The 56,752-nt window shown below is 52.6% G+C and overlaps 3 protein-coding genes and 1 long non-coding RNA gene across 8 annotated transcripts; 2 read left to right on the plus strand and 2 right to left on the minus strand.

The window, feature by feature from the left end:
- Positions 1 to 3,716: 3,716 nt before the first annotated feature.
- LOC123366027 lies at positions 3,717 to 8,547 on the minus strand. Its single transcript, XM_045009109.1, has 5 exons — positions 8,513 to 8,547; positions 7,675 to 7,770; positions 5,876 to 6,734; positions 5,354 to 5,551; positions 3,717 to 3,860 (listed from the first exon to the last, which is right to left on the minus strand). The coding sequence occupies exons 1-5, from the start codon at positions 8,545 to 8,547 to the stop codon at positions 3,717 to 3,719; spliced, it is 1,332 nt and encodes a 443-aa protein (XP_044865044.1).
- A 67-nt stretch (positions 8,548 to 8,614) lies between these two features.
- Positions 8,615 to 16,494, minus strand: LOC123367534. The gene is made up of 3 exons (XR_006578517.1): positions 16,349 to 16,494; positions 8,901 to 8,949; positions 8,615 to 8,655 (listed from the first exon to the last, which is right to left on the minus strand). It is a non-coding gene; the product is annotated as an uncharacterized LOC123367534 (long non-coding RNA).
- Positions 16,495 to 22,849: 6,355 nt separating this feature from the next.
- LOC123367152 (all-trans retinoic acid-induced differentiation factor-like) lies at positions 22,850 to 48,828 on the plus strand. Of its 5 annotated transcripts, none has more exons than XM_045011224.1 (4): positions 22,859 to 22,918; positions 25,376 to 25,480; positions 47,776 to 47,906; positions 48,738 to 48,828. In XM_045011224.1, the coding sequence occupies exons 2-4, from the start codon at positions 25,391 to 25,393 to the stop codon at positions 48,811 to 48,813; spliced, it is 297 nt and encodes a 98-aa protein (XP_044867159.1). In that variant the 5' UTR covers positions 22,859 to 22,918; positions 25,376 to 25,390; the 3' UTR covers positions 48,814 to 48,828. The 5 variants fall into 5 exon arrangements, with proteins under 5 accessions (XP_044867156.1, XP_044867157.1, XP_044867159.1 ...); XM_045011225.1 differs by having other exon boundaries at positions 22,872 to 22,918; positions 25,373 to 25,480; XM_045011221.1 differs by lacking the exons at positions 47,776 to 47,906; positions 48,738 to 48,828 and adding an exon at positions 36,675 to 39,390 and having other exon boundaries at positions 22,850 to 22,918.
- An 811-nt stretch (positions 48,829 to 49,639) lies between these two features.
- Positions 49,640 to 53,372, plus strand: LOC123367153 (all-trans retinoic acid-induced differentiation factor-like). The gene is made up of 4 exons (XM_045011226.1): positions 49,640 to 49,752; positions 50,088 to 50,209; positions 50,653 to 50,753; positions 51,162 to 53,372. Exons 1-4 carry the CDS (start codon positions 49,655 to 49,657, stop codon positions 51,264 to 51,266), a joined length of 426 nt encoding a protein of 141 aa, XP_044867161.1. The 5' UTR covers positions 49,640 to 49,654; the 3' UTR covers positions 51,267 to 53,372.
- Positions 53,373 to 56,752: the final 3,380 nt, after the last annotated feature.

Raw genomic sequence — 56,752 nt, forward strand, 5'->3', positions numbered from 1 at the left:
AACCCTGGGACACGATCCTGCTTCATCTCAGATCTGCTTTGGGTTTCAAGAGGGGGAAACCTTAAGCCACAAGGATTGAGATCCCCAGTCATTGACTGGAGTCACCCTGAATACGGACATTGGACTATAACCTATGGACTATTTCTAAAAGGACTTTTGGCAACTACAAGCTCATCTCTGCTGTGTCTGAACCTCAAGAGTTGAATTCAAGTCTGTATGTGTCTTGATCTTTTAACCAACACTCTTTCTCTCTTTTCTTTTTTAATAAATTTTAGCTTAGTTAATAAGAATTGGCTGTAGCGTGTATTTTGGGTAAGATCTAAGTTATAATTGGACCTGGGTATGTGGCTGATCCTTTGGGATTGGAAGAACCTTTTCTTTTATATGATGAGATAAGATTTTCAGGAATCATCAGCATATCTGACAGGTGTGTCTGGATGGAGGCCTAAGGCTGGGCACTTTAAGGGAACTGCGTGGTTTGGACTTCTGAGTAACCAGTAAGGTGCTACAGAAGCTGTTTTGTGCTGGTTGGTAAATCTAAGGCTATGGCTACACTTGCACTTCAAAGCGCTGCCGCGGCAGTGCTTTGAAGCGCTGTCCGTACTCCACCTCCCTGTGGGGAATAACGGACAGCGCTGGGAGCCGCGCTCCCAGCGCTGGGGCTTTGACCACACTGGCGCTTTGCAGCGCCGCAATTTGCAGCTCTGGAGAGGGTGTGTTTTCACACCCTGCTGCAGCGCTGCAAATTTGCAAGTGTAGCCATGGCCTAAGTATTGGAATAACCACCAGCATTTGGGGTTTGTCTGCCCGGTTTGGTTTCCAGTTCACCCTGATTGAGTGACCTCAGCTGGCTCCCACGGGCAGCACCGTCACAATGATACATCTGAGAGAAGGGAGCAGAAGGAGACTCCACCAATTGGAAGGCACGAGTTGCACTGTCCTAGGGATGGGGGTTCCACAACCACCGCTCCCAAGAGAAGGAGAAGGGTGGTGGTGGTGATTGGGGACTCCCTCCTCAGGGGGACTGAGTCATCTATCTGCCTCCCCGACCGAGAAAACCGAGAGGTCTGCTGCTTGCCAGGAGCTAGGATTCACGATGTGACGGAGAGACTGACGAGACTCATCAAGCCCTCAGACGCTACCCCTTCCTGCTTCTCCTCATGGGCACCAATGATACTGCCAAGAATGACCTTGAGCGGATCACTGCAGACTACGTGGCTCTGGGAAGAAGGATAAAGGAGTTTGAGGCGCAAGTGGTGTTCTCGTCCATCCTCCCTGTGCAGGGAAAAGGCCTGGGCAGGGAGTGTCGAATTGTGGAAGTCACTGAATGGCTACGCAGGTGGTGTCGGAGAGAAAGCTTTGGATTCTTCGACCATGGGATGCTGTTCCAAGAAGGAGGAGTGCTAGGCAGAGACAGGCTCCACCTGACGAAGAGAGGGAAGAGCATCTTTGCAAGCAGGATGGCTACCCTAGTGAGGAGGGCTTTAAACTAGGTTCACCGGGGGATGGAGACCAAAGCCCTGAGGTAAGTGGGGAAATGGGATACCGGGAGGAAGCCCAAACAGGAGAGTGCAAGAGGAGAAGACTCCTGTCTCAGACTGAGAAAGCAGGACAATCAGTGAGTTATCTTAAGTGCCTATATGCAAATGCAAGAAGCCTGGGAAACAAGCAGGGAGAACTGGAAGTCCTGGCACAGTCAAGGAGCTATGATGTGATTGGAATAACAGAGACTTGGTGAGATAACTCACATGACTGGAGCACTGTCATGGATGGATATAAACTGTTCAGGAAGGACAGGCAGGGCAGAAAAGGTGGGGGAGTTGCATTGTATGTCAGAGAGCAGTATGACAGCTCAGAGCTCTGGTATGAAACTGCAGTAAAACCAGAGAGGCAGTGACCATGAGATGGTCGAGTTCAGGATCCTGACACAAGGAAGAAAGGAGAGCGGCAGAATACAGACCCTGGACTTCAGAAAAGCAGACTTTGACTCCCTCAGGGAGCTGATGGGCAGGATCCGCTGGGAAAATAACATGAGGGGGAAAGGAGTCCAGGAGAGCTGGCTGTATTTTAAAGAATCCTTATTGAGGTTGCAGGAACAAACCATCCCGATGTGTAGGAAGAATAGTAAATATGGCAGGCGACCAGCTTGGCTTAACAGTGAAATCCTTGCTGATCTTAAAGGCAAAAAAAGAAGCTTACAAGAAGTGGAAAATTGGACAAATGGCCAGGGAGGAGTATAAAAATATTGCTCAGGCATGCAGGAGTGAAATCAGGAAGGCCAAATCACACTTGGAGTTGCAGCTAGCGAGAGAAGTTAAAAGTAACAAAAAGGGTTTCTTCAGGTATGTTAGCAACAAGAAGAAAGTCAAGGAAAGTGTGGGCCCCTTGCTGAATGAGGGAGGCAACCTAGTGACAGAGGATGTGGAAAAAGCTAATGTACTCAATGATTTTTTTGCCTCTGTCTTCACGAACAAGGTCAGCTCCCAGACTGCTGCACTGGGCAGCACAGTATGGGGAGAAGGTGACCAGCCCTCTGTGGAGAAAGAAGTGGTTCGGGACTATTTAGAAAAGCTGGATGAGCACCAATCCATGGGGACGGAAGCATTGCATCCGAGGGTGCTAAAGGAGTTGGCGGATGTGATTGCAGAGCCATTGGCCATTCTCTTTGAAAACTCATGGCAATCGGGGGAGGTCCCAGATGACTGGAAAAAGGCTAATGTAGTGCCCATCTTTAAAAAAGGGAAGGAGGATCCGGGGACCTACAGGCCAGTCAGCCTCACCTCAGTCCCTGGAAAAATCATGGAGCAGGTCCTCAAGGAATCAATTCTGAAGCACTTAGAGGAGAGGAAAGTGATCAGGAACAGTCAGCATGGATTCACCAAGGGCAAGTCATGCCTGACTAACCTAATTGCCTTCTATGAGGAGATAACCGGCTCTGTGGATGAGGGGAAAGCAGTGGACGTGTTATTCCTTGACTTTAGCAAAGCTTTTGATATGGTCTCCCACAGTATTCTTGCCAGCAAGTTAAAGAAGTATGGGCTGGATGAATGGACTATAAGCTGGATAGAAAGCTGGCTAGATTGTCGGGCTCAACGGGTAGTGATCAATGGCTCCATGTCTAGTTGGCAGCCGGTTTCAAGTGGAGTGCCCCAAGGGTCGGTCCTGGGGACGGTTTTGTTCAATATCTTCATTAATGATCTGGAGGATGGCGTGGGCTGCACCCTCAGCAAGTTTGCAGATGACAGTAAACTAGGAGTGGTAGATACACTGGAGGATCTTAGAGGACTGGGCCAAAAGAAACCTGACGAGGTTCAACAAGGACAAGTGCAGAGTCCTGTACTTAGGATGGAAGAATCCCATGCACTGTTACAGACTAGGGACCGAGTGGCTAAGCAGCAGTTCTGCAGAAAAGGACCTAGGGGTTACAGTGGACGAGAAGCTGGATAGGAGTCAGCAGTGTGCCCTTGTTGCCAAGAAGGCTAACGGCATTTTGGGCTTTATAAGTAGGGTCTTTCCAGCCCTCCTTTCTTTTAGACCCCCTGAGGATATAGCAGCCACCAGTATTCTGAACAAAGCATCATATTTTCCCCAACTCTTCATCAGTTTTCTGAATGAAGCATCATACTTTTCCCAAACACTAGACTATGGGGAAGCTGTGACGAGCGTATGGTGTTGGGAGAATGGTTTGTCAGTCCTTGGTTTTTTATTCACAACCCCTAGAGCGCGTGCTCCGGGTTTGTGAGTATGGGCATTTTCGCGCACACAGTTTTCTCAGGGCTTGGTGTGGTGGTGGCCGCTGAGGAACTGGAGTTGTGTTTGTGTGGTTGGTTCTCAAAGGCCTTGATAAAGGCATCGTCGAGCTGTTGAGAGATTTTCAGAAAAAGAAACAGTGTAAGCCCCCCACAGATTGTTTTTAGATTTACGGAACCCCGCGGTTCCTAACCCATTACACCCCATCATCAACCGTCACTTCTTTATCATTCATTTACCTGAGTGATGTCTTTTCCATTCACCTTGTCCTCCGGTGACTCCCCCGAGCTGCGTTCGCCTTCCCCCTCTAGGGGAGCGGACAATGAGAGGCGGTCACGCTCATTGGGGTGCCTCACGAGGGTTTGGGTTTCGGGTTCCAGCGTATCCATCAACGGCTGAGTCAAAGGGCCCTCTTTGCAACTGTCGCTGATGTAGCGCTTTTCCCACACAAGTCCAAAGGCTCTCGGGGCTAAAACAAAGTCTGGAGTTCTCACGGGGGTGGTGAAGGAGTCCATGTCTCCATGATCTCCAGAGCACGCGGTCTGGGTAAAAGAGGGCCTCTTCTGCCCCGGTGCTGGGACTTATGGGGTGATGGTACTGCACTCTGATTGCAGAGGGCACTGGGAGGAGTTCTTAGAGGGGTCACAGGACCCGCTCCTGGGGGGTCACCCCGCCCTGGAACACCCCCGATTGGTCAAACCTGCTCTCAGGGCTGTCCTATGCAGCCAAAACCCATCGCGATTGGTAGAGGGCAGTGGGAGGAGTTCTTAGAGGGGTCACATGAACCACTTCTGGATGGGTCACCCCGGCCCGGAACACCCCCTGATTGGTCAAATCTCCTCTCGGGGCGGGCCTACGGGGGCGAAACCCATCCTGATTGGTAGAGGGCAGTGGGAGGAGTTCTTAGAGGGGTCACATGACACACTTTGCTTCCGGTCATGTGTCCGCCATGGGTGGGACTTCCAGTGACAGGTGGTTGGGGCTTAAGGGGTCAAGGAATGGGGTTTCAGGGGTCAAGGGGAGGGGTTAGTGTTTTATTGACGGTAGGGCCCTTATACTACTACCAGACACCCTTGGAGGCCCTTGCCTTCCCAAGGGGTGGCTTTGTAAATTTAGCATCAGGTGTTCCTGAATGAGAGTCCTTGGACATTTGGGACTTCACTTGGTTTTGAAGCTTAGTGCAGGTTTTCTTGAGGCACATTAGCATCCGTTTGATAATTGGAACTTTGCTCCTTGAAGGGGATGGTGTCCTAGCTCTAGAGGCCTTTGGTGACTTTGGGGGAGAACCGTCAGGAGTCCCAATTGTTTTCTCCCCAGCTTGCGAAAGCCCTGTTGTACTTGTAGCAATGGACACCATCTTTGGTTGCTTACTGGGAGCCGTTTTCCCCATTCCATCCTGCGTCTTTCTCCTGTCTACTGGAAGGAGCCACACCACTGGCATCTTTTTGTGGTTGGATGATGCTGAGGAGTCTCCTGGAGTCCATCGCTGTGGAATTCCATGGGATCTTCCGGGCAAGTCAGCACCTGCAGAGCCAGCTGGTCTCTTACTGCATTTCTTGCAGACTCTAATTGGCAGCTGATCCCTGAAGAGCTTTGAATTCACAGTTCCATCGAGCCCATGTGGATCCATGTCGTCTCGAAGACCATGCAGCTCAGCAGATGTCTCCTCCTGAGTTTTCTTACCCTTCCTCTTTCCTGGATATGTCTTACGGCACTGCTGGCAGACTGAGACCTGGCCCGCCAAGGGGCGGGAGCTGCTCAACATTTCCATCAGGTGCTTCAGCTGCAGGTCGTGTGCAGCCTGCCCAGCAATGAGAGAGTCAAGGGTGGATCTTGTTAGCTGCTCAGAGCCTGGGGCCTCTGGGGCAACCTGGTGGCTTTGGGTCCTGGGATGATCTGCCCTGCCCTCACCTGCCTGTGCCACTGGCCCCAGGCAGGAGCCTTCTCCCAAGAGAACCTTCCTCTCCATGTGCAGCTCCAGCTTCTCTTCAGTCCCTTTGGTGCCGCTCACACTGGTAAGGGGCTTTCTCAACTCGCTCCTATAGAGGTGGAGTGTGGCTGGGAGCGTCTTCTCTGCTATTGCCGTCTCTCTCACGAGGGGAGCATCTCTGTGCGACTCTCTCACCATCTTTGGGAACGCCTCCATTTGGATCTCTGAGCATTTCCGAGCAATGTGATCCTGCAGCTTGACCAGCACAAGCCTGGCCGGGATGGCATCAGGGGATGCCATGATCCTGTGGGCCTTTTGAGGCAGGGCTCCCCAGGGGCAGACACGTGGCTCCTGGATCGCCTGTGCACGCTGAGGGCTGGTGTTGGATGTGAGGGGCTCCGGGACCTCTGCTGGAAATCCACACTTGGGCCCATCTGTGTCTAATATCAATAGCTGCTTGGTGTCCCGCTCACCCAGCAATGGCTCCCCCGGGATGGGGGTTTGTGGAGCTGGAGGCAGAAGAGCTGTGTGGGGTTTCTGGGGGGTGAGGGGTAAGCCCTGCTCATGCTGGAGTCTCTTTGTCTGCACGTGACAGTCCAGCTCCTCCAGGACTTCACAGCTTAGGAAACGGACCCTGCTCATGTTGAGCTTCACCCTGGGGTCTCTGTCCGGTGGGCGCAGAGCAGGGACGTTAGGGATCATCTTGGCCAGCGACTCTGTGTATGGGGTAGGAGCCCCCAGTTGACTCTGCAGATGCTTCTGGCGGATGTTGAAGTCTAAGCCACGGACTGACGTCTGGTCCAGACCCATGGTCTGCTCTCGCCGGTCTTGTCTGCTGTGGGCAGGAGGCCTGGGGAGAGGCTGGGCTTGGATGGGATGAGCGGATCCTTCCCAGCCCCCGACAGGCATGATCTCCCCCGTGTGGCGGAGGGGCTCTGATTGCCTCATGGCGGCTTCTCTCAGGGAGAAGGAGCTGGGACTCCGGAGGGCAGAGGTGGTGGGTTCCCTAGAGGAAGAGGAGAACTGGCTCGTGGCAGATGTCGACACACTCGGCCTGTGGGAGAGAGCAGACAGGGACAGATGGGACATGGCTCTGCTGAGCCAAGGCAGGGCTTGGGCGCAGCCTTCCAGCAGTAGTGCAGTGGGGCAGTGCCTAGGCGTGCATTGCACCCCACACCCCGACACAAGGACATCGGCTGGGTAAGGAAGGACAGAGAGGGGGAGCCGGCACTCATTTTATCTAGAACGCTAACCCCTCCGTCACACGCACATGTGCAGCACCTAGCACGACGGGGCCTTGAGCATGATCGGGGACCTACTGCTATTTTAATAGAAAGATTAGCTACCAACAACTGGTTTGGGGGAGGAAGATGGGAGCATGGGGGTGTAACCCTCGCCAGAGGGTGTTGTGAAGGCCAAGCCTATAAACTCTAAACGGAACTAGATCAATTCATCAATGGCTATTAGCTAGAAGCGGCTGCCCTTCCCCTGCCGCAGCCCCTGTCTGGTGCCAGCTTCCTGGCTTGATAGTCCCTGCCTAGTCCTGCCCAGCTGAGCCTGCTTGGAATCAGTTCCCTGCTCCCCGGCTCTTCCTGCAGCCGCACCCTGGGGAGTTCATGGCCTGCCTGGCCCCCTGAGCCCCTTCCAGTGCTGTGTGGGGTGGACACCCCGCGCAGGGTGTCATTGGATTGCTGTTTCTTTCAAACGGGGCAGGGCAGCGGCAGGTTCTAGACAGTCGCCTGCTGGCAGCTATCGCCGTACAGAAGGATTTGATCCTACTCACAACCCCACCTTGCAGTCTCTGCATTTCATTTCGGATCATCCCCCACCTCACTTTCACTGGTCTCTCACCTTGGAAGCTAAAGCCTCGTAGTGGCTTTTTCCCTGTTACTTTAGGATCCTGGAGTGTCTGGTTGTCCCTGCTCCCTCCTCTCGACATTCACTCTCCCCTCCCACCCAGCCCCAGTCTGGTGCCCCCCGCTCAGTTCTCTTACGGTATCAGGACTTCCTCCAGGTGTCTGGCCATGGACTGTACCCTCCTGTCAACCAGCCTGAGAGCCAAGTGGAGCTTCTCCGGGTGCACGGGGCAGCTGTGGAACAGAGAGAGCAGAGAGCTGAGTGCAGGCCCTGCCCTCAGGCCCTCTTTTACCCAGAGGGGCAGCACCGAAAGGCTCCCTGTCCCGTTCTCCACTGAGGCAGCCTCCTCCCCTGCAACACCCGGGCCTGGGATGTTCTGGTTTGGGGTTAGCTGGATTGTTAGGTGAGCCCTGTCTAGTGCTGAGGAGGTGAGCGAGTATCCTGCTGGCAGCGTGTGTGTCATGTGCCTTCCACAGAAGCCAATCCACATATAGGATAACAGCCTACTATAGCTGCCAACTAATACAGCTGCTTCTTCAGCTCTAAGGGGTGCTTTATGCTGCAGAGCTGAAGGTCCAGGGTTCAAATCCTGCTGGGAACCCATGATGGAGGAGGGGCCATTACACAAGTGCTGCTGGATCCCTTTCACCCTACTCACCGTACCAGAAAGCCCAGCCTTCCTCCTGACTTCTCCACCTCACCTCCCCGGGGTGCACGAGGCTGCTCCCAGAAAACATTTTCTCCCCCTCTTGGGAGGGGAGGATGGTCCGGTCCGGTCCAGTCGACACAATCTACCACCCTTCCCCCCCCCCAGGTTAAATGAGCCGCATGGTGCTGGAGGAAGGGACTGACCCCTGTACGAGGCGTGGGGGGTGGATTAGAGATGGCAGCTTCTGCGGGGTGGGAATGAATTGCAGGAGCCTAAGGAGAAGAGCTGCTTGCCTGGTACCTAGGTCGGGGCAGGGGAGGGATTACTCGGGCTGCTGCCCCTGGGTGGGGCTGAATTGCATGACGCGAGAGGAGGGGACTGACCCACTGCAGCTTCAGGGAGGGGGGCATTGCTTACCATGACTCTGGGGATGCACCAGCCTCCAGCTCTTCCGCACAGCACCCAAAAGCTGCCAGAAGTGAGAGATAAAGGAGACATTGAGCTGCTTGGGCACCCTCTGCTTCCTAGCAGCCTATTGCCCCAGAGTTCAGGGGCAGCCTGTGAACGGAGCCCCAGCCAGTGCCTCTGCACGACTCTGGGCACGACTGCGCCTTCGCAGGAAGAGGGGAGGCAGGTGGGGGAACAGACCCTATTCCTCTGCTTTGCGTGGGGCCTGAGTCTGCCACCGCAGCTGTGGGGTCAGGGGCTGCTTACCTTTCGGTTTCTTCTTTTTGGCTCTGTGCCTCCTCTTCCTCGGAGAAGCCTGCCACACACAGAGAAAGCAGCAGGGTTAGAAGAGAACTCCTCAATAAACCCGGGAGAACACTGAGCCGGAGGTGATTGCCATGTGGGGCCAGAGGGAAGTTTTTCCTTGTGGGAGAGTATTGCACTATGAGGCCTCCTGGGAAGGCATTGTGCTTTCCTATGATGCAGCCAATATAGGGCACACAGCACAACCCATAACACGGCTCACTGGAATAATCCAGGGCTTGGAGAAACAGGGATTGCTGGTACCCGGAGCCTGCAGAGTTTATAAGCATTGAAGGAGAGAGCCTGCAAAGTTCTCTCTCCTGCAGAGCTTATAAAACTCCACAGGTTTTAGGATTGCAGGATCTGCAACTAACCCCAGACACCGTGCACAGAATTCAGACCCTGGGGGAGAAATCCGACCTCTGGACAACAGTGTTTCCTAGATACATATTTCGGGAATGCATGATATTGGGGTTTTATCTGCATGCATTTGGGATGGCCATGCTCCTCCTGAGTGGTGAAGCCAGGAATGGGTTATGCAAATCCTCCCAAACAAGTGCTGATATAACCTCTATATCATCCTGAAACGGCAGCTGTTTTACAAAAACCAAAATTCTTTATTGATTGAATCCCATAGCAGTTTGTCCATTATTTCAGGCTAACTGGCCTATAAGAAGCTGGGTTAACCTCCCATAGCTTTTGGAATATTGACAAAACAGGAATCTTTTTATAGATACTGGAGCAGCAATTAGTATTCTCCATGTCGAGGAGCCTAGATCCTCTCCTCTATCATCAGGATGTACCAAGACACTTGCAACTTTTGCAAGTAATCAGGTTGTTACCACACTTTCTACACCCCTTGAAGTACAAATAGGTCAGCTAAGAAAGAATCAGACCTTTGCATTGATGAAATTAGCAGACCCAAAGAATTGTCTATTGGGAACTGATTTCTTATACAAAGAGGGATGTGTTCTTGAGTTGTATAACCAATTATTGTGTCTTTCAGTAGAACAGGCAAAGGATGACTCTCCAGTAGTCATACCTGAGTGTGTCATGGTCTCTCCAGTGGAGGACTCTGAACCTGAGGGGTATGATTTAAACAAAATAGTGGCTAAACATGCAAACCAACCTGAGTTACAGGCATTACTTTACAAGCTTGCAGATGCTTTTGCTAAACACAAACATGATTGTGGATGCATGGCAGTCACTATTGTTGTAGAAGGAGGAGAAATTTCAGCCCAAAAACAGTAGCCTTACCTAGAACAAGCAAATCCGTACATAGAAAAGACTATCAAGGCTTTGCTGACCCAGGGAGTACCACGTAAATGTACTTCCACTGCAAATTCACCTATTTGGCCTGTCAAGAAACCAGATGGTTCGTGGCGTCTCACAATAGATTACAGACGCCTAAACCAGGTCACACCAACTTGTGCCCCCACAGTGGCCAAAATGCCAGATCTAATCAAACCCTTTGATCCAGAGGCTGTATGGTTTACTGTATTTGACATCAGTAACAGCTTTTGGACATTGCCATTGGCACACATTTCACAGTACCGCTTTGCATTTAGTTTTCAGGGAGTGCAATATTCTTGATAAATATCTTTTTGATAAATTTAAGTATGTAATAGGCTTTATAGATTTATAGATTTGCACTAGCTGAAATGCAGGTCAGACATCCTGTGTGACGCTGGAGGCAACCTTTGGGGACCCTTACTCAGAAAAGTAATAATAAGACAAATACCTACGTAAATGTCTGGAGACCTTTAGCTGAGCCAATAGCAGTAAAGGGTGGAAAATGGGGATTTTTGCCCACAAATCTAACAAGTACACCACAGATGCGTACATATCTGTCACTCATACGCACACATATGTTAGCCTATGAGGCAGGTGTACCCTAACATTTCCGTGGGGGAAAGACGAAATTTGGGCATAGGAGGAAGGATTTCCGAATAATGCTCTATAAAAGGTGAAACAAATCACCATTAGGCAGGCGATACACCCATCTATCTTCCTGTCTATCCATCGCCTCAACCCTATCTACACATCGGTGCTACCCATATACAAGGCTAACTATTGATAGGCCGTGGTATTATTTCTTTTCAAAGCTGAAAGTATAAAGGAATCTAGTTTCTGCTTTACCTTTTAAAAAGCACCTAGTTTATATAGGGTTAAACTCAGACCCATATTAACCGACCTCCTTTATCATAAGTGTGAACAACACCCAAAGTGCTACTGCACAGAGTGAGTTTATAACAGTGTATTATCATCAATCTCTCTCTTAAAGAACTGTGATAGTTTGTAACTTTGTAATCTCGACCTGTTTTAACATTTTTACATTTACTTATTGTGTCATTGATTTTAATAAAAGGTCTTTATGACTATTTCTGTCTCAGTGTAAGTTCCTGTCATATACCCCGAAGCTCCTTGTATAAACTCTGTGAAGCCTGATTCAGGACGAACTTTATCTTCTGATCATACACATTGGCGAGCCATACCCATATTATTAATATAGATTAATTATTATTAATATTACAAATTAAGTAGAAAATTAATTATCACATACAATTAAGTTAAGTGGATAAATGCCACCGACCCTACTAGCCCACCCCAAATCAGGCTGCAGGCTGCACAACATGCCTCACGTGCCACATGACCAGGATTCATCAAGGAATTTGGTCTGTCGGTTGGATCATTAGCATCCCTGGCCCAGCCTGGGTGCCGGGTCAGGGCGTGCGATGTGAACACTGATCCCCGAGGCTGCCGAGATGCCATTTGTCAAAGGAATGGAAGTACTCTCAGTCCTAAGAGTACCGAGCACCCTGAGTTCAGAGCGCATCGCTCTGCTCAGCTCTGGGTCCTTTCTGTAGGACAAGTATTCTCAACCCAGGCCCAGACTGAGTGTGCTTCTTTTGGTGAGCAAGGACTTCTCCCGTGGCTCAAAATCTTCCTTCGAAGAGCTTCTTACCCAGACCCAGCTGTCATCAGGGCCCATCCCTTTGGGGTGTGGAAGCTACTTTTCCTGCATTCCAAAGCACTTTAACCTCCCCTTACGGGGGCAGTGGGGAAGGGTGGGGCACCCTGCCAGGAGTTGAAATAGGAGGGTCCAAAATGATGAAAGGCCTGGGAAGGCTCCTGTATCCAGAGAGAGATTGAAAAGACTGGGACTATTTCAAGAGGGAACATGCTAGAGGTGTAAAATCAGTCATAGATTCATAGCATTTTAGGCTAGACGCAATCATCACATCATCTAGTCTGACCTCCTGTATAACACAGGCCAGAAAATGTCATCCTGTATTGAGTCCAATAACTTGTGTTTGACTAAATGAATGCTTTAGAGAAGGCAGTCCCTAGTCACCCTAGAGTACTGCAGGAACTCGGATATGAAATTGCAGAACTACTAACTGTGGTATTTAACCTATTGCTTAAATCAGCCTCTGTATCAGATGTCTGAAGGGTAGCTAATGTAATGCTGATTTTTAAAAAAGGTTCCAGAGGCAATCCTGGCAATGACAGGCCAGGGAGCCTAATTTCAGTACCAGGCAAATTGTTTGAAACTATAGTAAAGAACAGAATGAACACGATTTGCTGGGGAAGAGGCAACATGGCTTTTGAAAAGGGAAATCGTGCCTCACCGATCTACTAGAATTCTTGGAGGGGGTTGTGACGGGTTGGACCCCCATTCCAGGGTGCCACCTGATGTACTGGGGTCCCACTGAGCCCATCTGTTCCACCAGCCTGGGCTCCCTCACCCTGTCCTGCTGCCCACACACACTGGCAGGGACACACCCAGCTGTAGAATCACACAGAGTCTGCAATCAGCTCTGTTTGGGAAGACTCCGCTCGGGGATTGCCCAGCACTCAGGTGCACAAACCCTCTGGAGTGTAAACCCAGAATTAGATGGTCTTGCACTGTACAGAGATCTATACACCATAAGCTCATGAAATTCTCTCCCTCCCTCAGTGTGGAGGAAGATATGCACAGCTTCCCCGCCTCCCCTGCCAGCTATGACTTGCACAAACTGATTTTTAGAATAAACCAAAAACTAGTTTATTAACTGCAAAAGGTAAATGTTAAGAGATTCTAGCAAACAGATCAAAGCAGATTACTGAGCAAATAAAACAGAGCACGCAACCTAAGCTTAATACGCTAAATTAACTGGTTAATAGTAGCACATTCTCACCCTAAATGTTGTTTTGTGCAGGGTGCAAAGTTTCTTGAAGGTAAACGGCCCTGCTTGCAGCGTAACTCTCCAGCTATTCCGTTCCCAGGCTAGTGCTTTCTCGCCTGGGCTCAGCCCCTGCCCTCCTCCCCCACCGTTTAGTTCCTTTGTTTCTCCAGCTGTTTTCAGCCGGCTTCCTTTTTGGGCAGGGAGGTGGTGGAGAAGAACCTAGATTAACTCACTTCCAAGCCTTCAATAGGATTTGGGTATCAGAGGGGGAGCCGGGTTAGTCTGGATCTGTAAAAGCAGCAAAGAGCCCTGTGGCACCTGATAGACTGACAGACGTATTGGAGCATGAGCTTTCGTGGGTGAATACCCACTTCGTCAGATGCATCCGACAGCTCCTGCTCCAATACGTCTGTTAGTCTATCAGGTGCCACAGGATTCTTTGCTGCTTTAATAGGATTTTAATAGGATTTGGATATGTCAGGAATCTTTTGTCTCCCAGTTTGATCCCCCCCCCCCCCCAGTTCCTCCTAGTGGAAAAATAGCACCAGTCCCAAATGATGCCCAGTACCAGGTGACATGATCACATGACCCAGCAGCATCCCAGGAAACTTCTCAGGAAGGAGGAAGTTTAGTATCTTCCAAGTCCTATTGTCCTTCCTAATGGCCCATCCAGGCTGATTGCCTACTGTTTGGGGGCATTCCCCTGGTGCAAGCACTTTTGTAATTGATACAGAGCCCATATTCCTAACTTCAGATACAGAACCGATACATCCATACAAATGGGATAATCCCATTCAGTAAATCAGAACCTTTCCAGTGATATCTCAATGACCCATCTTGCATAAAACATACCTTACTCATGCCATATCCATAGACCAATATTTCTATGAAGATATGGGGCATAATGTCCCAGGGGTGAAGAAGCACAGGGCCGCCCAGAGGGCGGGGGCAAGTGGGGCAATTTGCCCCAGGCCCCGGGCCCAGCAGGGGCTCCCACAAGAGTTTTTCGGGGGCCCCCTGGAGCGGGGTCCTTCACTCGCTCTGGGGGCCCCGGAAAACTCTCGCGGGACCCGGGCACCCGGAGCTTCTTCGCTCCCGATCTTCACTGGCCAGGGGTCCTTCCGCTCCGGGGCAGAAGGACCCCCTGCCACCGAATTACCGCCGAAGCAGGACCCGCCGCCGGAGTGCAGCCGGGTCTTCGGCGGTAATTCGGCAGCGGGGGGGGGTCCTTCCATTCCGGGACCCCCCACCGCCAAATTACCGCCGAAGCAGGACCCGCCTCCAAAGTGCAGCCCCGCCGCCGCCGAAGTGCAGCCCCCACCGCGGGTCTTCGGGGCACTTCGGCGGCGGGTCCCGCTTCGGCGGTAATTCAGCGGTGCGGGGGTCCCGGAACGGAAGGACCCCCCGCCGCCAACTTACCGCCGAAGCGGGGGCCCCCCGCCGCCGAAGACCCCGGGCCCCCGGAATCCTCTGGGCGGCCCTGAAGAAGCATGTGGACAAGGGCGATCCAGTGGAGATCGTGTACCTGAACTTTCAGAAAGCCTTTAACAAGATCCTTCCCCAAAGGTTCTTAAGCAAAATAAGTTGTCATGGGATAAGAGGGAAGGTCTTCACATGGACCGGTAACTGGTTTAAAGATAGGAAACCAAAGGTAGGAATCAATGGTGAGTTTATGAAGAGAGATAAATAGCAAGGTGCCCCAAGGATCTGTACTGGGACCAGAGTTGTTCAACGTAGGCATACATGATCTAGGAAAGGGGGGAAACAGTGAAGTGGCCAGATTTGCAGATGATACAAAACGAAAGATCATTAAATCCAAATCTGACTAGGCCTCCTTGTTCCCAGATGTATAACTCTGTGTTGGGCTGTGTGAAAACGCATTTTGTTTGAATGGGCCCCATTTGCCAAACCAACTCTCCAGCAGTGTCTGTCTGACTGCCTGTCCTCCTCGTTATTTACCATTCTGCCAATCTTCGTGTCATCAGCACATTTTTATCAGCACAATTTTATATTTACTTCCAAGTCATTGATAAAAATATTGAATAGCCTCAGACCTAGTACTGATCCCTGCAGAGCCCCACTAGAAACACCCACATTCGATGAGCCCTTTGACAATTACTTTTTGAGATCTGTCAGTTCGCCATTAGCCTGTTCTCGATCCGTTTAACCTGTGCTCCATTGATATTGTAGAGTGCTAATTTTTAATCCAAATGTCCTGCGGTACTTGGATGCATAAACAGGAGAATCTCAAGTTGGAGGAGAGAGGTTATTTTACCTCTGTATTTAGCACTGGTGCAACCAGTGCTGGAATCCTGTGTCCAGTTCTGGTGTCTAACATTCAGGAAGGATGTTGATAAATTGCAGAGGGTTCAGAGAAGAGCCATAAGAATGATTAAAGGATTAGAAAACATGCCTTGTAGTGACAGACCCTAGGAGCTCAGTCAATGTCGCTTAAAGAGGTTAAGGGTGGTTTGAGGAAAAGTCTATAAATACCTACCTGGGGAAGAAACCATTACAAATGGGCTCTTCAATCTAGCAGAGAAAGGTCTCACATGGTCCAATGGCTGGAAGTTGAAACTAGACACATTCAGACTGGAAAGAAGGCGTCCATTTTTAACAGTGAGAGGCATTAACCATTGGAACAATTGACCAAGGTCATGGTGGACTGATTCTCCATCACTGGCAATTTTTTAAATCAAGATTGGACATTTTATTAAAAGGTATGCACTAGGCATGATTGTGGGGAAGTTCTTTGGCCTGCGTTAGACAGGAGGGTCAGACTAGAAGATCCCAATGGGCCCATCTTGCCTTGGAATCTATGAAAAACAACACCTTCCACAAGTCTAAGTTTGTCAGATCTATGTTTGACATGGCCCATTTTCCATAAAACATTGTTAACCTGCTTTAAATATATTCCCGTCCTTTAATACTTTATTGACTGAATCCCATATCAGTTTGTCCATTATTTCAGGCTAACTGGCCTATAAGAAGCCAGGCCAACCTCCCGTAGCTTTTTGAATATTGACAAAACATTAGCACACTTCCAGCCTTCTGGAATTCCCTCAGGAATCCTAAATTTGTTCTAAAATTAATGTCAGTGGGCCAATAACCTCCTGAGCCAGCTCTTTGAGGACTCTTGGGTGGAGATGATCCGAGCCTGCTGATTGAAAAATACTTATGTTTGGTTCCTGCATTCAGCTGGCATCAATCCAGCTTTTCTATCTCTCTAGGAGTCTCACTTACCTCAGATCTGGCGAGCCTCAGCACAGCATAAAAGACTACAAGGAGCAGACAGAGGAGGAGTGAACTCATTTCCCCGGGCTCAGGCACTAAGACACTCGCAACACAGACACTCTCAAAGCAGCACCAAGTACCCAGGCTACACCTGAGGGCAGGTTGCTGCTCTGGCATCAGGCAGGCGCTGATGTCATCTCTAGGTCACAATGGGGCTGCCCTCCTGCCATCTCCCTCTAGTCTGTGAGGTGTCAATGCTGTACTTAGATCAGGAGATGGGCTGGGGCAACCGCCCAAGTGGGCTGAGCTCAGAATAAGGCAGGAGAGAGGGCATCAGGTTTCCCAGGAAAACCCTGGGTCTTTTCCGAGCTCTAGGACTCTCCAGCCCTTAGGCAAGGGACATTTTTTCCCTACTTGTGGGAACTCCTAAAACCCCTGTGACTGAGGCAGAATCTCCCAGCCGGAAGTGAGAAGCAGCCCTGAAGTGATTCTCTAGTGCTACCAGTGCAGAAAAACGTTCATGGTATCGCCAGCCCAAGCATTCCAACACCATGAGCTGGGCCCCACCAAAATCATGAGATTGGCTTCAAAATCATGAGATCTTCAAAAAACATTCATCTGGGGACCTCTTCATTTGCCTTCTGGTGTCTGAGCCGCTAGGGTGCACTCAATTCATGTTCTCCAGCTTCTCTTTGCAACCACGAGGGCTTAAAATTGGCTAACAAATACAATAAAATAAAGAGCAGAGATTCTCAGATAAATCACTTGACTCCAGCAGTGGGCGCTTTAAGAAAAGCACCCTATATCATAAGATAATAAAGAGCCCTACCTCTTATCTAACATGTTCAATCAGTAGATCTCAAAGCACGTTACAAAGGAGGTCTGTAGCATTAGCCCCCTTTTCGAGATGGGAAACTGAGACACGGAGAAGAGAAGTGACTTGTCCAAGGTCACCCAGGAAGACAATAGCAGAGCCAGGACTAGCACTTAAGTCTCCTGAGTTCCATCTAGTGCTCTACCCACTAGGCCACAGTGCATCTGAAGTAAGGGGTCATAGTCAATACATTCCTATGGTGGTGATTTTGGGCTCTTCCAATACCATTGTTATTGAAGTTACACATTTTGACCTGTGATCTGTGCTGGTACAGGGGCATCCTTATTAAAAAGAGTTTCTCACAGCAGGTTGCATCTGAGTTCTTGTTAGGCCTGAACACAAGTTAACTGGACCATGTCTCCGATGGGAAAGTTTAAAAGCCATTGAAGGCCTTGCAGAGCACTGACGTGCTGGGCTTTTCAGGAAGCCTTTGAGAAGGTCCCTCGCCAAAGGCTCTTGAGCAGAGTAAGCTGTCATGGGAGAGGAGGGAGGGTCCTCGCATGGATCAGTAACTGGCTGAACCATAGGAAACAAAGGGTAGGAATAAATAATCCATTTTCACAATGCAGAGAGGTAAATAGTGGTGTCGCCAGGGATCTGTACTGGGCCCAGGGCTGTTCAACATATTCATAAATGACCTGGGAAAAGGGGTAAACAGTGAGGTGGCAAAATTGGCAGATGGTACAAAACGACTCAAGCTAGTTATGTCCCAGGCAGCTTGCGAAGAGCTATGAAGGCATCTCACAAAACTGGGCGACTGGGCAACAAAATGGCAGATGAAATTCAAGGCTGATAACTGCAAAGTGATGCCCATTGGAAACCATAATCCCAACCAGACAGCTACAATATTGGGGTCTAAATTAGCTGTTACCACTCAACAAGAGATCTTGGAGTCCCTGTGGATAGTTCTCTGAAAACATCTGCTCAATGCGCAGCAGTGTCAAAAAAGGAAACAGAAAGTTGGGAATCATTAGGGAAAGGATAGATAACGAGAGAGAAAACAAAGGGGTATAAATGCTGGGACCCCGCCTGCATGCGGATGTGCAGGATTTGAGAATGCTTTTTCTCCCTGGCACCTTATTTGGGCTCAAATAAACTTGGTTTGCTTCTCCACCCTGGTGTGTTAATTAGTGCGACGCACACCGGGCAACAAACCCCGCTGTTGCCCCGTCGGGCCCTTTGGGCCGGCAACACTACCACTGAGGCCTTTTACATATAAATATATTGTGATTAGTTACTACACAATACTACCCATCCATGTTATAGATCACCCTTACTGGTGGTTGTCACCCTCTGGTCAGCTTCACTGGGGAGGAAACGGAAGTGGCGCTTCTCTGTTCCATTGGTTGAACTGCTCTGTGATACACCAGTAGCTGACGTAGATCCAGTTGTTTCTTATGGATGCTGTCTTCCAGATAACCTACTGAATGGACAGTCACCAATTGATCAAATATTGCTGTGTCAGGATTGGTATCCAGACACTAAACGAGATTGTTTTGAATGACATGGGCCTCAGTTAGGATGCAGTGTCACTGACGCAAATTGTGACTGGTACTAACAGGCAAGTTGTTTACCCAATTTGTAGTTACTATGTAACTTTTTGTTTGTTTACCACAGGGGTCAGCAACCTTTCAGAAGTGCTGTGCCGAGTCTTCATTTGTTCACTCTGATTTAAGGTTTCGCGTGCCAGTCATACATTTTAACGTTTTTAGAAGATCTCTTTCTATAAGTCTATAATATATAACTAAATATTGTTGTCTGTACAGTAACTAAGATTTTTAAATGTTTAAGAAGCTTAACTTAAAATTAAATTAAAATGCAGAGGCCCCCGCGCTGGTGGCCAGGACCTGGTCAGTGTGAGTGCCACTGAAAATCAGCTCGCATGCCACCTTCGGCACCCGTGCCATAGGTTGCCTACCCCTGGTTTACCACTTTGTTTTTTCCTTGCCTTCACGTTGTTTGCTGCCATTTGGTTGTTAATTTTTACCTGTGTGTTGGTTAAACAGCTTAGCAAGGTTATGCACATTGTACATGTTGCACAGCAATAATCCAATACAGCAAGAAGACAACAGTACAATGATAATACAGCAAAGAGCCCTGTGGCACCTGATAGACTAACAGACATATTGGAACATGAGCTTTCGTGCATCTGACGATGTGTAGGAAGAAAAGTAAATATGGCAGGCGACCAGCTTGGCTTAACAGTGAAATCCTTGCTCGTCTTAAACACAAAAGAACAGCTTCCAAGAAGTGGAAGATTGGACAAATAACCAGGGAGGAGTATAAAAGTATTGTTCAGGCATGCAGGTGTGAAATCAGGAAGGCCAAATCACACTTGGAGTTGCAGCTAGCCGGAGATGTTAGGAGTAACAAGAAGGGTTTCTTTAGGTATGTTAGCAACAGGAAGAAAGTCAAGGAAAGTGTGGGCCCCTTGCTGAATGAGAGAGGGAACCTAGTGACGGAGGATGTGGAGAAAGCTAGTGTACTCAATGCTTTTTTTGCCTCTGTCTTCACAGACAAGGTCAGCTCCCAGACAGCTGCACTCTGCAGCACGGTATGGGGAGGAGGTGACCAGTTCTCTGTGGAGAAATAAGCAGTTCGGGACTATTTAGAAAAGCTGGACGAGCACAAGTCCATGGGGCCGGATGCACTGCATCCAAGGGTGCTAAAGGAGTTGGCCGATGAGATTGCAGAGCCATTGGCCATTATCTTTGAAACTCATGGTGATCGGGGGAGGTCCCGGATGACTGGAAAAAGGCTAATGTAGTGCCCATCTTTAAAAAAGGGAAGAAGGAAGATCCAGGGAACTACAGGCCAGTCAGTCTCACCTCAGTCCCTGGAAAAATCATGGAACAGGTCCTCAGGGAATCAATTCTGAACCACTTAAAGGAGGGGAAAGTGATCAGGAACAGTCAGCATGGATTCACCAAGGGCAAGTCATGCCTGACTAACCTAATTGCCTTCTATGATGAGATAACCGGCTCTGTGGATGAGGGGAAAGCAGTGGATGTGCTATTTCTGGACTTTAGCAAAGCTTTTGATACAGTCTCCCACAGTATTCTTGCCAGCAAGTTAAAGAAGTCTGGGCTGGATGAATGGACGGTAAGGTGGATAGAAAACTGGCTAGATGGTCGGGCTCAACGGGTAGTGATCAATGGTTCCATGTCTAGTTGGCAGCCGGTATCAAGTGGGGTGCCCCAAGGGTCGGTGCTGGGGCTGGTTTTATTCAATATCTTCATTAATGATCTGGAGGATGGTGTGGACTGCACCTTTAGCAAGTTTGCAGATGACACTAAACTGGGAGAAGTGGTTGATACGCTGGAGGGTAGGGATAGGATACAGAGGGACCTGACAAATTAGAGGATTGGGCCAAAAGAAATATGATGAGGTTCAACAAGGACAAGTGCAGAGTCCTGCACTTAGGACGGAAGAATCCCATGCACTGCCACAGACTAGGGACCGAATGGCTGGGCAGCAGTTCTGCTGAAAAGGACCTAGGGGTTACGGTGGACGAAAAGCTGAATATGAGTCAACAGTGTGCCCTTGTTGCCAAGAAGGCTAATGGCATTTTGGGTTGTATAAGTAGGGGCATTTCCAGCAGATCGAGGGATGTGATCATTCCCCTCTACTCAGCACTGGTGAGGCCTCATTTGGAGTACTGTGTCCAGTTTTGGGCCCCACACTACAAGAAGGATGTGGATAAATTGGAGAGAGTCCAGCGGAGGGCAACAAAAATGATTAGGGGGCTGGAGCACATGACTTATGAGGAGAGGCTGAGGGAACTGGGATTGTTTAGTCTGCAGAAGAGAAGAATGAGGGGGGATTTGATAGCTGCTTTCAACTACCTGAAAGGGGGTTCCAAAGAGGATGGATCTAGACTGTTCTCAGTGGTAGAAGATGACAGAACAAGGAGTAATGGTCTCAAGTTGCAGAGGGGGAGGTTTAGGTTGGATGTTAGGAAACACTTTTTCACTAGGAGGGTGGTGAAGCACTGGAATGGGTTACCTAGGGAGGTGGTGGAATCTCCTTCCTTAGAGGTTTTTATGGTCAGGCTTGACAAAGCCCTGGCTGGGATGACTTAGTTGGGTTTGGTCCTGCTTTGAGCAGGGGGTTGGACTAGATACCTCCTGAGGTCCCTTCCAACCCTGAGATTCTATGATTCTATGACGAAGTGGGTATTCACCCACGAAAGCTCATGCTGCAAAACGTCTGTTAGTCTATAAGGTGCCACAGGACTCGTTGCTGCTCTTACAGATCCAGACTAACACGACTCCCCCTCTGATAAATGATAATACCGTAGTACAGCAACAATACAATTGTTTTTACACAGTAACCAAGTTGAAATTAAATGATGGTTTATCCTGGTCCAGCTAGTGTTTTTTAGCTGATTGTTAACTTAATTGTCCATATATGGTAGATAGAGGTGTATTTGACCAGTCTTATAAAGCACTTCACTTTTCTTTTGTTGATGCTTGGGGGTTTCTTCACTGTATACAGATATCAACTGGTGTCTTTGTGGTGTGATATCAACTGGTGTCTTTGTTCTTAAGTTAGTTAATATAATAAAGTTTTTGTTTGTTTTTTCCTTTTTTTTAACATTCTGTGTTAACAAAAGAGTCAATAACATAATTTTTACCAAGTTTTTCAGAGTTAATTTGCTTGTGATACAAATTTCACTTTTGTTAACTGTTTAGAAGCACAAACTTTAGCAACCACTGCTTCCCATTAACATAAAAATACTTAAAAAACAAAACTGTTTTCAAAAAGAGAATTATTTTTGCCTGCAATTGCATTATTTGTTGAGGCAGAAATATATATACATATATTTGTAACCGAAACCTTTCTGAACTTTGCACAAAAAATTGGTATTAATAATGATGATACCCCAACCATGATCTTAAAATAGTGTGGTACCTACCACATATACATATATATATTTTTAAAACGGTATAACATTGACTTTTGTTGCGACAAAATAAAAAATAGTCATGTGACACACACAACATACAACACAAGACAACACACACGACACACAGGACAAACTTACAATTAAAAACAGATGGCGCCAGAATTCTATTCATAACTATACAAAATAAGATAAAAAAAGGGTTAAACATTTGAATAAACTAGTTATTACCTTATTTAAAACTTGTAACATAAATTGATAACAAATATAATAATATTTGCCAAATGTATTGTATTAATTTGGTAACCAGGAATTTTGCATTACTTTATATGTACCATTATTTTAAAACTCTGCTATATGGAAATAGGAAAAGCTCCTGTTTCAAATATTAGTTAGTGGTTAGGGTTAGAAGCAGAGTCTGCATTTCTGTTGCTTGGCAACCGTATCTTCCAGACAGTTAGGAATAATTCCAGCTGTTGCATTCCTGAAGGGTTAAAATAATTAATTTACTGGATTTATTCAAAGTAAAGTTTTTACCTTGTTTTCTTTTTGTTTCTTGTTTTGTTCTGTTTTCAGTTGCTTTATCTTTTGGAGGTTTCTGTAAAAACTCTAACTTTTAACTTTTAAAACAAAGACAGAGAGCAGAAGTGAGGAGAGGTGGGGGGGAAGAGGGGGTGAAGAGCAACCTAGGAAGGTAGCTTGACCTGAGCCAAGAGAGATTAACTCGGTATTTGAAAGTACGGGCAGCAGCAGCGAGTTTAGCAAACTGAGGAAGCATATAAAGGACAAAGCTTAACAGGTATGTAAAAATATTTGAGAAAGGTGGTTATATTTTCAGATATGAGCGTGGAGTGTGGTTCTGTGGGTCAAAGCCGTTGGGAACTGGCACAGTTGGGAACTGTACCCCTGGTTTTTATTCCAGCTTTGAGAGGAGATTGGGGGTAGTTACCTGCTCTTGTAAAACCTGAATTTGTTCCCCCAGTGTCTGTTGCTTTTGTGTGCCTGCCAAATGGATTGCAGGAGTGCACTTTTTTGCTGCAGTTAACTGTGTTTTCGCAGCTCCATGTTTTAATATATTAATTCTAGGTGTTAACCTGCTTAATTTCGGTTTTTTACTTTGAAATTCTTCTTTATTCACTCCCCTGCGATCGAGTCGCAGCTCCTGACTCCTAATGTGCTCTGTGAACTGTTCCATTGTTTCCTTCATTTGATTTCCCAATTCAGTGACAGTATTGTGTGCGACTCCTTCCTTCCAGCAGGGTCTTGCTTAGCACATATCAAACAGCCATCAATATGCAGGTTTAAATCCTCTTTCATTCCTGGCCACCATCCTAATGTTGTAAGTTTTCCCACTGCCTCAGTCTGTTGCAGGTGACTTCCCACAGCTGAGCCATGTACCCACCCTGAAAGGCAGTACTGCATTTGCTGCGGGGTTACTAAAACCCCTTCATCTTCTGCTTTTGCCAGAATCCAATCTCTCTCCTTTCTTAAGGGGACACTCTGCCACTGTGGGGGACATTCCCCCATCCATTGCTGGATCATCTCATCCTTTGCCGGCAGGTCCTGGAAAAGCTGACGCTCTTTCTGGTTGTTTCCCCTCGATTTCTTGGTTTTGCTTTGCCTGTGCCCGTGTGGTTACTGCTAGGGGAGTCGGCTCCCACAGGGCTCCAGTAAGGGCTGCCTCTTTAGCCAATGTATCTGCTTGTTCATTTCTCCACTGCAAGGGACCCTGTCCTCTCTGGGCTTTTCTTTTCACCATCCGGATCCTCTGATACTGCCCTGCCAATTTTTCCATTTGCTGCCACAAAAGCTTGTGTTTAATTTCGGATCCATCAGTTCCTGTAAAACCTATACTATTCCACCATGGCAAATGGATAGTGGTTCCCTTGTAGACATAATCTGAATTGGTTCCTATTATTTTCTGTTTGTTTATTTTTCATTCTGGCTAAGACTTCTAAAACTGCTGACACTTCTGCAGACTGTGTTCCTCCTTTAGTCAATTTGTACTGGAAAGAGTTAATTGTCTGGAGGTCTCCAGTTAAACAAATCCCTGCAAAGCCAGTGACTCGCTTTCCTCCGGTATAATAAGAACTACCATCCACAAACCAAATCGTTTTCCCAATCATTGGTTCAGTTGGGGTTGCTTTAAAAATATGTGTGTTTTGGATTCCTGCTGTGGGTCACAGACACATTCTCGACCGTTTGTAGTTAGTCCCCATGCAGATATTTCAGGTTCTTTTAGTGGCACTAATTGCACATTTTCGGACATGAGAGCAAAGACCTATTGAATGGCTTTATTTATTCTCATATGTCCTTTAGACTGAGTAATTTTCCCAGTGCATGGAGACTTTTTACAATCGCCTTGCTTGCTCCGATAACTGCCTGAGCTTTTTGCAGTGTCCAGTGTGCAGCTAGGGCAGTTTGCTCACAGATTCCCAGCTTGTTTTCTGGAGCTGTTAATGCTCTGCTATAACCACCACTGGTCTCTCCCCAGCCCCAGTACCCTGTGTAAGCCTGCTAACAATACAGACATTCTTAACCCTAGGGTACAATACAAAGGGGAATTCGTTGTTAGGGGCGGCTAAGGTAGGTGCAGCAAAGAATCCTGTGGCACCTTATAGACTAACAGATGTTTTGCAGCATGAGCTTTCGTGGGTGAATACCCACTTCTTCAGATGCAAGTCTGAAGTCTTGCATCTGAAGAAGTGGGTATTCACCCACGAAAGCTCATGCTGCAAAACATCTGTTAGTCTATAAGGTGCCACAGGATTCTTTGCTGCTTTTACAGATCCAGACTAACACGGCTATCCCTCTGGTACTTAAGGTAGGTGCTTCCATTAACCCTTTTTTCAGGCTTTCCCATGCGTTAGTTGCCTCCGCTGTCCAAGTCCACTGTGGTCTTTTAAGTACCTCGTACAGGGGACCTTCTTTTTCTGCATAACCAACCGTAAATTCTCTGCAGAAGTTAGTGAGTCCCAAGAAAGACTGGAAAGGTTTCGTATCCACTGGCATAGGGAGGTTAACGATACACTTCACCCTGTCCTTGCCCTGCACTGAGCTGAATTCTGAGGTAGTGCACCTCTCTTTCTTTGATCTGGGATTTAGAGGGGTTACGTTTCAAGCCCTACTTTCGGCAGCTAGTCAGCAGTCACCGCATTAACGCTTCGTGTTCTTGCTCTGTTTCACTGGCTATTAAAATGTCATCTACATACTGGATTATTCTTCCTGTTTGTAACAATCCCTCCTTTTCCAGCAGATTTCTCACGACAGTATGAAGTATCGTGGGCGCATCACAGCACCCCATAGGCAGAACACTCCAGCAGTACTGTCCACCGTTCTGTTTGGGACGCTGGGTTTAAAGGTAAACTCCAAAAGCCATTTGCCACATCGAGTTCTGAGAATCACTTCATGTCAGGGGTTACCACCTCCAACAATGCTGGGTAGGCAGCCACCACTGGTGCTCCCCCCTTGGCAGTTCTGTTTAACCCCGGATAGTCAAGAGTTAATCTCCATGTTCCATCAGGTTTTCTAACTGGCCAGATTGGTGCCGCATTAGGTGCCAAACACCTTCTAATTAATTTTCATTTTTCCAATTCTTCTATTACTTGTCTTCAAGATTCTTTTGCTTCCTGAGGGATTGGGTATCGTTTTATGTATGGGGGGTGTATCCCCTTCTAAAGTGACAGAGGCCTGCATTTTTCTCGTCTCTAGGGAGTCAGCTGCCCAGACGGCTTGAATCTCAGCCCACCAACCTTCAGGGCCGCCCAGAGGGGGGGGCAAGTGGGGCAATTTGCCTCAGGCCCCGGGCCCCATAGGGGCCCCGTGAGCCACTCCGGGTTTTCGGCGGCACTTCGGCGGCGGGCCCTTCCCTCGCTCTGGGTCTTCGGCAGCGGGTCCTTCAGTGCAGTGGAAGACTCGGAGCGAGTGAAGGACCCGCCGCTGAAGTGCTGCCGAAGCCTCGGAGCGCCGCCCGGTGAGTACAAGCGCCGCAAGCCGCAGAAAGAGAGAGAGAAAAAAGCCGCGATCAGCGGCACTTAGGCTACTCTACCACCGCTGCTTCATTCTTCGGCGGCAGGTCCTTCCCTCCAAGAGGGACCCACCCCTGAATTGCCAGCCCTGCCCCAGGCCCCCTGAATCCTCTGGGCAGCCCTGCCAACCTTCCCAGCCTTTCGGCAAAGGAGTTGGCTGTTTAGATTTTATTGCTTTTACCGTCTGTGTAGCAAGCCCCATAGGGATCAGATTAGTGTCATTTGAATCTTCTGTTAGAGTGAGAGTTTGTCTAATACACATATTGGGAAAATCCAGGATTAATCCCAGTCTCTTAATAGTTTCTGCCCCAATTAAGTTTTTCTCTCGCTGTGATAGCACACTCCTCCTGAACGGTATGACACCAAACTGGAGAGGGAGGTCTTTAACATTATACATTTGTTTAATTCCTGATATGCCCTGGATCTGAACGGAATCCCCGACTGGATATACATTAAATTAATCTTTTACTGTCGGAATTCCAGCCCCCGTGTCCAATAGAAAATCTACAAGCCCATCCCCAGCTCGGATGCTTAAGTGGGGGTGTCCCCAGACATGGGTTGCCACGGGTTGCTGGAAAATGCATTCCGAGTTACTATTCTGTCCTATTCTGTTCAATTAGTGACAATCAGGTCATTCAGTCCAGATGCCAAGACCCTCGCCTGAGCTACTTTCATCCCTGTCTTATCTTCCTCCTGCCGATCATACATGCCTGCAACTGTGCCCGCAGCTTCTCAATCTCTCCCTTAAGATCTAAATTTTCCTGTTTCACAACTCCAGGCGTTACCCATCCACTCTCTCCATTTCCTCCTTTGCCTTTATTCATTCCGCGACCTCTCCAATCCCGGCCACAGCCATGGCTGCGGGGAGAGTATCCAGGACCCTCTGTTTTCCAGTGTCCTAACTGTGTTCACAGAGAGAAGTTCCTTCCTGTTGTTGTTTAACTGCAGTTTCCACTTTTTCAATCCATTCATTCCAGGGTGTATCTCTACCTCACCAAGCCTTCATCCAGTCTAACACCCCAGAAGGCATTGCCTTGAAAACAAGCTCTAACCCCCGCTGTTAACCCAGTATATGTTTGTATTCTATCAGCCAGCTTTGCTGGAGCCTCCCCTGGCATTCCTGTAATTCCTTTAAGTGTAGCTAACTCACTGGCTAGCTTACAATGCTTTTGAACCACGCGTTTAATCATTTGCGTAACATTATCGTCAAACCCAAGGGTATAACAGGTTGGTGGTCCCAAAAGTGTTTGTACCACAATTGGTTCCTGTAACATGTCAGTTCCCACAGCTTTTAAGAACTCTGAGCATTTATGGAGCCATGCCATAAATCCGTTACAGTTCCCGGAAGGCGGGGGGCCGACGGCTCCAGGTAGCACACTTAGCTCATTAATTCTGAAAGCATTGAGTCTGGCAGTTAAGCCACTTACTCGAGGCAGGTGAGGTGTGTATGGACTTTTAGGTGCCTGATCTCTCCCTCTCTATATAATTAGGTGCCGGATGCATTTCTCTTTCTGCATAATTGCCAGGGGGCCACGGTTCTCCTAAATTGTCAGTTAGTCATTTTGTTTCAGTTTCCACTGCATTCCATGGCCTCAGTGACGGTGGCCCCTCAGTGCGTGGGGCAGTATCAAGGGTAAATTGGAGTGTATGCGGAGTATTGGGGTCAGGTTCTTCGGCAGGGGTTTCTCCCTCAGTTTCTCCCATTCTCCTGTTTTAACTGGAATTGATCTAGGTTTGGGGGAGGGTTTGCCCATAACCTGGTTCTCATCATAAGGTGGCGGACGTGGTGCTGTAGCCCCTGCCCGTGGGTCAGTAGAGGATGATTCAATTGGGCCATTCCACATGTCCCCATTGCAGCATCCGTTCCAATTGTCCCGTGTCCCATCTAGGGCCACCTGTTTCCATTTCTGTCCCCACTTCGGGTCCAGTGAGAGCACTTGAAGCCTGCTGAGCTAAGGGGGACGGGACCTGTTGCTGTTGCAGGTTTTCTACAGCTAGCTCTAATCTCCTGTTTTCCTGCTGTGTTTGCTGAAGCCTATCGTGAGTTTGAACTGCCTGCTGCCCTGGTAAAAGGGCTTGGCCTTTCCACTGCTCGACTGCCTGGGTTGCTTCCTCCAGAGCTTTACTTACCTCCTGCTTCCCTGGTCGTTTCCATGACCAGTATGGCCAGCATGCCGGCGTGCTGTTTAAGCCATCGTACTGCCATAGACGTTAGTTGCAAAATTCTTGCTTTTTTACTTTTATTATTTTTTACAGCGCCTGTTTCTACCATTACTTTACATACGCCAGTCCATGTTTCCCCACTTCCTTTTTAAAATTCATATGGACCCCCCTTACTGGCAATCCAGAGAGTCCAGGAGTTATCAAACTCCGTGGGGATTTGCAGGGAGGGGAAAAGGGGGTTCACTAGCTTGTGGTTTTCTGCCATGTTAGATCACGATTCCTACAGTGGACAGCTCACTTACTCACCAGATCAGAGGTCGGGGTCACCAGTGTCATCAGATGCACCGGTGCAGTGCTCTGCTTTGTTCAATGTTGATAACAGTCGGCTGCGTGCGTGTTCCCTCTGCGTGCTGCCCCGGCTCTGCACAGATCGCTGACACAGCAAACCCCGAGAGAACCCCCGATGACCACAGACTCTAGTAAGGTACGAAGGCACCTGAGCCAGGTTTACTGTCAAATGAAGCACAGTGATAGTTTCCCGTAGACTCTACAGGACATACTACGAATATGTGCCCCAGGCAATGGACACAGCTCAGTCAGTGGTGGGACTTTCCACTGCCCCCTAGGCTGGACAAGGACGCGCACTCCGGGACCTACTTTTATACCGTTACAGGACAGATCACTCATCCCTCCTGATGTATTGAGGTACAGCCCTTGGGTCATTAGGGTGCTGTCTCCCCTTTGATCATGTTGTTCCAGACATACAGATCTGTCCATCATGCTGTCCTGTCTTTAAGATGCACCTGCCTGTTCCTTGTTATGCCTATGGAGTGTCCTTGTATCAGGCTGTCCAGGTGCCATCTTGGCACAAGTTCCTCTTGTTAGCCCTTATGTGTGAACACACCTGCTTCTAACAACCCTCTTCTCTCCAGTTTCTGTGAGTGGGGCCTGCCTCTGGCTCACAGCCCAGCTTTTGCTTAGCAATGCCTGGAAGTACTTTGGTTCAGGCTTCAGGCCTCAGACTGGGCCTCTGACACAAGAGTTTGTTTCAGGGCCTCATCTTACTACAGACAGCAGCCCCAGGTTACAGGGGGGAGCTGTGGCCCAGAGACACCGTGTGACTCGCCTGGGGGCGGCGGGGGAGCTGCTCGTTAACTGCCAGGCTGATCTTCCTCGCTGTGTTTTGCCCCCCAGGGCCACACTTCAGCCCAGCACCTCCCCCCCCGAGCCTGCGGCTGCTCTGAGAATGGTGCACTGGGCCCTGGGGCCTGGCCAGGGTCCAGGCCCCCCCGAGCGTGCTGCCAAGAAATGCAGTGCAGCGATCTCCCTGCCATAACAATAAATAATAACTGGAGATGTACCTATCTCCTAGAGCTGGAAGGGACCTCAAAAGGTCATTGAGTCCAGCCCCTGCCTTCACTAGCAGGGCCAAGTACTGATTTTTGCCCCAGATCCCGAAATGGCCCCTCAAGGATTGAACTCACAACGCTGGGTGTTGCAGGCCAGTGCTCAAACCACTGAGCTCTCCCTCCCCCTATGGATGGGGTCACTCCTGCCCAGCCTGGGTTGGCCCCTCCTGTCTCGAAGAGCCGCTGGCCCGGGGCCGGGTCCCACACAGCGAGGGCAGTGTTGGCAGCCAGTCTGGCTGGGAGCTGCAGGGCCAGGCGCTGGCTCGAGTGCCCTTGTACTAGGGTGTTACAGCAGGGCCCTGGCCTGGGGATCCTGCTGGGGGGCGAGGGCATTTGTGCAGCCCAGGCGCTGGTGGTCAAGGAAAGATGCGGTGTCCAGTGTCCTCCTCCCCGTGACACCCCCCCCACCCCGGCAGGCAGGTAGCTCAGAGGGATTTGCCTCCTAGAGCCAAGGAGCGGCAGGCTGGGACGGCATGAGCTGTCCCATTGCATCAGGGAGCAGAGTCCATTTCCCTGCCAGTGGGTTCCGGGGAGGGCCCCGGGGCCAGGCAGGCCTGGCTGGCTCCGCGAGGAGTGGCACCGTCACTTGTTAACCAGAATGGAAGCTCTCTGCAGCCCAGGCGCGGGCGGGTCCGAAGGCCAGGCAGGGAGGGAATGCTGCACTTGTTAGCTGCCACCCGAGCTGCAGGAGGGGAACCAAGGGGCACTGACCCAGGGACAGGAAATAACGGGCAAAGTGCATGTGATGAGCGAATGTGTGCACAAGCGTCTGGGAACAAGTGAGTGTGCATGGGCGCGAGCTCGTGCACGAGAGTGTGTGCAAGCGTGTGGGTGTGAGCAGGGCTGCCCATGGTGGGGGGCAAGTGGGGCAATTTGCCTCAGGCCCTGCAGGGGCCCCCACAAGAATGTCTGGGGCTCCCCCCTGGCCCCGCCCCAACCTCCACCTTCCCCCATCCCCCGGCCCCTCAGCGCGCCACGTCCAGGAGCGGCCCTGGACAGCGCTGCAGCGGCATGGCTCGGGTGGGGCCTGAGGTCCTCCCACTCAGAGCCGCGTGGTAAGGGGGCAGGGCTGCGAGCTCCGGTGGGCTGAGCGGCAGGAGCTCCTGGACGCAGCTCGCTGAGGCTCCAGGAAAGGGGGGAGGTGGGGGTAAGCGGCATGGTAAGGGGGCCGGGGCCGGGGGGGTTGGCTAAGGGGCAGAGAGTCCCAGGGACAGTCAGGGGACAGGGAGCGGGCAGGGGTTGGAAGGGGCAGAGGTTCTGGGGGGGGCGGTCAGGGAATGGGGGGTTGGATCGTGGGTGTTCCAGGGGTCTCTTGGGAGGCGGGGGGATGGATAGGGGTCGGGGCAGTCAGGGGACAGGGAGCAGGGGGGGTTGGTGGGGGGTGGGGTCCCGGGGTGGTGGTTGGGGGAGTCTCGGGGGTGGGCAGTCAGGGGACAAGGAGCAGGATGGGTCGGGGATTCTGAGGGGGGCAGGAAGTGGGTGGGGGGTCGGATAGGGGGCAGGGCCAGGCTGTTTGGGGAGGCACAGCCTTCCCTACCTGGCCCTTCATACAATTTTGGAACCTCAATGTGGCCCTCGGGCCAAAGAGTTTGCCCACGCCTGCCCTAACATCTAAAAAAAAAAGGTGGCTTTGCGTTTTAATGTAATGGCATGATACGCTCTAGATAGAAAGCCCACGTTCGCTCGCAGCGTGCGTCCCCACTACTGCGGCACCGTAGCACCAGTGGTCCTCCCCTCCCCTCCGACTACGATTCTAGAAAATTCTTTGACCTATATCAGCGGCCGCGTCAGGCGTGCCCAGCGCAGTGTCTACAGTGTTTGTAATCTTTGGCGCGTGGACTCTACTGAAATAGCATAACAAGCCCGGGGCTTTACGTTTTAATTCAATCGTATGACACCCCCTTTTAATTTTCCAATAGGGCTTGGTTCGTTATTACGATAAGAAAAGGAGCAGACAAGCTGTTCGTGTGAAAGAGCCTTTTCGAAACTAGCACATGTAAAAAACAAACTGAGCAGTACGATGTCCCAGCAGCGCCGCGACTCACCCCAATACACCCCCCCCACCTTTACTCTGCCAACCCGCAACGGCTGCCATGTGCGAGCGCTTCACCGCCTCTTCCAGACCAGTTGTGCTCAGCCACAGGAGTCCATCGAGCGCTGGTCAAGCCCCTGCCACCTTCCTGGTGTTCTCAGGGGCCACTGCCAGCTCCAGGGAAGCATTTGGATGCCCTTCAGCTGCAGACAGTGCGTTCGATGGACCTTCACTAACTGCAGAGGCAATAATTGGGCTGAGGAGAGGTGTGGATTTCTTTGAGGCGAACGGCAGAGCTGTGATTGCGATAGAAGGAGATCTGTGTTTTGCACCCTCTGATCCGAGTGAGCAAAGGGAAGAGGTACGTGGGTACCTTCCGGATGCAGCATTTCTGTGCTCAGTTGTATTGTGTAGGTTATGCCAATAGCCGGTCAAAGGGCTTTTCTAATCCGGGATGTCAGCAGTGAGGGGAAGGAGCGCGTTCTAATGCTCTCGGGATGGATAAGGGAACTGAGATGGTCTCCTAGGAGGAGGTTTAAGGGAGTGGTAAAAGGCTGAGAAGTGGTTCTCGAATTGCACACTTGTGGTCTTTCTGGGGAGCCGGCTACGGGCTTGTCCGCACTCAAAGTGTTGCAGTGGCGCTGCTGTCCTGCTTCAGTGTAGATGTGACCTACGCTGTCGGGAAGGGTTCTCCCACTGGCGTAGGGAATCCGCCTCCCCACAGGCGGTAGCTTGGTATCAAGCAGAGTGCCCCAAGGGTCGGTGCTGGGGCCGGTTTTATTCAATATCTTCATTAACGATCTGGAGGATGGTGTGGACTGCACCCTCAGCAAGTTTGCAAATGACACTAAACTGGGAGGAGTGGTTGATACACTGGAGGGTAGGGACAGGACACAGAGGGACCTAGACAAATTAGAGGATTGGGCCAAAAGAAATATGATGAGGTTCAACAAGGACAAGTGCAGAGTCCTGCACTTAGGACGGAAGAATCCCATGCACTGCTACAGACTAGGGACCGAATGGCTGGGCTGCAGTTCTGCAGAAAAGGACCTAGGGGTTACAGTGGACGAGAAGCTGGATAGGAGTCAGCAGGGTGCCCTTGTTGCCAAGAAGGCTAACAGCATATTGGGCTGTATAAGTAGGGGCATTGCCAGCAGATCGAGGGATGTGATCATTCCCCTCTATTCGACGTTGGTGAGGCCTCATCTGGAGTGCTGTGTCCAGTTTTGGGCCTCACACTACAAGAAGGATGTGGAAAAATTGGAAAGAGTCCAGCGGAGGGCAACAAAAATGATTAGGGGGCTGGAGCATATGACCTATGAGGAGAGGCTGAGGGAACTGGGATTGTTTAGTCTGCAGAAGAGAAGAATGAGAGGGGATTTGATAGCTGCTTTCAACTACCTGAAAGGGGGTTCCAAAGAGGATGGATCTAGACTGTTCTCAGTGGTAGCAGATACCAGAACAAGGAGTAATGGTCTCAAGTTGCAGTGGGGGAGGTTTAGGTTGGATATTAGGAAAAACTATTTCACTAGTAGGGTGGTGAAGCACTGGAATGGGTTCCCTAGGGAGGTGGTGGAATCTCCATCCTTAGAGGTGTTTAAGGTCAGGCTTGACAAAGCCCTGGCTGGGATGATTTAGTTGGGGTTGGTCCTGCTTTGAGCAGGGGGTTGGACTAGATACCTCCTGAGGTCCCTTCCAACCGTGATATTCTATGATTCTATGATTTTGTACATTGAACAAGAATTGGCTTTGTCAGTTAATTACAATGATGTGATTGAGGAATTTAAGTCCATAACACCTGGTGAGCAACGTCTCATTCTCTAGGACAGGAAGATGAAGAAACCTTAATCTGTTTTGGTCAATTTGGTCATTATCTGGTTAAAGATAAAGATCATGAAAATTGACTGTATCTTTGTATATGCCTGGTTATCACTACAGCAAAAATTTGGTATTTTGTGTCTCATTTTTTAAGTAAAGTTTAGTTGTTAATTTTAAAAAAATTAAGTTTAATTAAGTTTTAGTTTCTTTAGTTTGTTTGATGAATAAAAATAATGTCCTTTATGATTGAGTATTCAATAAATGTTCACCTTTAAAAAAAACAACACATTCCCTGGGTGCACACCCTAATGGAATGTGCTGCGCACGCCTATGTGAGCAATGCTTCTTGATGTTGCCAAAGCATAACGAAGTGATATAAAGTAAAATTTAGAGCATACATTTTGCAAGATATTCTTCCTCCTGTGCACGATGGTCGTGACAGGTACTTCAACGTCTATTTTAATTTCTGTCACAGTTCAAATTGTTCCGCAACACACGAGTACATAAGGAATTTTTCAATTAACTACCTGGGACATTTTGGATCACAGAAACCCCCTGGGAGCTGCCACCTGATGTGTCCAGACCACTTCTACCCCTGCTTTCCCTGCCAGCTCAGGACTCCAGCACCCTGTCTTTCTGAGCCAGACCCTCCCGTCTGCTCCAGCACAGACCCAGGATCTGAACCACGTGCCCCAAAGCTGCAGGTTTACCTGAAAGCAGCTCACAGAAGTGTTCCTGTCTTTAACACTCAGATGCCCAACTCCCAATGGGGTCTAAACCCAAATAAATCCGTTTTACCCTATATAAAGCTTATACAGGGTAAACTCATAAATTGTTCGCCCTCTATAATACTGATAGAGAGATATGCACAGATGTTTGCTCCCTCAGGTATTAATAGATACTCTGAGTTAATTAATAAGTAAAAAGTGATTTTATTAAATACAGAAAGTAGGATTTAAGTGGTTCCAGGTAGTAACAGACAGAACAAAGTAAGTCACCAAGCAAAATAAAATAAAATGCGCAAATCTATGTCTAATCAAACTGAATACAGATAAGATCCTCACCAGTTCCAGAATGCTCCCTTTTACAGGCTAATCTCCTTTTAGCCTGGGTCCAGCAATCACTCACACCCCCTGTAGTTACTGTCCTTTGTTCCAGTTTCTTTCAAGTATCCTGGGGGGTAGGGAGGCTCCCTTTAGCCAGCTGAAGACAAAATGGAGGGGTCTCCTAGGGGTTTAAATAGACTTTCTCTTGTGGGTGGAGACCCCCTCCTCACTCCTATGCACAGTGCAGCTCCAAGATGGAGTTCTGGAGTCATCTGGGCAAGTCACATGTCCATGCATGAGTCACAGTTTTTACAGGTAGCATCCATTGTTTACATGCTACCTTGAACATTCCAAGATCCATTGTCCTTTAGGTGTCTCTTGATTAGGTACTTAACTTCAACATCCCTTTCTCCAGGAATTGACCAAATGCTCTACTACAGTTATTTAGAAATCAAGCCAGTACACAGCCAATATTTATAACTTTGAATACAAATGTAACCCTTCTGCCGGGCCGAGACGATAGCAGCAAGGGCCGGGTTCAATACATAGGGGTCCCTTCCCCACAACATAATGCAACACCAGCTCGAGCCCCCACCCAGTGACCTGGGAAAATCTTACACACACCCCTGGGCGCCTCGAGGAGGCAATACTTCCCCTCTCGCAAGCACAGAGTCTTGGTGTAGCAGAAAAGGTTTAATTACATGACAAACAACAAGCATTAAATTGGGAAAATACCTCAGCTAGAGTTCATAGGTCAAACCGTGAGCAAAGACCCACCCCAGCAAATTGGGCCTTGTCCTTCTCTCGGGGCCCTTGAATCCAGCAACCCCCAAATCACCCACAGTCCCAAAAGTCCCACAATCCCAAAGTCTCAGTCCCGGGTCAGTGCAGCCCCAGAGCTCAAGAGTCTCTCTGCAGAGGTCCCCCTCCCCAGCCTGGGTAGAAAGGGGCACCTTACGTGGTTTCGGGGCCAACTGCCCTGCCTCTTCGTGGGGTTCTGCTTCCACTAGTCGTCCCCGCAAACAGCTCAGCTCCGCTTGCTCTGTGGGCTGCTCCGCTCTGCCAGCTGCTCTGGTCCACCAGCTGTCCTGTGAGCCACTCCAGCCATCCTCACGAGCTGCTTGGCTCCACTCACCCAGTGGCTGCACAAACTGCTCCACTCTGCTCTGCCAGCTGCTCTGCTCCACGGTATTGCTTCAGGCTCCCCCACTAGTTAGCACAGTACTCAGTGCTCTCAGCTCAGCAAGTCCAGCTCTTCAGTGATTTCAGCTCTTAGTGATTCCAGCTCATAGTAGGGGAGCCCCAGTGCCAGTGAGTTCAGCTCAGTAACCTGCATTTAGATTCTTAAGGGAATCAAACATTAACTCTGACATTCCACAGTGGAGAGAGACACAGGTGGAACTGGTGCTTCTGGCTCACACAAGGAGCCTGCACCACCAAGGACAGATATCTGTCCCCAGCCTCTCTCTCTTGACTGGGTTTTGGAACCCATGTCCCTTGTCTAGCAAGTGCTATTTAGTTGACAATGAAACCCTCTATCATAAGACAGTTTTGTAGTTCCTCATTTACTTAATTGGGGTGACAACATTTTATTGCTCCTGCCCCAATAACAACAAAATTGGGGCTCCCACAGCTGTGAAAATAACCATCCCAGGCTGCTGTGCAGTATGCTAAGTGGGGTGGGAGTGCCCATGCAAATAACTGAAATGCTAATGCGAATACTTGAAACTTCTTTCTGCACTCCCCATAATCTACCACCAGATGTCAGGGTAGAGCTCATCCTGACTCTGCTTACACAAAAATGATACATGCATGCAGACAGGATTAATAGATTCAGTAGATCATAACCTTTATATAGATCTGTTACATAGCATCTGTAGCACAGATAGATTCAGTAGATCATATTCCAGTTATGTCCTATTCCCATAAAGCGTTATGGGGTACAGCGTCACACTACCTAACAAAATGAAAGAGACCAAGGGCATTAATTTGTTAGCAGGTATCATCACACAGTCAATGATCGTAGGGGTTAGAAAAATGAAACGTCCATATCTTTCAGGGTTTGAGACGAGAAAGCAGAAGAAAGCTAGACAGATGCAAGAAGAAAAGGGAAAAATAACTCTTCACAAATTTCTTCAGGCACAATCCAAGTCAGTTGACTGAGTTGAGCGATGCTGACATTCAAGGCTCTTCAGAGGTGGGAAGTGAAAGTGGTGTTGTAAGAGAAAAAGAAAAAGCGGTGTGTGAGGAATCCAAAATATTACCACATTCCAAACACAATGTTATGGTTGTTGTGGAGGAAGGGAAGGAAATCCAGCCTCTTTGGATAGAGGATGGAGAACACAGCGGTAACACTGCTACAACTGAGAAACTGGTGCAGTCGACTGGTCCTGCTGCTGTAGATGGGAATGACGAAGAAGAGTTGTGCAGTAACGACCCAGTCTCTTGGAAGTACCTAGATATAAAGAAAAGATCTTATTGTATTGAAGGGTCCACCACATAAGCCCAAAAACTTTCCTCGTGATTCTTTTGGCAGGAAATTCGTGATAACAGTTTTTTCTAAACATCTGAGTAATGGTGAATGTATTGAAAGAGACTGGATGGTGTGGAGTAAAGATGCTGCAGCAATATTTTTCTTCCCCTGCAGTCTCTACAGAAGTGAAACTCAAACTAACCAATTACATCATTCAAAATTTGTCGAAGGTAGAATTGCCAATAATTGGAAAAAGATTTACGAGACAATTAAGAGTCATGAAGAAAACGCTTTACATTTGAGCAATTCCATGAAGTGGAAGGAATTATTTCAGACACTCAGTGATAAAAGAGGCATTGATGCAGCGTTGCAGCATAGTATTAAACAGGAGGAGGAAAAATGGCGTGAAATATTAACTGCCATTGTTGACCTAATTCTTTTCCTAGCAAAGAATCATCTGCCATTTTGTGGTAGCCATTCTACTGTTAATTATGACGACTGTGGGCTTTTCTTGTCAACACTGAAGCTTGTGGGCAGGTACAATAGTGAGGTGAAACAACATCTAGAGATGGTAGCTCAATGCAGAGAGTCTGGTCGAAGAATGCAGGCTGACTACCTATCATGGCGTAGTCAGAATGAGTTCTTGAAACTGTGTGGGGAGAAAGTTTTAAACTCTATTCTTGAAGAGGTAAGAAAAGCCAGATATTTCAGCATTGTTGTTGATGGTACACCTGATGTTTCACACACAGAGCAGTTAGTTTTTATTCTCAGATATGTGATGCAAAAAAAGGGAAATTGGGATGTGCATGAAAGATTTGTTAAACTAGTAGATTTTGACAAGAAGACTGGTGCAGCTATAGCAGAACAGATAAAGAGGTTTTTAAAAGAATGTGACTTAGATCTATCTTGGTGCAGAGGGCAGGGATATGACAATGCCGCTAACATGTCAGGAAAATTTCAGAGAGTAAAGACAAGAATTTTGGAAGGAAATGCCCAAGCCTATTTCTCTCCATGCAGCGCTCACACGCTGAACCTCTGTGGCACCCACGCTATGGAAACCAGTGTAGAGGTAAAAACATATCTTGGAAATGTTCAGAAACTCTATAAAGTATTTGCTCTTAGCCCTGCGAGATGGAAAATTTTGCAGCCCAATGCGAATAGATCTCTTCACTCTGTATCTAAAACTAGGTGGAGCGCAGGAGTTGATGCTGTTCGCCCCCTAATCAAAAATCACACCGGCGTGCTGGAAAGTTTAATTCAAATTGAAGAGGAGCTTCAGTTACCTCCTGAAATCCAGGCAGATGTTGAGTGTTTGATGAAGTGGCTTAAGTCATTTGAATCTGTACTTCTCACTACACTATGGTTTAAAGTGCTTCACTGTATTGAGGATAAGAACAAGGTCCTACAAAGTGCCAAATTACCAATGGAAGAGGGAGCTAAACACATGAGCAACTTAGTCAAGGAAATTCAAACAATGAAAGATTCTTGGCCAATTTTTTTTGAAGACGCCAAACAAGTCACTTCAAGCCTCGGCATTGACCCCAAAATGAAAAGTGACTCACGGATCCGGAAGAACAAGCGATTCTTTGATGACACAGGGGATGCAGACTATCAATACGTTGGACTCTCCTGACATTCAGTTCAAAGTACAGGTGTTCTTCCTGACAATGGCTTTGCTTCTATCAGAGCTAGGAGGTCTTGGCGAAAGAACAGCTGAAGTTTCAAATTTATTTTCACCCATTTTGTGTCCACCAGATAAAGTGGATGAATCTTCTATAGAAAATGTTGTTGACACTTTGGCCACAGCGTATCCAAAAGACCTCCAGAGAGAAGCTCTTAAAGAGGAACTTAGAATCTGTTACAAAATAAAAGAAGATTCCAACTTAATGATGGACATGTAAGCTCTGCACTTACACTTCTTAATGCTCGCTTCAAACAAGGGTTGGGAAATGTGTTTCCACAGATTTGTATTTGTTTACGCCTACTAACAGTGTTGCCAGTGTCGGTAGCATCGGGAGAGCGTGCATTTAGTAAGCTACACTGATTAAAAATCGTTTGCGTTCAGCCACCGGGGAAGAAAGGCTGAACCATTTGCTCACTTTGAGCATAGAATATGAAATGGCCAAAGACAGACGTTTTGATGACATTATTACTGAGTTCGCCAAAATTAAAGCGAGGAAAAACTTTGCAGCTGTATAATTAATGTTCAGAACAATTTGTAAAAAAATGATTTCATAAGAAGCGTTATGTAATTGCAAATGTATACAGACCATTGAAGCATTTAATGCTTTTAAATAATGTATTCAGTGTATTTTCAAATGATTAAAAATTAATTTTTGAATGTTTTTCACTGGTTATTTTTTACATTTCCAAATACATGTTACTCTAGTATTGCAACTTTTTTTTGATGGAAGGGGCCCTCGAAATTGCTTTGCCCCAGGCCCCCGAATCCTCTGGGCGGCCCTGGGTGTGAGCCTGCTTGGTGGGATCCTGGGGGGTGGCCTACAGCTGGGAAGGAGTGCGGCGCCGGGCAGCCGCACGGGAGCGGGAGTCGGAACAGAGATGACTCAGCTGGAGGGAAGCTCTCCTGTGCCAGGGGTCACACGCGGGGAGGGCAGCGCTCCTGCTCTGGGGTGGGGGGGTCACACGCGGGGAGGGCAGCGCTCCTGCTCTGGGTGGGGGGGGGTCACACGCGGGGAGGGCAGCGCTCCTGCTCTGGGGTGGGGGGGTGTCACGCGCGGGGAGGGCAGCGCTCCTGCTCTGGGGTGGGGGGGTGACACGCGGGGAGGGCAGCGCTCCAGCTCTGGGGTGGGGGGGTGACACGCTGGGAGGGCAGCGCTCCTGCTCTGGGGTGCGGGGGGGGGACCCGCGGGGAGGGCAGCGTTCCTGCTCTGGGGTGCGGGGGGGTGACACGCGGGGAGGGCAGCGCTCCTGCTCTGGGGTGGGGGGGTCACACGCGGGGAGGGCAGCGCTCCTGCTCTGGGGTGGGGGGGGTCACACGGGGGGGAGGGCAGCGCTCCTGTTCGGGGGGGGGGGGGTGACACGCGGGGAGGGCAGCGCTCCTGCTCTGGGGTGGGGGGGGGTCACACGCGGGGAGGGCAGCGCTCCTGCTCTGGGGTGGGGGGGTGACACGCGGGGAGGGCAGCGCTCCTGCTCTGGGGTGGGGGGGTCACACGCGGGGAGGGCAGCGCTCCTGCTCTGGGGTGGGGGGGTGACACGCGGGGAGGGCAGCGCTCCTGCTCTGGGGTGGGGGGGTGACACGCGGGGAGGGCAGCGCTCCTGTTCTGGGGTGGGGGGGGGTCACACGCGGGGAGGGCAGCGCTCCTGCTCTGGGGTGGGGGGGTCACACGCGGGGAGGGCAGCGCTCCTGCTCTGGGGTGGGGGGGTCACACGCGGGGAGGGCGGCGCTCCTGCTCTGGGGTGGGGGGGGTCACACGCGGGGAGGGCGGCGCTCCTGCTCTGGGGTGGGGGGGGTCACACGTGGGGAGGGCGGCGCTCCTGCTCTGGGGTGGGGGGGGTCACACTTGGGGAGGGCAGCGCTCCTGCTCTGGGGTGGGGGGGGTGACACGTGGGGAGGGCAGCGCTCCTGCTCTGGGGTGGGGGGGTCACACGCGGGGAGGGCAGCGCTCCTGCTCTGGGGTGGGGGGGTCACACACGGGGAGGGCAGCGCTCCTGCTCTGGGGTGGGGGGGGGTGATGAAGTAGGAATATTTTTGTAATATTTGTATGAAGCCTACGTGTGCCTCGGTTTCCCTTCGAAGCGCCATTGTGACCTAGCTGGGGGGAGGTGTGTTTGCTCTCTGGGCAGGCTAATACACAGGTGGTGTCAGCGGTGGGATGCTGAATGCGGAATTAGTACTTTGCAGGCCGTGACGTGCGGCAGTAAAACAAGAGGAGTTCAAGGAAACAGCAAGAGAACGGTCTCCCTGCGCGGGACGGCGCACGCCTGTGCGGGGAGAGACGCTGCGTGTGGGGAAGCTCAGCAAGGGGCAGCTGGTTGCACGGCTGGAGAAAGACGGTCGGTCCGAGAACCAAGCAGGGCTCCAAGAGGCTCCGAGAGTGACAGAAGCAGGGGCAGAAAGAGCAGCCAGGGCCTCAGGACCTAGCTGCCCACCCAGCTCCAATTCCCACTGCTTCAGCCCTGTGGCTGGGGGCCAGGTCCCTGCTCTGGTCGGTCGCAAAGTGGGGAGAGATGTGACCCCGTGGGAATTTTTTGTCATGTTTGTATGAAGCACGTGTGTGCCTAGACCCCTGGAGCACCGGGAAGCCAAGGACAAGGCCAGTCACTGGGACTCTGACACCTAGCTCCCAAGGGCCCAGAGGGATGGGACTTCCCCACCTCTCCTTAGGAAACCCAGAGATATCAAAGTCCCGGTGATTGGATCTGTCACTGTCTGCTCAGATCCTGCACTGAGATGGGACCGAAGGGCCCAGACAGCCAGACACCGTTCACACCTGTGTCTCTGAGCCTCTGCTGAAAGCGGCCTCTTCCCCCCACCCCAAGTAACAATGGAGCACACCGGGGAAACTGAGGCACATATAGACTTCATAGAAATATTCTAAACTTTGTCACATCTCTTCCTGCTTCCAGACTGAACTGAGCAGGGTCACTTGTACCCGTGACTGGGCTCTGAAGCGCTGGGAACTGGCGCTCCAGCCACAGAGACTAGCAGACTGCGAGAGGGAGGGAGCGGGCCAGAAGTAGAGACAGCAGGACCTGCAGCTGGAGAAGCCGAGGGCAAGTGGCCCCCCAGAGGGGGAAAGACCCCAGGATGCCAGTTCTGCAGGGAACCAAATGGTTGCCCCAGTGTAAGGTGCTGGGTTTGCCTGGCTGGGGAACAAAACGCTGGGGAGTGACGGTGAGGGGGTGGCTAAGAGTTGGCTGCTGAGGGCTTCTTGGAGGCAGAGGGGTCAGAGCGACCGGGCTCTGTGCTGACCAGAACAGACTCTGCTGTAACCGTCACTTCTCTGGGCTCCCCAAGGGCTCCCCATGCCGTGTGCCAGGCCGCGGATACACCCGCCTGCCTGCCCGCGCTGGCTGGGTGTCCCCGCAGACGCTGGCGGGGGGGTGCTGCTCCCCCAGATTGTACACGTCTCCCCCAGGGGCTGTCCCAGACTCGCTGCCCGGAGCTCCCGGGGGGGGGGCTGCAGCCCCAGGGGACCAGTCTCAGGAGGCGGGGAGGCCGCGTGGCTCACCCTGGGGGAAGAGTGAGACCCCCGGGGGCCTGGGTCACTGAAGGCCCCTCCCAGAGATTGTTCCCAGGCTGGGGCCTAGCCACCAGCCCTGTGAATTGTGGTGGGGGGGTCACATATGGGGCGGGCAGCGCTCCTGCTCTGGGGTAGGGGATTTACGCTCGGGAAGGCGGTGCTCTGGCATGGGAGGTCACACAGGGAGGTGGCACTCAGGGGGATCACATGGGGAGGGTGGTTCTCTGGGGTGGGGGGTCACACTGGGAGGGAGGGGTTTGGGGTGACATGGGGAGGGGGGACTCTGGGTGGTCATGCTTGGGGGAGCGGAGTTCTGGGGTGGGAGGGTCACATGGGGAGGGAGCAGTGCCAGGTTTCCAATGGTGCCAGTGGCCCCAGCCTGCTCTGCTCGCACTGCGCCCCGAGACCCCGCCAGCCCCTCTCGCCACCACTGGCTCCTCTCGGCCAGCCCGCTGCTCAGCAAGGGCTCCTCTCCACCTCCTGGCCTCACCCTCCGGCTCCTCTCTGCCCCCCTCCAGCCCCGGGCAGTCTCTGCTTCCCACCACCTGTGGGGCCCCACCTGTCTCCCCGGAGCCGAGCCGCTTGGGACTGCTGCCAAAGCCTGGCCAGGCTCGGTCAGTTGTGGGGGGCAGTGGGGGGGGCTTGGCTGGGCTCCTCCAGGCAAATGGGTCCTGAGGGAGCCCGGCCGGGGCAGGCTCTGGCCTGGCTGATTGCACCGCTCCTGAGGGGCTGGAGCGATTCCTGGCCCCGGGACCAGCCCTGGCTGTGCTGCCGGCTCAGCCCAGCAGCAGCCACAGTCGCCTCCCAGCAGGGCCGGTGAGAGCGCCTGGAGGCAGGGTGTTGGGGAGGGGGTCTCTGGAGGCCTAGGGGGGAGGGTGCTGGGCTGTGAGGGGGCAGGGAAAATCTCTGTGTTTTGGGGCACTAGGGAGTGGGGGTTCTGGGGGGGTGCTGGGCAGTTGTGGGGCTGTGGGCAGGGGGGCGCTGGGCAGGGGTGGTGGCGTGCAGGGTGCTGTGCATTTGTGGCAGGGTCTGGCAGGGGCGCTGGGCACAGTGGGTCTGGGGGGGCTCTGGCCATAGGGAATTGGGGCGAGGGTGTTCCGGTGTTGGGGGATGTGTGCCGTGGCATGGGGCACGCTAGCAGCACAGGGCCGGGCAGACCATTGTGCATCTGGCACCTGCTGGTTTGTAGCTAGTGCCCTCGCACTGGGGTGGGCGGAGCGGGGCCGCCCCTGCCACACCCCATTGCCCCTGGCCGGCCCCTCGGTCCAGAGACTGACCCCCCCCCCCGCGCCACGCTCCATTGCCCCTATAGGGGCCCACAAATATGTTTGGCGTCAGGCCCACAAAAAGTGAATCCGGCCCGGGGGGAGGGGGGCTCTGGGGCTCACTCGTGGGAGGGCAGGGCTCTGGGCTCTGGGGTGTGACATTGCCCAGGGTACAGTCTGCGCTTTGTCTCCTCGGTTCTCCAACCTGGGGTGCCTTTTACACAGCTTTGCTGGGGAACGGCCACTCCTGGCCAGTTCTCACCCAGCCTCCAGCACCTCTCCTGCTCCCAGGTACACAGCGAAAGGTTTGCTCAGCAGAAGCGAACTGGGGTCTGTACTGGCTGAAAAGCCTCTAGCCAGGACTCCCCACCCTCCAGCATCAACTCTTTGAGAGTTGTTGATGTCATGAGCAGTGACGAAGGAGGAGTGTGAGGTCAAGTGTTTTCCTCCCGCTTTATCATTCAATTTCATCCTTGCTGAATCATGGTGACAAACAGTCTCTTGCGGATGTGAGGTTTGAACCCTCCTTGTGATGAAATATAACTGTCTTGTTCACGCCTTCCCCCTGCCAGAGAACGGCCCTTTAAGCAGGTGATGCTCCAGTAACACCTGGCTGGGGTGCCAGTGTGTGTGAGTTGTCTAGTCTGGGCCTGCCGTTCTAACTCTGCAGTATGTTACATCAGCGTTAGACGGGAGAATCTTGTACCCGTTACGTACAATGTGGATATACACATTTTACCGGGACAATATTGTTCAGCAGATTATGAGGTTCCTAACGATACCTCACAAGGCATATTTTGTATTACGTTTATCATAGTCTTGTAGATAATGGTATAGACTGTTACGGGGATCACACGGGGAGGGAGGGGTTCTGGGGGGTCACAGTGAGGGGAACGGGGCTCTGGGCGGGGGGGGTCGCATGGGAAGGGAGGGGCTCGCGGGTTCATGCTTGGGAGGGCAGGGCTCTGGGCAGGGGACTCACGGGGGGGCAGGGCTGGGGGGTTCAGGGGGTTACAGGGAGGGGCTCTGAGTGGGGGTCACTGGGGAGGAGCTGGGGTTGCGGGGGGTCACAGAGAGGGGTGGGGTCACTGGGGGAGGGAGGGGCTCGTGGGTTCATGCTTGGGAGGGCAGGGCTCTGGGCAGGGGACTCATGGGGGGCAGGGCTGGGGGGTTCAGGGGGTTACAGGGAGGGGCTCTGAGTGGGGGTCACTGGGGAGGAGCTGGGGTTGCGGGGGGTCACAGAGAGGGGTGGGGTCACTGGGGGAGGGAGGGGCTCGTGGGTTCATGCTTGGGAGGGCAGGGCTCTGGGCAGGGGACTCATGGGGGGCAGGGCTGGGGAGTTCAGGGGGTTACAGGGAGGGGCTCTGAGTGGAGGGTCACTGGGGAGGAGCTGGGGGTGCGGGGGGTCACAGAGAGGGGTGGGGGGGTGACGTTATGGCTGTGATATAATATCTCATTGAAAGGTGACAGGGCCAGAAAGAGTTAATTAACTCACAGACTGGCCTGACCCAGGGGTGAACCTTGAGGACGGGTTAGGAAGGTCTGTAAATGACCAGAGCTTTGAAATGCAGCCGCATTGTTAGAGGTAGAAGGGGAGGTGTTTGCTCAGGGCTTGGGATGTCAGCAAACAAGGCTTGTCTATTGCTAGAGCTTTAATTCAAAGCTCAAAAAAGGAATATTAACATTTAGGAAGACACTTGAGGGAAATAGTATTATTGTCTATGTGTCTCTTTGAAGGTTGTGGTAACCTGTATCTGAACTGTTTAATGGATAAGTTACTCTGTGCTAATTGCCAGGGTGTTTGGGAGAAGGAGTTAAGCCCATTGTTTTCTCAGGCCAAAAGGCTGCTGGAAATGTATAAAAACCCTGGGACACGATCCTGCTTCATCTCAGATCTGCTCTGGGTTTCAAGAGGGGGAAACCTTAAGCCATAAGGATTGAGATCCCCAGTCACTGACTGGAGTCACCCTGAATATGGAAATTGGACTATAACCTCTGGACTATTTCTAAAAGGACTTTTGGCAACTACAAGCTCATCTCTGCTATGTATCTGAACCTCAAGAGTTGAATTCAAGTCTGTATGTGTCTTGATCTTTTAACCAACACTCTCTCTCTTTTGTTAATAAATTTTAGCTTAGTTAATAAGAATTGGCTGTAGCGTGTATTTTGGGTAAGATCTAAGTTATAATTGGACCTGGGTATGTGGCTGATCCTTTGGGATTGGAAGAACCTTTTCTTTTATATGATGAATTAAGATTCTCAGGAATCATCATCATATCTGACAGGTGTGTCTGGATGGAGGCCTGAGGCTGGGCACTTTAAGGGAACTGCGTGGTTTGGACTCTAAGTGACCAGTGAGGTGCTACAGAAGCTGTTTTGTGCTGGTTGGTAAATCTAAGTATTGGAATAACCACCAGCGTTTGGGGTTTGTCTGCCCCGTTTTGTTTCCAATTCACCCTGATTGAGTGACCTCAGCTGGCTCCCACGGGCAGCACCGTCACAGGGGGTCACTGGGGGAGGGAGGGGCTCACGGGTTCATGCTTGGGAGGGCAGGGCTCTGGGCAGGGGACTCACAGGGGGGCAGGGCTGGGGGGTTACAGGGAGGGGCTCTGAGTGGGGGTCGCTGGGGAGGGGCTGGGGTGCGGGGGGGTCACTGGGGAAGGGAGGGGCTCTGAGTGGGGGTCGCTGGGGAGGGGCTGGGGGTGCAGGGGGGTCACTGGGGAAGGAAGGGGCTCTGAGTGGGGGTCGCTGGGGAGGGGCTGGGGGTGCGGGGCTCACTGGGGCACGGATGGGCTCAGAGGGCGGGTCGCGGGGGAGGGGCTGGGGTGTGGGGGGGTCATTGGGAAGGAAGGGGCTCTGAGTGGGGGTCGCTGGGGAGGGGCTGGGGGTGCGGGGGTCACAGGGGAAGGGAGGGGCTCTGAGTGGGGGTCGCTGGGGAGGGGCTGGGGGTGCGGGGGGTCACTGGGGAAGGGAGGGGCTCTGAGTGGGGGTCGCTGGGGAGGGGCTGGGGGTGCGGGGGGTCACTGGGGAAGGGAGGGGCTCTGAGTGGGGGTCGCTGGGGAGGGGCTGGGGGTGCGGGGGGTCACTGGGGAAGGGAGGGGCTCTGAGTGGGGGTCGCTGGGGAGGGTCTGGGGGTGCGGGGGGGGACACTGGGGAAGGGAGGGGCTCTGAGTGGGGGTCGCTGGGGAGGGGCTGGGGGTGCGGGGGGTCACTGGGGAAGGGAGGGGCACTGAGTGGGGGTCGCTGGGGAGGGGCTGGGGTGCGGGGGGTCACTGGGGAGGGAGGGGCTCTGAGTGGGGGTCGCTGGGAGGGGCTGGGGGTGCGGGGGGGTCACTGGGGAGGGAGGGGCTCTGAGTGGGGGTCGCTGGGGAGGGGCTGGGGGTGCGGGGGGTCACTGGGGAAGGGAGGGGCTCTGAGTGGGGGTCGCTGGGGAGGGGCTGGGGGTGCGGGGGGGTCACTGGGGAAGGGAGGGGCTCTGAGTGGGGGTCGCTGGGGAGGGGCTGGGGGTGCGGGGGGTCACTGGGGAAGGGAGGGGCTCTGGGGGTGGGTCACACCTGGGGCCCATCCCCGGGGTCTTGCGGCTGCGGCAGGGTCACGTGGCGAGACCACGCCCCCAGGCGGAGCCTGCAGCGGGGAGGCGGGGGCGGGGCCACGAGGGGCGGGGCCACGGGCTCAGAGTCTGGGGGCGGGGCCGGCTTGTTCGGGACCCGGCGGGAGCTGTCACGTGATGTGCCGTTTGCGATCATGTGACGCCAGAGCGGCGGCGGCGGCGGTCACATGACCCGCGTCCGCGTCACGTGGGGCTGCCGAACGGGCGATGGGGCGGCCGGTGGCGGGCGGGCCTGGGCCCCGCGCCTGGGTCCTGCGGCTGCTGCTCGGGCTGGCGGCCTGGCGGGGCGGCGCGGCCGGGCGGAGCGCGGTGAGAGGGGCCGGTCCGGTCCGGTCCGGGGACACCGCGCTCTGACCGGACGCTGCCCGGGGGGTTGGTCCGGTCCGGTCCGGTCCGGTCCGGGGTTCCTGTCCGGACACTGCGCGGTCCGGTCGGGTCCGGTCCGGTCCGGTGGTGCCGGGCCGGGCTGAGCTCAGCCAGATGCGGGCTGGGATCGGCCCCGCAGGCCCCAGGCTGGGTCCCGGAGCGGGGCCAGGCACCGCGGGGGGTGGGTGCAGTTTGGGGGCCTGCCCCCCCCGACTCCCCCTGTCTCTCCCCCCCCCCAGGTGTGCAGCTGCTGCCCGGGCCCGGTGCGGAACGGCTCCAGCGTGGCCAGTTACTGCGCGGCGCGCCCGGCCTTGGAGCTGCAGGGGCGCTGCTGCCTCAGCAGGGAGCCGGAGCCGGGCGTCATCGTGGGGTGAGTGAGCGAGCGAGCGAGCGGGGCCAGGCCCTTCCCATCCCTGCTTGGTGCGGGCGCTGCCCTGTGCCTGGCCGGGCAGCCGGCCCCGGGCACGCTCAGCCCCCAAGCCAGCCGTGGGGCAGCCTGGATGCCAGCCCCCGGCCAGAGGTTACCTGCTGGGCGTTGGCAGCGCCAGGGCCCCAGTGGGTCTCTGCTGCCAGGCTCAGGGGCAGCTGGTTGTGAGATAGGTAGGAGTGGTGCAGACTTGGACACGGGGGTGCCTCACCCCTACATCTGCTGAGTTCCTAGGGGGCAGGGAGCAGCTCCCCCCCCCTGAGGTGACACCACCTGGGTCCCTGCGTCCCGGAAGAACCAAGTGCAGGTGGGAAGAGCCTGGAATCTGCTGTTGCCAGTAGGAGCCCCCTATTCCTGAGTGGGAAGACAGCAGAGCTCTCCATGGGGCCAGCCCTGCCCAGCATGGCCACAGGAGCTCAGCTCAGAGCCCCCAGCCTTGCGCCTGCCTAGGACAAGGCTATGGATGGGGGGGTGGAGGCCTTGGGGTGCATGGAGAAGGAAGGGATGTGGGGGTGGGGGGTGTATGGAGTTGTGTGCAAGGTGGGGGAGGAAGGAATGGGGGGATGGAGGCCTTGGGGTGCATGGAGAAGGAAGGGATGTGGGGGTGGGGGGTGTATGGAGTCGTGTGCAGGGTGGGGGTGTGGGGGAGGAAGGAATGGGGGGATGGAGGCCTCGGGGTGCATGGAGAAGGAAGTGGGGAGATGGGGGAGGGAGATAACATTTCAGGAGGTGTATTGGGGCTCCCAGTGCCTCTGACTGTTCTGCTCTCCCCAGGCTGGATCTGGGCAACTGCTCCCTGACGTTCCTCTGTGCTGGGTTCCCGGATGCCAACACTGCTCTTGTCATGTGAGTCCAGCCACCCCGTGGGGGGGCTGTAGGGAGGCCTGGGAATTCGAGCTCTAGAGCGAGGGGTGGGGAGGGAGCTCCTTGCCGGGGACAGGCTGGGTGCAAGCCCCAGACCCCCTGTGCTCCTCTGGCTCGGGGCCTGCTGAATTCCCCATCCCCCCCAGGCTGTTGGCGAAGGGCCGGGGGGGCGCTAGACCTTCCCCTCTCAGCACAAGCCTGAGCTTGTTCCGCGCTCCCTGGGAGGCACAGCCCCCCCACGGGGCTCCCCCAGCCAGGCCCCCCTCTGCTGGTGTCTGACCCCCGCTCCAGCTTCCCCTCCCTCCTGCCCAGCTGGCTGCTCTGAAGTCCATGGGCCCGTCCGTGTGGGAGCTGCGCTGGGCTGGCGCCTTCTGGGGGGTGTTACGCTATCCCCCCCATTAACCATGGCAGGTCCCTGCACTGCAACCCCCTCCCCATTCCTTCCCCCCGCAGGAGTGAGGGCAGGGGACTGCTGGGGGATCCTCCCCAGGAGTGGGGGGGTGGCCTGGTGCACCTGCTCGCCCAGCCCTTGCTACAGCCTCACCCCTTGACCTAGAGGGTCCCGTCGTGCCGGGCGCTGCTCTCCCTGGGATGGACGGTCCCAGTCTGACTGGACCAGGCTGGGTGGGAGGGGAGACAAGACAGACTCAGGCGGGGCAGAGACTCGCCCGAGGTCTCTGAACAGGGCGGGGGCAGGGCCAGGTCTCCTGAGTCCCTGCCCGGGGAGGCAGCCCCAGCCCAGGGAGAGCGCTTGGCCTGGGCTGGGGGAAGGCCTGGGTGCGCCCTGTTCTCCCAGGGTGCTGGGCAGCCCTGGGAACGGAGGGTTAATGCCGCGGGATCCTTCTGTTTGCAGTGACCTGACCGAGAACCCCTTGGGGAACATCCCCAACACCACCTTCCAGGGCTTCACCAGGCTGCAGAGCATGTGAGTGCCGGGCTGGGTGGGGCCTGCAGCCCTGGGGGCCGGGAGGGCACCAGTGCTGTGCTGCTGGGGGGAAAGGGGGGCAGGGACAGGGGCTCAATGGGGAGAGTGGGGGGAAGGGGCTCGGGGGCCCCGGAGGGGCTGACTCTCCCCACGCACACCTGCGGCTCCATATGGAGCTTAGCTGTGGGTTCCTGGGAAGCCAGTGGGGTCTCCAGTGTGGGGCAATAGGGATCCGCCCTGAGCGTGCCCCCCTCCCCACCACTGCTCCGAGCTGCCCTGCTCCTGTGAGCAGGTGGCCGGGTGCTCCGCCCCCCACCTCTGACTCTCTTGTCCAGATCCCTGCCGCGTGCCCTGGAGTGCCCTGGAGGGAACATGGCCTGGGACCTCAACACCACCCACGGGGACAGCCGGACCTGCCAGGGACAGAGGAACCTCTGCAACAGCTCGGGGGAGCTTGGTACAGTGTGGGGAGAGGGGCTCAGTACTGGGAGGCCTGGGTGGGGTGGGGAGGGCCCCCAGAACAGCTCCCCTGAGGCCCCAGGCTGGAAAGAGCCCATGGCAGCTGAACTGGGAGGCACCAGGGGCAGGGTGTCCCAGGCGGGTGTCCAGGGCAGGGCTCCCCCGCCACCACCTGCAACAGAAATACAGCGCCCACCGCCCGGCCTGTGCTCGGCACCGCCCCTGCCCTCGGCAGCCTGGCTCTGCCCTCCCTCACCAGGCTGAGCCTGTTCTCCCACCCCTCAGTTCCCTGAACCTCGCTGAGGCAGGGACTACTGCCCTGGCCCCCCTGCCCCGGGAGCTGGGCTTTCCCCACACCGTCTGCGTGCTGCTCCCTGCTGCAGCGTGGGGGCCTCGGCCCAGCCCCGGTTCCAACCGCGTCCCCTGTCTGGTTCTGCGCAGCCTGGCTGTGCCCAGAGAACTCCCAGTGCAGCCCCGACGGACCCGGGCTCGTCCAGTGCCTGTGCTCCGGGAGCTACCACGGCTACAAGTGTCTGCGTGAGGTGAGGGGCCGGGGGGCCTGGGCCCTGTGTCGGACGGGGCAGGGGCCGTCTCCGCTCGGGGGGAGACGCATCGTGGGTGGAGGGGGGTGCAGTACAGGGGCCGTCTGGACTCTCCCCTGTAGCGTCTGGTCTCTCCATCAGTGGGGGGCTCGGGGCGTGGCGGCTGCTGCAGGAGCGCCGGCCTCAGGGTGGGGTGGCTGGGAGGCTGCAGGGGATCCGGCCGGCTGCGTGCGATGGCTGCGGGCCAGGAGCTGCTGCAGCTCAAGCCAGGGCTGGAATCTCCTCTGGGCTGGCCCCCAGGGCTGGAGACGCGCGCTGAGCTGGGGACAGCAGCATGGGGCCTCAGTGTGGGGGAGCAGACACCCCCCTCCCTCCCAGCACTTCTCACCCACCGGCTTTGCTTTGCAGGGCACCTTTCCCCTGCTGCTCTTCTATGGGACCCTGGGAGCCGTGACGACCACCCTGTCCCTGCTGGCCTGGGGCAGCCAGCGCCGGAAAGCCAAGGCCTCCTGAGCCCCTCCTGCAGGACGGGGAAAGGGCGGAGACCGGGCTGGGGGGCCTGCGCGGGGGCTTCTCCGCAGCCACTGAACTCGCCGTGGTGCCGCGTGCTGGCTCCTTTCAGCGCCCCGGGACGGTCCAGCTGCCCTCAGCACCAGCTGCCTGCATCCCCCGTTCTCTGCCAGGGGGGAGACCCGGCTCCTCGGCCCCAGGCAAAGCTCATTCCCAGAGCGTAAAGCCCCAGCCTGCACTCCGGGCACCCCGCCTAGCCCCACCCCAGGCTCAGCCGCACCAATCTCCCTGCCCTGCCCCCTCACAGTGGGGAGCCTGCGGCTGGGGCAGCAGCCCCCTCCCCAAGCACAGATCTTCTCAGAGCAGGACGTGGGCACTGGCCTGCAAGGTCCCCCATGGAGTGGAGGCTTCTGGGTCTGACCACCCCACCTCCCCAAAGTCACGGACCCACAGGCCCTTGGACAGTGTCTGGGAGGAACCCTGCACTGGGCTCAGCCCCAGCTGTGGGTGACATGGAGGTCGTGGGGGGTGGGGTCTGATAGGTGGGGGGAAAAAACAAGGTCTCCACAGTAAAATTCCTTCCTGACCCCCAAAATGGGCATTTTGACCCCGATCACGTGAGCAGGACGCACCAGCCGAGCATCTGTGAAGGACAATTTGTTGAGCCATCCTGGTGGGGTCCCATCTCCAGCCATGGCCAATCGCTGACACTGGAGAAATAATGCCCAGAATGCACCAGGGGAGGGCTCTGTCTTTCCTGATGCCTGCAGGAGACCAGCTGAATCCCTGAAGCATGAGATCTGGGACACAACACACAGGACATCACCCAGGGCAGATGGAGGCTCTGCGGCTCCCCACAGCCCCCTGCAGTCGCTGCTCCCCAAGGGCTTTGCCAGCCCTGGAGCCAGGCTCCCAACCCGGGCGGCTCTGAGGGGCTGCGAGCAGTCGAAGGGCAGCAGGGAGATGAGGAGCATCTGCAGCCCCAGGGCCTCAAGCACAACCAGCAGCAGGAGGAGACGGGGAAGTGCCAAGGCCGCCGGTACCATGGCTCCAGCCAGAACAGCAGCCCCCTGCACTGCCCGGCTCTGCCTGTGACCTAGCCAAGGGGGTGGGACCTCAGGGGGAGACGAGGCGGGGCTGGCACTTGCTGGGGGAGGAGCAGTGGGTGGGGTCACAGATAGGGCAGGGCCTCATGGGGGGTGCACCCCTCCAATTTTCTGTCTAGCCCACCTCAGCCCCCACAGAGGGAAGAGTCTGGCACCACCCCAGGGGTTTGCCCAGGGTAAGGCTCATCCAATGCAGGGTGGGTTGGTGACCCCTGCAATATACCCACAGGTAGGAAACTCAGCTGCATCACTTGTCGTGGGGAGCTGCGGTCGTGCTTCCCCCTCGTCTTGGTCAGTAAAGGCAGACAAAGCTCAGAAGCTGTGGTCTGTGCTCGCTCATCTCCTGCCATGAAGCATTTACTCCTGGGGAATTCTGCGCCCCTGCGTTTGTGCAGAGTTCATGTCCAGGGCAGAATTTTTTCCTCCCAAGAAGCACTGCAGTTCTGGCATTCAGCTACTAGGGGCTGTTGTGGCACCAGGACAGCTGGTGGCATTGGTCACAGAGCAGGGCATGTGGGGCTGTTGGGGGGTTCAGACAGGGCTAGTGGGGGGGACAGACAGGCACTGAATGGAGGGGGTGCAGGGCCACGTGGGGACGGAGGCAGATGTGCCTGACTGGATGGGAGAGGCTAGTGGTCGGCCAGGGGCTGCATGGGGGAAGCTCCCTAACAATCCCTCCCTGCCCCCCTCTCCCCCTAAAAACCCTGTTCCATACGTCTCCCACCCACACCCAACAACCCTCCAGGTTCACTCCCAGGCCCCTGCCCAGCAATTTACTTCCCTCTCCCTCAGCTCCTCCGTTACCCCGACTCCCCCCAGCCTTTGCACTGCTTCGGAGGGGTGGGGGAAATGCGGGTCTGTGTTGTAGTTTAGATGAATTATTAGTCAAAGATCGGTATTAATGGGCCTAGTAAGGAATCTGAGTCTTCTTTTTTTTGGTCTGTGTTGTTACAGACACACTTGCTGACAGGTATTTTGAAATAAATTACCAAAATAATTGAAACCGGCATGATCATATTGCATTATTTTGACAGACAAAATATGCAGAATTTTAAAATATTGTGTGCAGAACTTTTAATTTTTCAGTGCAGAATCCCACCAGCACTGAGCGTTGTCAGTGGCAGCTGCTGTCTGTTACAGCGCTTCTGTGTGCCCCCTGCTCTGCAGTCTGCCCTTAGGGGGGCTTTTCGGCCAGACCAACGGTACAGCGGGAGAGGGCACGTCTGGGGAGGTCCCCCTTTGCTGTCCCATCTCGGGCTGGCAGTGAGAAGTTTAGGGGTTCCAGCCCTGAGCAGCTTTTCTAATAACCCTTCATAGCGCCATCCTATAGGAACTTTTTAACCTCTTGATTCTTTTTGCCTTCACAACGCCCCGACACTGCACACCCCACGATCAGTGTGTGCCTCTTGCTTGTGTTCAGCCTGTGGCCTATTGCACTTGGGCAGAATAATGCCCTCGGTCTCGAAGGAGGGGCAACGTTCAATAATCCTTCGCTTTTCACTCTTTCCACCCCATTCATGGTTTTATCCAGCTCTGTCGTACCCCTGCTTAACCCCTGCTTTCCTGCACTGAATTAAGTGAAGCTTTTTAGTCTGTCCATATGGTTGATCTTTTTGCCCTTTGCTGAATTGTTTCTGCAGCCGTTCTAGCCTTTTTGAATGGCAGGCCCAGAGCTGGGCTCAGGGTTCCAGGGGCTGGCAGGCCATGGATTTACAGCGTGGGAGTATGCTGCTTTCTGGTTTAGTTTCTCTCTCTTTGCTAACGGGTCTTCACATTCTGTTCGCCTCTTTCTCTGCTGCTGTGTACTGAGCTGAAGTTTTCCGAGAACTGTCCACGCTGAGCCCAAGATTTGGGATAAGAGCTCGTTTAGAAAAAAACCTATTCTAGGCGCGCGGGTGGGTGTATTTTTCAATCAAGTTCTTTGCATTTAGGGCCATTGAAATTCATTTGCCATTTTGTTGCCCGGTCCCCCAGTTCTGTGAGATCCCTTTGTAACTTCAATCCTTGAGGGGCCATTTAGGGATCTGGGGCAAAAATCTGTCTGGGGATTGGTCCTGCTTTGAGCAGGGGGTTGGACTAGATACCTCCTGAGGTCCCTTCCAACCCTGATATTCTATTAATCTGAACTCTTCACACTCTGCTTTAGTAAGATGACGCCCTGAGACATAATCCCTTGGTATCAGAGGCCCAGGATGAGGCCTGAGGCCTGAACCATAAGAATGGTCAAGACTTTGCTAACAGAGTAAAGTTAAGCTGTGGGCCAGAGGCAGGGCCTGCTCACAAGCTGGCAAGAAGGAGGCTGCTAATTGGATGTTGTGACGGTGCTGCTGGTGGGAGCCAGCTGAGGTCACTCAATCAGGGTGAACTGCAAACAGACCGGGGCAGACAAACCCCAGAAGCTGGTGGATATTCCAATACTTAGATTTACCAACCAGCACAGAACAGCTTCTGTGTTACCTCCCTTGTTACTTAGAAGTTCAAACCCCGCAGTTCCCTTGGAGTGCCCAGCCTCAGGCCTCCATCCAGACACACACGTCAGATATGCTGGTGATTCCTGAACATCTTATCTCAGCATATAAAAGAAAAGGTTCTTCCAACCCCAAAGGATCAGCCACACACCCAGGTCCAATTATAACTTAGATCTTACCCAAAATACACGCTATAGTCAATTCTTATTAACTAAGCTAAAATTTATTAACAAAGAAAAGAGAGAGAGTGTTGGTTAAAAGATTAATCTACAGACAGACTTGAATTCAGTTCTTGAGGTTCAGATACAGCAGAGATGAGCTTGTAGTTGCCAAAAGTCCTTTTAGAAATAGTCCAGAGGTTATAGTCCAGTGTCTATATTCAGGGTGGCTCCAGTCAGTGACTGGGGATCTCAATCCTTGTGGCTTAAGGTTCCCTCCCCCCCCTTGAAACCCAGAGCAGATCTGAGATGAAGCAGGATCGTGTCCCAGGGTTTTTATACATTTCCAGCAGCCTTTCAGCCTGAGAAAACAATAGGCTTAACTCTCCTTCTCCCAAACATCCTGGCAATTAGCACAGGGTAATTTATCCATTAAACAGTCAGATACAGGTTACCACAGCCTTCAAAGAGACACACAGACAATAATACTATTTCACTCAAGTATCATTATAAATATTAATATTCCTTTTTTGAGCTTTGAATCAAAGCTCTAGCAATAGACAAGCCTTGTTTGCTGACATCCCAAGCCCTGAGCAAACACCTCCCCTTCTACCTCTAACAATGCCGGCTGCATTTCAAAGCTCTGTTCATTTACAGATCTTCCTAACCAGTTTCTAAAGTTTGGTCCTGGGTCAGGTCAGTCTGTGAGTTAATTAACTCTGTCTGGCCCTGTCACCTTTCAATGAGATATTACATTACACATATCTAAAGGGTCTCAAGTACTAATAGGATAAACACGGGCCAGAATGGCACCAGAACATTCTGGTACGAAGACATTCCACAGAGATAATGAGGAAGTGGCCGACCCATCCTAAAGACACAGTCAAAAGGATAATACGATGGACAGACTTGTTTGTTCGAACCAACCTGTACCAGGGGAGAGGCAGCACCCCAACACGCAGAGGGGTTGTACCTCAGTACGTCAGGAGTGATGTGTAACTTGTTTGTACCTGTGTATAAGAACACACCCCTGGGGCAGTGTCTTTGTCCAGCCTCGGGGGCAGTGGAAAGTCCCGCCACTGACTGAGTCGGTCCACTGCCGGGGGCACATATTCGTAGTATGTCCGGTACAGTCTACAGGGAACTATCACTGTGCTTCGTTTGACAGTAAACCTGTCCGGGTGCCTTCGTACCTTACTAGAGTCTGTGGTCTTTGGGGGTTCTCTCGGGGTTTGCTGTGCCAGTGATCTGTGCAGAGCCGGGGCAGCTCACAGAGGGAACACGCACGCAGCCGACTGCTATCAACATTGAACAGAGCAGAGCACCACACCGGTGACGTCTGATGACATCTTCTTTGACCTGAACTAGTATGAAGGATTTTTTTTATCATCTCCGAACTTCGGCACCTCACTGTTTACCCCTTTTTCCAAATCATTAATTAATATGCTGAACAGCCCTGGTCCCTGTGCAGAACCTTTGGGGGGAGGCGGGGGAATCCTGCTGTTTACCTCTCTTCATTGTGAAAACTGACCATTCCCACTATTTCATATTTTGTAACCAGTCCTGATCCATGACAGGCCCTTTCTTGGTAGCCCATGACTACAGACTGGGGACCGACTGGCTAAGCAGCAGTTCTGCAGAAAAGGACCTAGGGGTTACAGTGGACGAGAAGCTGGATATGAGTCAACAGTGTGCCCTTGTTGCCAAGAAGGCTAACGGCTTATTGGGTTGCATTAGTAGGGGCATTGCCAGCAGAT

The sequence above is a fragment of the Mauremys mutica genome, chromosome 3, assembly GCF_020497125.1.
Source record: "Mauremys mutica isolate MM-2020 ecotype Southern chromosome 3, ASM2049712v1, whole genome shotgun sequence".
NCBI lineage: Eukaryota > Metazoa > Chordata > Testudines > Geoemydidae > Mauremys > Mauremys mutica.

Bases quoted from the DNA above. Each gene is read 5' to 3' on its own strand.
- LOC123366027 (XM_045009109.1), bottom strand. From the start codon at position 8,547: ATGCAATTCAGCCCCACCCAGGGGCAGCAGCCCGA. The intron at 7,771-8,512 runs GTAATCCCTCCC...TCTGTTCCACAG, and splicing joins ACCCAGGGGCAGCAGCCCGA to CTGCCCCGTGCACCCGGAGA. The intron at 3,861-5,353 runs GTGAATTCAAAG...ATCTCTCAACAG, and splicing joins CACATGGGCTCGATGGAACT to CTCGACGATGCCTTTATCAA.
- LOC123367152 (XM_045011221.1), top strand. From the start codon at position 37,216: ATGGTGTGGAGTAAAGATGCTGCAGCAATATTTTTCTTCCCCTGCAGT.
- LOC123367153 (XM_045011226.1), top strand. From the start codon at position 49,655: ATGCCGCGGGATCCTTCTGTTTGCAGTGACCTGACCGAGAACCCCTTG. The intron at 49,753-50,087 runs GTGAGTGCCGGG...TCTCTTGTCCAG, and splicing joins TTCACCAGGCTGCAGAGCAT to ATCCCTGCCGCGTGCCCTGG. The intron at 50,754-51,161 runs GTGAGGGGCCGG...TTTGCTTTGCAG, and splicing joins GCTACAAGTGTCTGCGTGAG to GGCACCTTTCCCCTGCTGCT.